Raw genomic sequence first — 71,515 nt, 5'->3', positions numbered from 1 at the left:
TGTCGTCTTAGTAGTACTGGTGACAATACGCATTTTGTTGTGATATCGCTTATTTAGAAATGATGCAAACTAACTGTATAATTTGCATTTTAATGTACTTAATATTTCCCTTGAATTTTGCAGTGGATATTGAAGATAATTCCTCTAGATCTTTCCAGTTACGACTATTGAAAATATTGTGTGTAGATCAACCTTACAAACGTACTATTGTGCATTATTGCAAAACAGTGTTGCGTCGGAATCAACCAACCTTGTTGAATATTTCAATTACTATTCCTGAAGTGTTCAATATATGTTACGTGACTATCAAAATCGAATATAAATTCAATGAGTATCAACCATTCCTTTTTGACACGAGGTTGGAAGGTTGCAAATTTTTACGAGAAAAACCAATCGATCCGTTATCCTTATACCTTTATGGCATTTTTAAGGAAACGCTTCCAATGGTAGTTACTCCCTGTCCACATGGAGTATGTTTCAAAAGTAATCAAAATAAGGTTGGAAAATAACTAACTCATTCTTACATTTATTTTCAGAACAGAACATATGACATTTTATGGACTATGGACGAACGCTTGTCACCACGGTCTGTTCCTGCCGGTGATTACAGAGTGACAGCACATTGGGAAACCGAAAGCAACGAAACTATGATTAAGCTCCAGATATACTGCGCGGTACGACGTAAAGGGATATTTCGTTCGATGATCGAATGGTAGACATTGCGTTATTGAATCACTTTATCGAAAGCATGAACTTTCTACACAACCAGCAAATGGTTTTTATGATAGTATTAGTATAACGATGACCAATTTCTATAGCCGCACCCTAAGTTTACTCAGTTTTGCTATTTCTTCAAAAGATAGGGTATTTGTAAGTCTGGGATATTTTTTTATAATTAATGAATTGGAGAAATTAATATAAATTCTTTATTTTGACCGTCTCGTTTCTGTGTATAGCTGGACTTGGTTTATTAAAAGAACAACCATACTCGCAGGTGCTTTTTTTATTTTCAACAAATTTTTGGTGTATTGCATTAACTGCACTATTATGTCTCTCTCTCTCACTCTTCCCAACCACCATATCCTTCATTGCATTGGCGTCCTGCATTAGCATAGTCCAGGACTTGTACCCGTAGAGAACTACCGGACGAACCAGTGTGTCTTGTGGATCGCAGGAGTTTGTGAAACCCATAGAAGGCACAATTTCCTTGAACAGTACGCCATCGGATTGTTGCTGCTTATGTTGTTGTCCAAAGTTACAATCGTACCAAGGTGGCAGAACCACTTTGAGATCGTCGCCGTCTACTGATACTGAGCATCCGAGTAGTGATGGGTTCTCGGAATCGCACACACGGTCCCGAATCGCTTCTGAGCATAGCAAATCTGGCACTGATTCCGTCTAGGTGAAAACCATGGTTCCGTCTGGAGCCGTCCGGAGCCGCTAGTCGGCATGTGGAGCCACTAGTCGGCAGCTGGAGCCGTCGGAGCCGCTAGTTGACAATGATATAACCCAGATTAGTGAAATGAAAAATTTGCTTCTTTATTTACTTCATAGAAGAATTTTTATTTAAAGAATATAAATAAATATGTTAACAAAATTATACATACATTAAAGATACATACATATATAAGTTCTTTTCCATGTCTAGGTAAAGTACTTAAAATAAATACTACTAAATGCCTTATACGAAATTGAATAAAGTATACTTAATTTTACATAGATTGCATATTTTATATACTTACCCTAATGATATTTTTACTCTACTTGCAAAATTTTCGCGGAGAGCGGAGAGCTGTTGTTCTTCGCTAACGGATGGCTTGTTACAGTACACCGGTTAAGTAAACGCCCAGCGTCACCAATCAGCAGTCAAAGCAGTAACAGTGACGAAGAACTGGCACAGCGAGTTAAGGCACGTGTCCTGACTTCCTCAGAGTTGGCAGCGGCCAGCGAGGAGGCTACTTCGGGTCGTTGAACTTTCGGTGATGAACAGGAAATTGAAAAAACCAGAGAGAGGAAGCTCTGCTTCCTCTGACTGAAGAATACAAATTCTTGTACATATGTTAAAACGCAAAGTGTAGATTTGATATCTGTTCAGACTCCTACTATTGTTGTGTATTGTCTATTGTGTATTGTTGCGAAGAAGTTTTTTTTATAAATGTACACAACATGCAGCAAAAAACATATTCCGCTCCAGACCAATCTTGAACAGCTCGGCCACCAGACCATCGTTGCCAACTGACTTGTTCCATTTCAGGTGTTTGATGATACTGATGACTTCGTACAAGGATGGCGGGACACTTCGTCATCATCATCCTCTGGTTACGAGTTATGCGGTCAATTGTTCGGTCAGTCGTGCTGCTGATGGGTTGCCCCATCATATGCCAATGGTCATATAGGGGCATCATCTCGAAGGAGATATCATCCGGCAATGCTTTCGCGAAGTCTCTCGCCACAATACCAGGCCTCAACCGATCTATGTGGAGCCTTGGAGTGGACTGATATGTTACCCTATTGCGAGAACCTATCTTCTCCCCCCTGCCTTGCTGTGAGGGGTCTGCAGTTCCATGTCACTAGTTTCCAATTGTTGTCCTTGTTTCGTAGCTTGGATCAATATCTGTTTAATTCGTAATTTCATGTGGACTTTCAGTTGCGGTTGTAAGGTGTCTCACCAAACAACCTGTCTCGTCGAAGGAGTTAATCCACCCTAGTAGTTTAAAGTCCCGTAGGAAGTTAGTACAGAAGGGACATACAACCGCCCCTAACTATAAGTCATCTTAAATTTAACCTTAGGTTTAATGGTACTACATTAGGTCTGATTTTATTGGTATTCCTTTTAAGGTTCTGAAATTTAACCTGAGAAATCAAAATAGATCGGTAGATTTAAACAAGTGCTATATCCATTAGTTCATTTTTCATTGTACGGGAAACCCATAATTATCGAAAATATCACCAAGGAAATAACGGCAGCTTGTAACTATGACGTTCTGTTCTACCATTTCCTCACACAAATAAAAACTTCCTGGAATAGCCACCAAATACAGTCATATGGTCTATCAAGTCTGTACCACTTTTTGCGTTAAAATGAAGTATCCTCAACAATTCGTACAGCAGTTAATAAACAATACCAATAAATTACGTAAGGTACATAAATGTGGATAGGTATTATTATTTTTCATCTCGTCTTCTTCATGTGTGGCACATACAGCTTCCAAAGTTCTTGGCTTGCAATTTCTTCTGCAATTTTACCCGTAGCAGGATAGTAAGTTCTGCGTACCGGCGAACGATTTGGCAGGAGTTTCATTCAAACTGTCCTAATATGTAAAGATCGGCGCGGTTGACATCTGCACCAGTTGGTATCCTAATTTTTTGGCTCAATAAAATTTTGCTTTTACCATAAATGGTACGAAGTAAAAAGTTGCCTAGTATCATTGATACAAACAATGCACTTAAAAAATAGTATCCACACGGTAATACGACCACAACAGCATGTTTAAAATATATGAAGTATTAACTTGGTTTGGCCGTAGTCCCGATGCTAACGCGTCCGTAAATAATGAATAAATAATAAAATCCAACATCAGTGCTGACCCATTGGTGAAATTTTGGACGACTTCAAAAATGTGGTTACCTATCTGTACGGCCCCCCTGCGTAAATCAAAATTTGTTAACAGGGTTGCAGGTGGTGCAACGATCATTTGTTTTTCATTTTAATACATAGGAGAGCCGTAATCGGCGTATGTCAGAATCTAGATTGACTTATAGTAGAAGGTCCACAAAATTTCCACTTCTCCTAGGCTATTCCATCTCCTTGGCGGAAGCACGCAAGCTTGGTGGAAGCAAAGGAATCAAATCGATCTTGTAGCATCAGGGAAAATATTTTTAAGGCGGTATTCAACACCGTTGTAAACTGCGTACTTTGCTATATATCGGGTAGACGATGTGAAGATACCAATCGCAAAGCATCGATCCACTGTATCCTACATCTGATCTAATTTTTGATTTTTTTTGTGCTAGTGCTGCACCTCCACGCTTGATCAGTTCAGCTACTATTCCGTCGCTGCCTGGTGCCTTGCAGTTGTAGTATTATGTCATCTGTTAGTGAAACCTTTTGTCGATTTTTTCATTGTTAGTTTAATAATTCATCAAAATACTAAGCACATCGCGAGAGGACACCTGATTGGTAACTGATCATATCCCCATTCCTATTTTGACATCATTCCACCTTAGTTGTAAAGTTGCTTCGGTGATCATCAATCTCTTGGGAAAACTTTCTTGCAAGTCCATAAAAACGCATTCTGATGTCTCGAGCAATGAATTTACGCGATGTCATCATTTTTGCATACCACAAAGTACGGCAAGTAAGTAGTATTAGATATGTCATACTCATCTTATATTGCTTCGTCCCTCAAACTGTTTTAGAACGCTAGTTGTTTCAGAACTCAACCAATGAGGTCCGACTGTATTCCATCTTAGTAATGATATTTTAAAACAAGATACCTAGTTGGCTCGCTATGGATTCATAATAAGTTTATTTTAAAGATTTCTTGCACAGTAGTTGATTTCAGAATCATAAAATGGATATTGCTTGACTTGACGGGATATTCTGCAACCACCTACCTAGGAATAAATGAACTCGCAAACAATTTCCACGATTATTGCACAGTTGCAATGAGTAATGTGCTCTTTGTAAATAAGTTGCGGGTTGCATGTAAACTTTACCTGCTTAATGACTCTTACTTTAATGATAACCTTATCGTATTTGATGCATCTTGAAAGGAAACACTTTTATCGAGGAATGATGGTTCTACCGTTGTGCAGAATACAATCTAGTCTTATTGGACGCGAGAATGGACGGTTCTGTCCACCAATCAGATGAGTGATGAGGGATTTTGTTTATCTGCTTCTAGTATTTGTATCCACCGGCATTCGCACCACCCTGACCAGGTCCTTCGGGATATTTTGCTTCCCCTTCGTACGATACCTATAAACAAGCAACAAAAGTTATTGAAAAAAATCAAACTAAAATCTAAATTAACTCACCTCAGCATTGTAGCCATTCTTCCAGTCAGCAGTGTAGCGCACAATTTGCGTACGTCCGTCAGGTAGCTGAACACGGTACTCGCCACGTGTCACGTCACCGTCACTTGCTGCTTTATGAGAGTAATCATTTTGTGTTTCAATGTCATTCACATTATATTGAAAATCGAAAGGCATTCCAGGTTCGTGATGGTGCTAAACAAAAGTTTCAGTAAAAAAACAAATAAATTATTCATTGGCACGCTAACTCGCAATGTACAATACTACTAACATCATCCTGGGCAGGAGGACCATAAGATGGTGCCGGACGACCTGGAGTGGGCTGTGGTCGAGGAACATTCTGAGGTTGGGGGGAAGATGGGAATGGCTGATTCGGTTTGTCGTAGGCATAACCTTTGTCTGGGGGCAGGTACTGATTGTTTTGTGCTAGTGATTCAACGCACATTACGGCAAGACAAACAGCAACACACTGCGAAAAAAGTGTACATTAGTTTATTTATAATTTACAGTCAAAGGCGGATTTACATTTCTGCGGGCGGATGTCCGCTCCCTAAGCGGACGTGTGAGTCCCTAAGCGGGAAACCAAAAGCGATGTGAATTCTCTAATTGAGAAGATATTTCTGATTGTAAGTATACACTTAAGAGCATTGGGCCCGTTTCTATCGCATAATTTAAATTGTACTAAATGTGATTATCTTTACTAATTAATGGCTTATTTTATATCGCACAGCATAAACCGCACTGTATGTCACACATTTTTTTATTTCTTTCCTTAACCTTAGTACATACGCTTGAATATTCATCAAAGAATATCGAAATTAATTTACAGATTTTCATTTTATGTTTGGATTTTTCACAAAAAATATGTGTTTTTTTGGAGCTGCCCGGTGCATGGGATAAACAGTGTCGGTTCCACACGACAGGACCGGACATCAAATCCAATCCGAACCGTTCTCTGTTCAGGTAGTATGTAGTTTAAATTTATTTTATTGTTCAACATTTGAAATATTTGTAAAAAATAATTGTAACTAACAACATAAAAAGATTTGTAACATTGGATATTTAGAATACTTATTTGTATGTTCATTTTACTATTTTTCGCATGTATCAAAAAAATTCATCTTCTTCTTCTTCTTGGCTTAACGACCTTACAGATCACGCCGGCCATTTCTGGCTTACTGGACTTATTTTACCACGTAGCCGGATAGTCAGTCCTTGCTACGGCAGGACGATCCGGATGGGATTTGAACCCGGTCCGGCCGTGTGGACTGGCGTCGTTTATCACATGCACCACCAGGCCGCTCCTAAATTTCATGTACCCTGTGAATCAGAACTTAGTATTGTGCGTAAATTCTAAATCACAATTTTAACAATATTTTTGTTCGTTTGGGTCGAGTAACCCAGGGTGTGAAACCCTTTCACGGTTCGGACAGGAAAAGGAGCCAAACATATATAAATTTTATCCTACATTTGACTATTTTTAGTATTGTAAATTATTTTCAACAATGTAATATAATTTTAAAAAAACGTTAACTCTTGATATAGTCTCCGTTTATATAGAACTTAGTAGCACATTGAAATGTAGTAAAAATTCAAAACTATTAAATTAAAAAAAAACCATACGCAAGAACACCAGTTTTTTTTAAATCAATAAATATTAAAAAAATATTTTTGTCGGAAATTTTTCCTATAAAACAAAGCGAGTCGAGGTACAAATAAAACACTATTCAAGTAAGCTAAAAAGTTGTGTAAATAACATTGATGTAATTGAACGATCTAGCTCGTAATAGTTGTAATATTATCTCATGCAAGGTATTTCAGATATTCTGAAAATCTGAAATTTTACTAAAAGCAATTTAAAAATATTAATCATCCCCCTTAAGCAAGCTTTATTGTAAAATTATTCCTATATCTATTATCAGCATGTGTAATGAGCGTAACACACATTAAAAATTAGTTTAAATGATTCAACCAATTATGGTCTCATTATTGTTCTAAGTTTCAAAAGCATAATGACGTAATAGAGGTATCGGGTAAAATCAGTACGAGTTCAGTTGTATAGTAATTGTTTGCAATTAAATATAATCTGATTATAGATTAATTCTTCACAACGGCACAACATTTTTTAAACTTAATCTTACTACATACTCAAAACTAAACGTACTGGGTTTTAGTGCAGTATCAAAAGTTGTCCAATAATAATGAAAAAATGAGATGAGATGAGATGAGAAATGAGAATAATGAAAAAACAGTATTTGTTTTATGTGCTGGTATGATTCTCGCATTTCGTATATTTCAACACGGGTGTTCAAGATATCGTTACTAGATATCACCAACTTCACCTAGTGAAAATATAGTGTATAGATCAACCTTACAAACGTACTATTGTGCATTTTTGCAACACTGTTCCGCGTCGTAATCAACTAACCTTGTTGAATATGTCCATTTATATTCTTGACTTACTTAATCAGATTTTTGTTTCTTTTAAAGTCGAATATAAATTCAATGATTATCAACCATTCCTGTTTGATACTAGGATAAAAGGTTGACAGTTTATACGAGACAAACCAATCGATCCATTATCGTTATACAATTACAATGTTTTTGAGGAATCGCTTCCAATGGTACTTCCTCCCTGTCCACATGGAGTATGTTTGCAAAATGATCAAAATAACGTGGAAAAATATTAAACACATCTTTAAACATTTTTGCAGAACAGAACATATGACATTTTATGGACTATGGGCGAACGACTGTCACCTCGATCTATTCCAGCTAGTGATTACAGAGTGACAGCGCGTTGGGAAGCAGGAAACAACGTTACCGTTCTGAAGCTGCAGATATTCTTGGTAGTACGTCGTAAAGGGATTTTTCGTTCGATGATCGACTGGTAGTATTAATCATTTTCTTCTAAAGGTATCTATCCAGGAATTAAAGTTCTTAGATTACTACTTAGTTCTACACTCGAAAGATGATGTTTGACAGTAAAAAAGCTGTTTGGTTTTGAATGCAATGACAGCGTTGTCTACTACCTAGATCAAGCATGAAAACCTCAAAATCTGACAGCAATATTGCCGAAGCAGTCAGTAGCTATAAAATTATATTTTCATCCACTTTCAAGCAACAAACTCAACAAAATAAGAATGGAAAAGTGTTTAAAATTGAATTTTCTAATAATTTCGAAAATAGGATCACAACCTGCCAAAAATAGGAACATTGCTGCCGAAAACAGGAACAAAATCAATGTTTACATTTTTATAAAAATTGCACATAAAACGCATTAGAATCACGAAAACGAAAATGTAAAAAGATACTACGAAAGTTTATCAACCGAAATAACGTTACTTTCAATCACTAATATTGCAAATAATAGGTGTTTCTTCGTTTTTTGCAAAACAGCTGCACTAACCTGCTGAAAACTGGAGCACCTACTCTAAACTGCCGAAAACTGGAGCAGTTACCCTATATATAGTATATAAAATTTTCGTGTCGCGGTGTTTGTATGCAAACTCCTCCGAAACGGCTGTACCGATTTGTATTTGTACGTTCGTTAGGTATGAGAATAGGTTTTTAAGAACTTTTCGTTTCGCTAGGTGACCTATGCTATTCATTCGTTTTGCTTTTTCTACGAGGTTTTTGATAATTATTAGCATATCAAAACAAGCATACAAATTGTTTCCAACAAGCATTTTGCGGTGCTGGTCTTACAGGTGTGGAAGCGGTTCTGGTCTTACACGACAGAACCGGGTATCAAATCATATTCTGACCGTACTTCGTACGCAGGACTGCTACGGGTAAATAAAGTCATGAAATACCACACCTCTGAAGCTTTAATGCCGCAAAAGGAGAAAAAATTAAAGTTTTTCCACAGACCAACAACAGCAATAAACACAGCGGGAATTTACATCTGCTTAATTTCTTCGCCACGCTTTCAAGAATAACCCCGACATTGAATACTTGACTCATCCTACAGCGGTTATCGCTGCAATGGACAATAAATGTCCACCTTGTCATGCGCTCAAATTTAAACTAGAATCAGCTGGGTTTCAGCGGCATTTTAATGTTGAGGTTTACCTGTGGAGAATAGTTTCTACCACTGCAACCTTTGAATAGTTTTCTTACTGACACATAGGTATTCTGCTTTTTCTCCGATAGCCTATTCAAATCTGTTATTCTAATCAACTATTTAAAGTTTACTGATAATTTATTCTAAAAATTCATCGAGTGTTTCTAATAAATTCTTTTACAACAAATGTGAAGAGTTGTTAACGAAATGTTTGTTATGTGAATGTGTGTTATGTGTGTGTTTGTTATGTATTATGTTATGTTCGACATAAAAAATGTCGAATGGAAAACATACCTCAACAAAACAAACATATTTTTAGAGACAAAGCTAGATTTGCGGTGTCAACTAGTTTTAATATCAATAATTGGTGAATAATGTGAAAACGAGAGCGTTTCCTCATCTCTTTTACCCTTTTTGAGTTTTGGACTGTAAAACTTCATCATTATTATACGGTATGATGAATCTCTCTCTTCTTGGCTTTAACGGCCTTACAGATCACGCCGGCCATTTCTGGCTTACTAGACTTATTTTTACCACGTAGCCGGATAGTCAGTCCTTGCTACGGGGGGACGGTCCGGATGGGATTTGAACCCGGTCAGGCCGTGTGGACTGGCGCCGTTTATCACATGCACCACCGGGCCGACGGTATGATGAATGTGAATTACTAAAATTTTACACGTGTATATGCTTACAAATGCACACAAAAATAGCTTCAGTTTTTGTTCGACGATATTACGTACTTGTTGTTAATACTAGAACTTTTGGAACAACCATTTGTATCAGAAAATAAAAAATCAAGATCTGAATAAATTATGCTCAAATAATATTCTGTGTAGAGCGGAAAAATTTCTAAGACTAACGAGTAGGCTTAAAATAAGTTCAGAACCAAAAAAACATACACTGATAATTATTCTTAATTAGATATACATTTCACAAATCTTATAATTACAAAATTGTCTACGATCTATTCCTATCTGCTACTAGTTTAGTCTGGAATCCTGAATGCATTCTACATCGATATCTGTAATTATTTTTTGTCAAAATTTACATCGACACAATTCTTCAGGTTTACTTATCAGGTAATATTACTGAATACAACTTAGATTTAAAATGATTTTAACATTATCTTCACTGTAGCTGAATACAGATAATTATACACATCTTCATGGTTTAAAATTCTTGAATATTTTAGCACTATCAATTGCAATATGTGAATGAAAAACACATAATGAATCTAGAAGTAATTAAATGTGCATCAGCAGTTTTGTTTTCTTTTGCTTATTTTAATTAATGTTATACATTCGTTTTGTTTTAATTTTGAAAATCAAAACACGCCTAATACTAAAACAAGATCGAATGTAATTTGTTACTTTTTTTAACCGCTTAATGATGCTGCTGGTCCAGGAATGGCCCCGAAACAGTTCATGTAAATAATGTGTAGCAAATAGAAGGCATCTAAATGAAAACTTTTTCAGTTTAAACAACTTGGTACTATTTGAAAATCCATATATACTTTTTGATAATTTATTATCCATTAATTGTAATTCGCAATGTACTACTATATGATATTTGAAATCATACAACTTCACCTATGGACATAAATATATATTAATTTGTATCTATGTATGCGGAAAAAATGTTATCGTGCCATTTTCACAAATTAGCGAATCAATATACGATACAAAAGCAGAAATTTTTCACAAGTTACCTTTCAACTTCACTTTATAAGCAATAAACTTCATACTTAAACACAATGGTTCACTGCAAAGGACAGAACCTAACGTTGCATATAATCTTAAAGCACTCTCACTCGTCATTAAAGAATTATAACTGTTAATCGAACACTGTTGCTCTAAGGCAACATTCATATAATCACTACTCACCAGAAATTTCATCGCAATGCTTATGTTGGCACTTAGTCGAAGAATGAAACCTTAGTTGATAAACGCGCACAGTAAACGCTAGAACAATGTTGCACTTTTACTGTAGTAGGCTTTTATCGGATGTATACACGGCCGTATCCTGTGATGGACTATTGCTCGATTCTACATTGTGGCCAGCCTTTATGCGAACAATCCATCCGGTGAGAGGCTATTCTACCCCTCTGATTTTTCGAGCCTCAACCGTGTGTGTAGATTTTTTTCCACCCCTGAATAGAGCATCTTGTTTTTGAAGGCTTGTTTCTGCACTCACAAAAACACCAAAACTAATGAAAACAGAAAGCATAAACCTCTCTCATTTTCATTCCTGGCTCTGTGGTGTGCTGTTTCTCTACAATACAATACGAACAGTACCATCTTCCACCGAAGATGCCCAACTGTTAATATGACGGCAGTAATTACGCTGCCATCTCTACTCGCTTCACGGTGCTGAAGCGTTTGCTTTTGACGGCAGTGCACATTCGTACACGTGAAAGGCACCCGTCTACCAAATCTGTATTGAGCCGCTGTTCACACACAACTATACCTTAGATACAACTGACGGACGTTTTGTGAAGATGATGAGATAGGTTTTGTGAGAAAAACCTGCCGAGGATCGTTGCCTAGCGGTGCCATTCATCTATAGGGCCATACCACCGTGCAACGGCATGAAAATGGGAGAACTCTTTTTTTTCTTACCTTTGGAGACGCATCAGGTGCCCAACGCTGATCTGGTCTGCGTTGATACATACGAGAGAGATGTTCTCTTGCGATGAGTTTGCTCTGAGCTTGTTGGTTAGCGGAAGACAAAAATGCTTTACACTTAACAAGTGAATCGCCAACTAATAGTGGGAGATGAGCTCAGTGGGGAAGGGTTTTCTTTCAACATGATTTCAAAAGACACTCTATATAACCCCTCCAACAACAACAATTTGTTAAACATTTAGTACTGTAAAAATACCAAGATAGATCAAATCTGAATTGAAAACTTTTAGATAAAAATTATTGCATTATGTAGTGAAAGAGTTGAGCAAAGCATTGTTTCTTACCCTGCCGGATCTATCTAATCAGATGTTCAGTATGATTGGACCAGTTAACCCATTGCGCACAACGAACAAAAACGTATGAATGTAGAATTACCTATTACTACATTGACACGACGGGACTATAAAATAAGCTATCTCATCAACTATACTACGAGAGGAGTACCTTTCAAAAAATCCTACTTGTGCACGACACATCTCTCATTGGAAATTTAACAAAATGTGGTCATCAATACTAAAAGAAGTATTATCCAAATTTAACGTTTAAATATTCGATAGTTGGTGTCCATGGTACTATTTATAAATCGTAAATGTGCGTTTCAGTTGGCAATTCATTCTGCAGGAGATCATCAATGATGTTACACTGCCTAAACGGCCTTGACCGTTCTGTTCAATGCAAAAAGTGGTAAGAGAAAAAATACATCCAAGTAATAATAATTTGCTGAATACTTTCTACATGCGATATGTCAATGGTGATCATTAACATTTGTATCTTAAAATACTAGAATAATAATCAAACGTAGAGGTAATCGGGAAAGGAATTCTCCTTTTTTGGAACCTTGTTACTATAGTGAATAATCTTTCCAGATTATTTGGTTTCGTTGTCGAAGATAGTTTAAAAATGCATCGAAAACCACGTGTCTGATTGTTTAGCACCTAATTTTTGTGTACGAAAATGTGTTGCACGTAATTTCTGACATATTTCGATCACTCAAATATGATATTTGTATCCGAAAAAGTTTGCTGGCACATCCCAATACAATCCCATTGAACATTTTTGGACGATGTGCGGCTTGTCTGCGCAGCTTTGATGGCATTTAGAGCGATGAAAACAAACGTAAATCGTGACTACCTAAACAGGCAATCCTATACGATGCCTCCAGCTGTTTGATGTTTTTTATCCATCCTGTAAAGAAGAACGCGCTTGCTCCTTCTGCGACTGATTCATGATCAAACGATCGTTCCCCAGCATAGGAGTTGCATAGAATTGTTCTTTGTCTTGGGCACCAATATACCTAGTATCGTCTTAAACTTGTTACCTGAATTTGTTTAACGTTTCGTCATAAGATCCGGAATCAAATGAGACGTCAGAAAGGGGTAAAAAACAACCTAAATAATTCGAAACTAGGTATGTTTAACTATCTTCTTTATCTCGTGTATGTATAAACAGTCTTAAGCTTGTCAAGGCTGATACATGCTCTATAAATAAGTTTTTTGAGTACAAATTATGACCATTATGAATATATTCGGTATATTTTACAATAATGAAACAAATTAAACTTGACTTGATTTTCACGTGACACTATACAACACTAACCGGCTTACATCATATGTTTGCTATACCACAACTTTTCCTATTAGTAAACACAATTTTGGATGAAACTATATCCTCCATTTTTTTGTTTCTCACGCTCTTTATTTAAATCTCTGTTCACAATTTTCGCAGGAAAGTCTTAACCCAAGCGTTATGTGTCTTAATGGATAGAGCATTGTTCATTATGACGATTTGCTAAAAATGACAGTCTACGTTGATAATATCCCAAGAGATAGATGACTTAAACCGGTGTTCGTTACACAGATTACGATCTTTATATGAACATGTGCATGTTTTCATGCTCGTTGCTAATCTTAACCTACTTTCATCATTTCTTAAGAACAACAACTATTTTAATGATCGATGTTTCTTAACTTGCTAACATTAAAGCTTAAGCAGTTTAAAATAGTTCTACATTGATTTTTACAACAATTCTAAACCGTAGAAGTAGATCATATAAATTTTTAATGATGTTACTTGCTACAATAAGTGAGAAAAATAATGTGTGTAGCATTTCATTATCTCACTTTCCCTGTCGATTTTGACGCATTATTAGCATCATTAGCTTCCCGATAGCGATTAGTGATAAAGTAGTGAAGAAAATAACACCCCATGCATGAAAAGTTTAGTTGTTTAACATTATAATTATAATTTAACTGAAACCAAAATAAACTGTATGGAGGATATATATGTTCCGCTTTGACAGCATTCGTTCAGCGTACATTATTGCCGACATAATTGTAGATTACCTTAATAATCGTTTATGAGTACGTTATATGACATGTAGTTTATTCAAAGCCTTAGGCATTTTTTTTGTAAACACGTGCTGAATATCTTTCAACTCAATATATGTACACGTGATCACATCGGATTTATGCTTCAAGTAGGGTTATGGTTGTTGTGTCTAGATGTTTTCCTCTACCTTTCCCTATTCACCTTCCTTATAAACGTAACAATATTAATTAACACCGATTCTCCATAGGATTGCAGAGCCTCTTGCCATCATCTTCAATGGCACATCGAAATGGTTTATTGTCTGCTCGTTCGAGTGTTAAGTATGATAGAAAGATAATATTCAATAGACTACTGAAGAAGCTTTTGACCCGAGGGCACACAAGCGGATGCTATTCGACCAGCCAATTGTCCTGTGACTATCTGTTCCGCTGATCTAAGCAGTTTTGTAATTCGGGAAGCAAAATGTAGTCCAAATTCGAACTCAACGTAAACGAACCTGACCTTTTGTTCCGAGGTTCACACCTTAAATCATCATACAGTATATCAAATTCCAAATCCAACAGCAAAACACCCTATCCAAAGTTTTTTTGTTGCATCTGCATCCGACCTTGATCTTCTCTGCACAAAGTGTGTGCTCATCACGTTCAAGATCCAAGGCGCCGCATGTCTTACTATTGAGAACGAATTTGCAAAATCCGTTGGCAATTTGTACTCGTTTACTGTGTGGCACTTTTGCACCGACATTGGCTAGATGAACGGTTCTCCAAGATTCGCTGCTCTCTAATTATTTGGTGATTGTATGACTAGGTTGCAGTACAGCGAGCATTAATCATACTTGTCGCGCAAACCTAGCACTTTGGATGTTCCGATCTTCCTTTTCGATTCAATCATTATTGGTGGAGGTGAAAGAGTATTCCAGCCATGAGAAGTGTTTTCATTCATTTGCTGCCGTACTACCTGTTACAGTTTTTCCATTTGAATTAATGAAATTCACCTGCTTTGTGTTCAGCACTGCACACAATGCAGGCGCTTGCTCTCATTGTTCGGTAACATTGAAGCGATGGTTTCAAATTTTTTTAACAATATCTCATCACTGCTGTTTCAAAGCTAGTTTATGAGGGTTCGCAAAATTGAAACTGAACCAGTTTAGTTGTCGTTCAGATTTTTGTTATGCGCTACCACATCTTCGTCACATTCTATTGATCTACCACTGTTGTCTGCTGAAACCCAGTTGCATATAATTTGTTTTTAAAAACAAAATTCAATCAATTATTTATTTAATTTGTTGTTACGACTTTTGTTGTTTTATAAATGCAAACTGTTAAATCTACTGTCTTTTAGAATTTTTTGTAGACCTAACTAAAATCAACTTTACGATTCACAGAAAACCTTGAATCCAAACCTACATTATGGATTGTCTTTTGCTCATCGTTGAATCATCGTAGCTGCTATATATTCCTACCAATGAAATCGATCGATTATCTTTGAGGCTTGTTTTTAATGTTCATCATATTGCACAGGAAAACGAAGGCACACATGAACCTTGCATGGAGAAGGTTACTCACTGATGCATATAAAAAAGTACGCACATACACACATATATTTATCTGAGAAGGAAAAGCAAGCAGGCTTTCCTCTTCGGCACTTTCGGCCGCGATCGTTTAAATGTTATGCAATCCACAGCACAGCCTCCAAACATTTAAGGCAACTGTGAAGAACACCACTAGCTAATGGGAAGATTCTTCGTCTGATTTGCGTAGAGAAATTGAGCAATCGTTTGTGTTTTCTTCTCGCTTGTTTTCTGACCGATACCTTCGCGTCGGTTGCGAGTTATACTTTTATTGTTGTGTTCCAGTTTTGAGACGTTCTCCAAATGTCGTAGTTAAATCGTCGATGTTGGCTGGCTCGAGATTGAGCAAAACTAACGCGTTAACTTATTCACTGTTCGGTTTGTTAGCAAACGTGATTGTAATCGTTTACTTGTAGTGATATTTGTAAATTCACTGAGAGCGTTGCTGTACCAGCGACGCCAAGCTGACAATTTGCCTTTCCCCTGCGAATGAACGGTATCCCAGCATGAGAAGCTAAAGATGAGTACAAGCTAAATCAACTATTACGGTAATTGGAATACCTTTCAGTCGAGCGCATCGACGTGAGACTACGCCATTCATTCGGGAAGAAAACTTATAATGAATCAATCATAAGCTCAATGCAGAAACGTAATATCCATAACCAAGTCAAATTCCGGGAGCTGGCCTTTTCATATTGCTATGATAGTCATTCAAATTGAATCACTCCCCTAGAAATGTAATAGGTAGGCCGTAAAGTTTGTTTTACGAAATTGCTTACATGTTTCATTTGCAGTTTGGACTTGCCGTAGCGTTCGATGCCATCAAATTGATTTGGACTAGCATATCTTATTTGATACGCATATTTGATTTGAGCATATCTTACTTTTATTGTCCTTGATGCGTATTATTTATTATTAGCCATTCTTTGGCTACTTGTACCTACAGCAATCCAACTTCGGTCTAAACCTTTAGGCTATAGCAAACTAAGAAATTAGACTATTTGACTAAGTAGTTTACAAAGCAATGACGGAAGAGGTACACACAAACTGAAAGCGATCAGAATTTGTGCCGGCTGTAAAGAATTGTTTGGGTTGTTATGCGGTTGAATCGCTACCAAAGTCATAGAAGCGCGATGTTCGTCACGAGAAAAAAAAAACACAATATACAACAGCGTGAATAATTAAATATCGATATCATTTTACCTTAATCTAGTACAACGTACCTGCTAAACGTGTATGAAACTCAAACAATAGTCTTTAATCTAATAATAGCTACTATAACTTTTGTGAGTCATATTTCATATTTCATATTTCATATTTCATATTTCATATTTCGTATTTCATATTTCATATTTCATATTTCATATTTCATATTTCATATTTCATATTTCATATTTCATATTTCATATTTCATATTTCATATTTCATATTTCATATTTCATATTTCATATTTCATATTTCATATTTCATATTTCATATTTCATATTTCATATTTCATATTTCATATTTCATATTTCATATTTCATATTTCATATTTCATATTTCATATTTCATATTTCATATTTCATATTTCATATTTCATATTTCATATTTCATATTTCATATTTCATATTTCATATTTCATATTTCATATTTCATATTTCATATTTCATATTTCATATTTCATATTTCATATTTCATATTTCATATTTCATATTTCATATTTCATATTTCATATTTCATATTTCATATTTCATATTTCATATTTCATATTTCATATTTCATATTTCATATTTCATATTTCATATTTCATATTTCATATTTCATATTTCATATTTCATATTTCATATTTCATATTTCATATTTCATATTTCATATTTCATATTTCATATTTCATATTTCATATTTCATATTTCATATTTCATATTTCATATTTCATATTTCATATTTCATATTTCATATTTCATATTTCATATTTCATATTTCATATTTCATATTTCATATTTCATATTTCATATTTCATATTTCATATTTCATATTTCATATTTCATATTTCATATTTCATATTTCATATTTCATACCTATACACAAATTTCCTGCCTTTGGCTAAGACTTTTATTCTATTCTAATTCTACAAATTTAGAATTTCATTAAACTGATGTCATCGAATCATCACACATTCACATCATTGACACGGTTCTGTCACAAGTGCTACATACGGGATGCTATAGGTGCCGCATCATTCACATGGAGCGGTCTTTACATCGCTACATTAAAAGCAACAGAATCTGGAGCTTTAACCGCACCTTTAACGTTTGGTTTAAATACATGCTAAAGGGAGGAACGGCTATAGTGATCTTCTCAATACCATAGCAGTTGCCTTGATATTTATGTTTTAACAAATATAAAGTCTCAAGATTGAACTGCGCTCAGTGCACCGCCACACCACAGCGGCAAAGAATTCGTTATGTTACTAATCTTCATGGATGTTTTAGAGTGTGGGAGATGATTTTGTTACGGTTTGATGCGCGCCACTCCTAGAGGGTAAGCCAATCTTTCCCAGTTCGACTACTACCGAGCATTCTCATCCATACAAGAACGGGCCATGGTCGTGCAACCGTTGATGGATATACTAGCTTGCTGGTAATGATTGTATGCACAAACCTACGTATTCCACCTGCGAGCACCAGCATCGTCTGATCGTTACTAAACACAAACACAACCATGTTTACAAACACCTTCGGCAACGATCTTCTTTAGATGTTTGTGATTCGCAAGCGGATGTTTTGCGATCAGAAACACACCAGCATATGAAGCAAGTTTCTAAGTGGTGCAATCTAGTTTGCTGTATGTAAGGAAGTGAATGTGGCATTTTAGCTCTATCGATTGCCCATTACGGAATTTATAGAAAAAAAAAATCAATGATGTGAATAAGAATGGAAATTTGAAATCATGTTTATTAATTAAAAATATTCTTTTTTAATATTTTTTGAATAGTTTTGCATAGTTTTTTTTTGAATAATTTAAAGATAAAACTTACTTTACATTGACAGCTATCAAATAATGGTGAATTTTGGTATTTTATTTTTTCGTGTGGCATAAATGAATTTAGATTTCTCATTCACTTTATCCGTGCGAATTTTAGCAAATACAGAGAATTGGTTGTGAGATGATCAATGTGCTGTCAAAACATTGTTGCAACATTTCACAAAGCATAGCAACACGCAGACAATCGCTACGTTTGTTCCATATTACAATTAGCAATCAACTGAACAATCGCCTTAGTAAGTAGGTAAAGTATTTTTTTCTAGGCTTCTGTCCTATCGACAGATTTTTTTGTACAAGTATCTACCGCAAAACCAACGCCATGTCGAGGACAAGGTCAATGGCGCTACATTGCTAGCCGCAGCATGCGAAGCGATCTTCCTTGTCGTAATGTAACCTCATCGTTGAAACAAAACATTGCCAACGCTATGCTACACAACAATAAATCAACGCCATCAACGTTCTTTGTACGACGCTGTACCACGTTACCTGTGCACTATTTTTCTATCTACGTTGCTACTATTACGCATCCATAAATCTATTGAACATACAATTTTACCGTATTGAAAGGTTCTGTAAACGATCACATCAAAACTAACATAATCTACTGTTTGTTTGGATTTTATTATTTGAGATTATTTGTAGATTATTACCGCTAACTCAAACAAATTAACAAAGTATATGTAAAATCTACAATTCATGTTTTCACTTCGACGGTTATTAGCAGTTTGAAAGTATAATTGTTCCACTAAAGAAAGGAGCGTACTTTATGTTTCTTACTCTAATTATTTATTAACAACACAACAATAATTATTGTTTATTTTATTGGTTGTTAAGATTTAATTTTTATATTGATTCCAGACCATTAATTGGAAAACAAACAAATGCGAAACCATGTATCGTATACTTCATTCAATTAAAGCTTAAGCAAACCTATCAACTTTATTCGTAACAACCCGTATTAAATGGATAAACCAATTTCGACGTTTTGTTTTAAACCATATCGCTATCCCATGCTTTGTAACAACGCCACATCGAGAACCCACAATGAACTTCAATTGAAATAAATGTCATGATTGACTTTCAAGTTGCACCTACTATTTTGTGGGAATTCGCCACTTCTCACGCATCTAAACTAGACCTACAGAAGGTGCTGATCAACACAATTGCCGACAGGCAGATTTCCTTTTTTTTTTCAATATTTTCCATGGCATTTGCAATAGCTCCAGATTCATTCGGGATAACCTACACTGTACTGATCTTAGTCCTCTGTCATTTAGTTATTGATTGTACTGGTACGCAACCCTTGCACAAATGAGAAGGTTGTATCTTTTTCTGTAAACAAGATAAACCTTTGAAATCACATAAATAAAAACATCAAATTGCATCACACTCGTCGAACGGTAGTCAACGAGAAGCAACAAGCGAAGCGAGAAAATAATGAAGATATCAATCCCTTCGGTGAAACTGAATACCACAACACGAACGATTCGACAGGAGTAAGCGATAGATGAAAGAATGTACACCCTTACACAATTGTAACGTCGCTTTGCTGGCCTCAGTTGTCTCTTACAAGGAACAGAACGATGTACCAAGCAATCTGCTAGTTTCGTTTCACGCTTTACTGACCATGCTAGGCCAAACCAAAAAGCAGACTCCCTCAGCTGAACCCATCGATCGGTAAGACGTTCCAATTGTTTGATGCGCATCGTTGCATCAACGCAATCAGCCAACGAACAAAGGCCATCGAATGTAACTAACTTTCAACATCACCTGATGTGCTATGCTTATCTTCGTCGTCACTATCGTACTAATTTTTCGTTTTTAAATATGAATGATCAGTATCATTAACGGTGGTAACAAATTATGGCTATGTACAAAATTCATCGATTATCGATAAAAAAAACTATTCGATTTGGTTTTGTACAATCTTTTTAGTTAGTTAGTTAGTTACTTTGTTTCTTTATTGAAATGATTTCTATTATAATAATTACCTTAACATTGGTGCCGATCAATTGATCTCTATTCAATAAGGGGACGTTCAATAAGGGGATAACGCATTGCGACAGTGGAAATTGTGCTGCAACGATATGAAATGAATCGAGGGAAAATTTTGAAAAAAACCCTTTGTTTGTTTTTCTTAAATGTATCGTATAGTCTAATGCCTTAACCTATCTTACTATCTAACTATTTACAAGTACATTAGTATATGCGTTATGGACATTATGTTGAAAAAAGTTCAAGAAAGAAAGTTTTTAACTAACTGAATTCCTGAAATTCTATGGATTTCATGTGTGCTATGCCATGGAGGAAGATTCAATATTCTTTTTAAGTACTTATTTTGCAATATTTTTTATTTCTTAATATGGACATTTGCACAATTCGCCCATATCTTAGGTGAATGCATAATTTTTGGTCTAATAACGGTAATGTATAACAATAGTTTGTTTTTTAAATTTAATTTGGAATACTTGTTAATGAAGCTATATAATGTTTTAAGTACTCTCGATCCACAGATAAGTTTTTCATCAATATGTTTCTTGTATGTAAGCCTCTTATCTAAGTATATCCCTAAATATTTTACATTGTCAGTCCAGGCAATATCCCAATCACTTATTTTCAAGTTGCTATTTGGAAGTTTACTTGCACTTGTGCACCGGAAAAAATAAATGGCTTCTGATTTGTCACGTTTGATTTTTAATTTCCAAGTAATTTTTGATTAATTTTGATTTGATTGATTGAGTAAAATTGTGCAAAAAACAAACAAAATTTGAATTGTTTTTTTTTTAATTTGTTTAGAAGGGTTCGATTTCTGTTATAATTAACCATTTAATACACTGGTATCGTTACACATATATCGTTATATATTCTTAGTAGTGATATAGATTAGCAATGATTGCTTAAGTAAGTAGCTTAACAAAGTAAATTTTGTTTTACCAAATTTGTTGAACTTTTTTTATTTTATAGTTGAAAATTTATGGTATTTATGGTATTTATGGTATTTATGGATTTATGGTATTTTTAAAAGTTTGAAAAGACGTTACATATCTTAAGCTTCAGAATTATCCGATATTTTCTGTTGATATTAGAACAATGAAATGTCATAGACTTGCCCTGCCATATAATATATTGTACCAAGTTCTAATCCTTATTACACATTGGATTCGGAATTTACATATTGGAATTTATTTATTTATTCGAAAGTTTTGAATGTTTTGCCTTAAACCGCACTTAAGAGCATGTGATACAATTATAATATAATTTCGATTAAACATTTAAACCATGTAGTATGAAGCCTTCGAATAAATATATAAATTATGAATATTTAAATTCAAATTCAGGTTCGCTCGAAAGAGAAGCGAATGAATGAATAATCACTCAATAGAGTGATTTAAATCCAAATAGAGTAACAAAACACGTTTATCAACTCATATTAAGTGATTTGAAACACAAAACAATGAGTCACTAGTAGGCGTAGAGAGTGAGTGAGTTCAAATTGAAAGAAGTAGTCAAAGGATTAGTGTTAAGTTATATTTTTTATAAATCTCAAAAAATGAGCAAAATATGCAAACCCTTATACTCTCTGATTTCTGGTATGAATATTCTAATCTTTACTCTGCACCGACGACAGTTGGAGGTTGCTAATACATCGCCGGTTTTAGAAAGCTGACACGGCTACCTTTGCAGCAAAACGTCTTCCAATCATAGCCCAACGAAGGGTTTTATAACTGATGCTGGTTTTGGAAGTACTCGAAATATTGGAACAATATGTATGATCTTTAGGCAAGGTAATCAAAATGGAGACCATGTTTTGTGATACCACCAAAGGTATATGTTGTGCCCAGAAGCTCAGTTATTTCTGTTCGGCAACATACCGATTCACCAGCGACTGATGAACAGTGCGACTACATATATAAATTCTGTTAATGCGTTGATCTATCCAACTCGACATCTTGGTGAAGCCAGTTGCTGACAAGAAATAAAGAACCCTTCAGGACCATGCCGAGTTTCCTAGAAATGGATTGGCAACCAGGCCATTTCTTCGCGACGTGCTCAACCGTGAGAAGGCCAGGAAAGAAGAAGAAGTTCAGGACCATGCCTGGGGAATGATCGTACGGTGACTTTTTTTTTTTTTTTTTTGCTCGGTTAGAACGGCCTGGCCGTATCAAGACTTATTTTACCACGTAGCAGGATAGTCAGTCCATGCTACGGGGAGACGGTCCGGATGGGATTTGAACCCGGTCCCTGCCGTGTGGACGGGCGCCGTTTTTCACATGCACCACCGGGCCGCCCCTATCGTACGGTGACTTGCTTTCAAAACATTTATTGGTAGATTGTTTTTAGCTATTTTGGTAAAAAATAATCGTACGTAAGCTAATGTAATTAGAATTTAGTTTATTGATTTTTAACCATTTTCTCCTGCCTATCATTTACATAATTAAACAAAATAAAAAAAAGGTACTGTGTTCATTTGGCTTGAACTGAATATTTCTAAATTTAAAAAAAAATCTGATATTTTCGTGTACATATCCAATCAAAACGCTACCCACAAAAAATATACTTGCGTTAAATTTTTTCCGCGCACAGTTACGGTAACACAACTATCGAGATCTTATAAACTAAAGTAATAGTAGCCATTAACGAACTTAAAAAACTAAAGAAAATTACCGGTTCATTCATGGCTGCAGAAATGAACCCAAGTAAATTTTCTCATATTGCACAAATCCCTTTTCATCACAATCAGCACACAAAAGTTAAACTTCTAAAGAAACTTGCGCCGTTGCCAAGAATTATTCCAAAGAAATGACGAAACCACAGCTCCAACCACAGTATGAAGACTTAACAAATAGCTCAACATCAAAACAGCGATGTGATCTGCAAATTTACCCAATACAACAATGTTATACTGCGTGTTATAAATAAAATTACATTAAAATCACGTGCCATATTGACAGATATTAGTTCGTTTGGTAATCATAAAGAATAGCAGATGGTATAGCAGATTTCAATCGCTTATGATGAGTGTAGCTATTTAAAGTTTTTAACATTGTGGCATAGCTGACAGTTACATTTCCTTCCGAGAAATCTTGTTCATATCCTCCATGAAGTAGCTTTCGTTACTTTGAAAAGCTTAAATTAAGTTCGAAGAATTTAACAGCCTTCACAAAATCTTCAAAAATATCTTCGTGCTCGAAACCCATCATTTGTGAATACTATTGTTAAAGTTTTTCGCTTCATCTACTTTCGTCTGTGTGATGCTGGATGAACACTTTCGTACGTAACATCCGCATGGAATCCCTTCTCATCGGCAGTATATCGTACGTTCTGTACTCGACCGTCCGGCAATAAAATGTGATACTCTCCACGCGTTACACCATTATCATGGTTCTGTACGTGTCCGAAATCGTTTCCAGTGTGGAAATCGCGCACCCTGTAACCGAATGCATATCCTTCCGAGTCCTGCAAACAAATAGAAAACAACTCAAATTAGATAATTCATGTTCTAGACTTCTTTCAAAGTATATTTTCATACATCATAATGTTCGCTGCTGGGATGGTGATGGTGGTGATGCTGCTCTTGATACTGATGTGATATTGATTCGCTGTGAGGAGTGGCAGGCGTACTGTGGATATTAATGTGACGATATGCATTTGTTTCATGACCCGCTTCCTCTTCGTTGAATTCGTGTTGTTCCACTATTTGAGCCGAAATTGGGTTATGCGATCTGACTACATGCGTTGTATGGCTGGGTGTTCCAATAGTGGGTCCTACAAAATCTGAGTCCAAAACGTCAGACACATCTTCTTTGATAGGAGTGTATTCTTTTTGCGATGGTATCTGTAGATGTGGGTTCATTTGTACCGTATGATAGATACTGTCATCATAGACTTTTGTATGAACTTTCGGTTCTTGATCGATTTGGACTGAGCGATAACCTGGTCGAGATTGCTTGGGTGTAGGTGTTGAAGATTCCGGAAATGTCACTGGAGCCGTGCTATCTTGAGGACGATGCTGTTTTTCAGTACTACTGATCGGAACGGGCATGTGTAGCAATTGGTTCAGTCCCTGTAGTTGAACGCTCGGCCGCTGTCCTATTAAAGCCGATAAAGCCGCAATACTTCCTCCGGATGTGTCTATTTCATTAGATTGCGTCGGGGAAGAATGCGTTGAACCGATCAGTTGGTTGTACTTTTTACTATCATAATAGGTTTCCTGTTCGTGAGACTCTTCTTTAGAATCGGGAATCACAATTTTCATACTTTGGAAGGACTGTGCTTGTTCTTTTATCGGTTTACTACGGCCATACTGAAGTTCAACAGGACCGTAAGGATTATCGTATCCCTGACCGATAGCACTTTCGCTAGTTCCTGGACTCGTGATATCTTTATCGTAGGATATAGATATGCTAGGTTGGACGGTAATCTTAGTACGTGGTTGTTTCATTTGCACTGGAACTGGTATCTCCTTTATCACGTATTGAATTTTGGGTCGTTCTTTAATGATCACTTCTTCTGGACTGTCCGCCAGCGATGCTTTGTAACCATCATGCTCAGTTGATTGTGAACCTGGTACCGAATTGGAAGACGCAGGTGAAAAGAAAACCGATCGGGGATGGTAACCAGGTGAAAGATCATTCATCTTGCTCTGCTCACTGGCTGGCTTAAAAGTATTCACATATTGCGGACTAATTACCAATGGTTGTACCGGAACTTTGTGATATAACCGTTTCGGTCGTCGCAGATCCGAATACGACCACCACGCTTTCGGGATGCCCTGTATTGTTGAGCCCATTGGTTTGCTTGAATCGGTCGTTTCCGGAGACGCTATGGCATCTATACCCATTGGCCTACTCGGAATGAACCCAGTTTGTCCGTTAGACTCCTCTTCGACAACTGGCAGTGGTGTTTCTGATAGTTTGGTACTGGGCACAAACTTTGGTTCTGAAATTTTTGTCGTACTGCTATACGGTTTTTTCGTCTTCGGTTTCTTATTACCAAAAAAGTACTTTGGAGTTGATTGCACTACCGATCCATCCGGTGTTCCATCTCTACCCTTTCCATTCATACGTTCATTTTCTTTAAGCGCTATATCAATCGCTTTCTGCACACCAAGAGGAAGGTCCTCGTAATTAGCAATCTGCTTCTGCTTTTTACCTCTGATTTTAATGCGCCGAGACTCCTCTGGGCTCATATCACCTCCTTCGTCGTCTTCCAAAGGTTGAGCACTTTCGCGTTTTTCTTTCTTGCTTGCCTCGCCGTTCCTTCCGCTCGATACCGGACGCTCAACTACTTCATCAAACACTTTACCACGCCTGTAGCTATCGGAAGACGTAAAGGGATGTCGCAAATTTTCTGTTACCTTCACGCTTTTTCCAGCGTACCCCTCGGACCGCTTAGCATCTTCCAGCTCAAACTTTACGTAATCACGCGGATCGGGACTAGCCGACCGTCGATGCCTTCGAGCTACTGTCGAACTACCGTTTACCGTTTCACTTTTCTTTCTAGATACGATTGCATCAGTTAGCTCGAATCGGAGTATCTCTCGAGGAACCGGCTCAATGCGAACCGGCTCTTGTTCTTCACGTTTTGTGCGAGCTTTTGACTGATCGGCAGATTGTGATTCGAGGTCTGGAGAGAAAATCATGGCATCAGATAACTCAAACTTAATCATTTCCCGCGGAATTATATCGAGCCTTTTCGGGTTTTTCGCAGATGCTTGTTGACCATCTAAACGCTTCGTACGAACTGAGGTCAACTTGCGCAAATTTTCGACACGTACGCGATCGTACTGTTTCTCCTCCAAGTTTTGATACCGCTCATGTGCAGCAGTGTAAGCAGCCATCATTGAAGCTTGCGGAAGTGGATCACGCATTTGACGATATTTTTTTCTCAAGTATGCCTTCATTCCCTGAAAAAGAATAAACGTAATAATGCATCATACCTTTAGTGTTTTCTTTCGACATAGTAACTAAATCTTACATTCCGACTTTCGGTCGTCGCCAGGAAGGCTGCATTGGGACGACCTAGTTCAAACACATCTTCAAACACAGCTGCCGGCGACCTACTTCCCAAGACTGCGAAGGGTAGTAGTAGAAGAAGCTGCAAGAAAGAAAAAAGCAACATTAGCAACATTGAAAGATTCAAAAACCCGTCATCATTAAGTAAAAATATAAATAAATAAATAAATAAATAACATTAAAAGACTTATTTATGCGCAACTTGGCCTGTTAACTGCAATACTAACACTTCCCACGGCAATAAATACCAACCAAAATCAAAAATAGCTAACATTGATTCCAAGAAAGAAACCATACTTCATAAATCATTTAATGTTCTTTAAGACGACGCCGCAAAAGTGTAAAACCCGGTAAACCATTAAGGAAGCAATTCTATGCTAATGGATTCTGTGTTTCTCTAGCTTTCATTACCCACGTTCTGCAGCATACGAAGAAGATGCAATACGGTCAAATACGGTCGTCCGTGATGAATTACGCAAAATGTTGAACAGTCTTAAAAAGCCTGACACCATTGATGCCAAATCGATCAGATCAAGAACGAACCAGTGGTAAAACGTTTATTTGTATTTTTTGTCTCTTCCATATACGGCACTTACCGATTTTCGAATGTCCAGCATAACAAACGTTGCAAAGGTCATCTTGTTATTATTGGACCTTCTGTTTCACTTCGGGCATTGTTCATGGTCAAAACAAACTTTCTTCTGTTTCCGAAGTATATCCACAGCAAAACTTCAAATGAAACTGCAGAAAACCAATTCCTCTTGTTTCATCCCTTCAGCAATGGTGACTGCTATTTCATTCTTTCTAGATCAGACATGAGTGTAAGCGGTAATTATTTCAATGCTTTCATGTTCTGTCTTTCTTTCGAATGAGTGGTGGCCGTTTTTGCACCTTTGTTAAAAATCATTACATGAATCCTTCATTTCGGATGCATTTTTTTTTACTTTGCTTCCGTTTCAAATGCCGCTCTTTGTGTAGCTTTTCAAAACGATACCATTTTTTTAACATTCGGATTTCTCTCTAACTGTATCTTGCATACCTACATCTAGCGACTAGATTTATTTCTAGCTGAAAAGTCACAGTTGTCAATGGAAAGGTATAGTCATTATGAACTAGAGATATCATGTTGCTCGTTAAATATTAAAGAGATCAATCAAGATCAAATAAGATCATTATATAAATGTGGAATTGTGATGTACACTGCGACTGTAGTACCTTTTATAAATTGTGTTTAAATCTGCACCATGTAAATTGCAAAAAAAAATTCTAACATTGATGCTTTTACAACTTAAATCACCTTTATTGCTTAGGTATTCTAATTTTAAGAAATCGTTTTAAACCGTTTAGATTAAATTGATTACACACATCGCAAAGTCAATTATGAACACTTAATGAGCAAGCGACAACTGAAGAGTGTACAACCGAGTTTGTCTGCGATAAGACAAAGTACAAAGAGGAAATGCCTTGTGAAAGGTGTACACACGAGACTGACAATACGGCTGAAAACCGTAATAGTTAAATTTAAATAAATAAAATAAGTCAACAGAGCTAGTAAGCATTCTAACTCAACTATATGCCATTCTTCATATAAGAGAAAAGGGTAAAAACTCTCGTAAACAGTTTCAAGGTCGGCTCATTAGGGTTACTAACTCGGGGAGTCTAGAACGCATACGGTAATGAAGGCAAACTAATTCCGATGAGTGTATTTAACAATTTTTGCTCGAGCATGATAGAATTTAAGTAAAAACTCCTAATAACACACTAAGAACTTTGAGTGAGACGATGTTGGAGCAAAAAGGAAGCATATGACGTTTGTTAAAGCACTGCAGAGAAGTTTCTTCTTCCGCTATTGTGGCACTACTACCTCAAAAGTCCTTGGCCTTTTCTAGACATTATATACTCGAAGCAAGTCCTGTGTACAAGAAATTTACATTCTTATTAGATAGTCTTATTAGTAGTTAATTTAAAGACATATTAGTACATAAACAAGGCAAATCCTTTTTAACTTAGATAGCTTAGAAGTGTTTTTACTATGGTTTTGTTATAGTACCTCGTCTATGTATCTGGCGCCTAAATTCTGATTTTACTTATAAAATAGTTTTTTTTTATACAGGGAGGTTTTACTAGCGCAAAAGCGAAAATTAATTTGTTTACTTTCAGCTAAAAATGCACCTTAGCATGAAGATGATTTGACGTCATATATACTCAATAGCTCGATCTGATAAATTGGCATTAACTGCAATATTCGTAATAATAATAGACACGGTTCTATTGGATTAGATATATAGCAAGGACTGATTATCCGGCTATGTTATAAAAATAAATCTAGCGAGCCAGAAATGGTCATGATGTTATACGTCATTAAGCAAGACGAAGGAGAATAATTTCTTTTGATTATCATTTTATGCGCTACAATGATGATTTTTCATCAGACTATAATATTATTAAAACAACAAAAGGATCACAAATAACTCACTGACCTTACAATTTGAAACACAGATTTTCTTGATATACAATCTACGATCTGCGACCAGTTCAAAAATTGGTTTTTGTTCGAGAGCACTTCAAAGTGCTCTTACCACATTGATCAAACTGCTTTTTGCACTATTCTGTCTATAGTCCTACGTCTTTTCTATTTAACACAATTGCGCATTTTCTTTCTGTGATGAACACTTCACAAAACTCAAATCATCTTGATCAGCGCATCACCATTCACGCACTCGGCTATGCATTATCGGGTGCGCACGATCCACAACAAACGATCGCAAGTGGAAGTTTGAAGCACGAAACTTAAACCAGTATATTGCTTGCTTCATTATGCCGCTTCTTTTGCTTATGTTCGTACCTACATTATTGTTTATCTTCTTCACTATTTTCGTTTCTAGCTTTTTTTCGTCTACCGCAAAATTATGGGCTTTCAATATATTTCACTGTGCAATCTTCGAGTGGTTTTCATAAGTATTATCGAATCGATACAATTGCGCAGCTACCTTTGTAATGATAAATCATTATCAGATTCTTGTTTTGCTTTTTTATAACACAGGTTGAAAATCATCGATGACCCCAATATTGAATATTCAACCAAATAACATCGTGTCACTAAATGTTGACAAGTGGTAAACACTTTCAGAAAGTGAAATGTTATTGATAGTTACAAAAATGCCTATTTTTGTATCAGTTTGCTTTTGTAGTACAAAAACGGCAGTTATTTTTTGAAAAGAAACCCAAAATATTCCTTCAAATACAACTGGAACAATCACTTACCCAGTACTTCCTCATGTTTATGATACTTGCAGTGACAGCCACCCTTATATATGTAAGTATTTTACCGAATCGATCGGTAACGGGAACTTAAATAGCAAAAACACTTTATGTTCTTATAAACTGTACTATTCAGTTTTTAGTATTGATTTCTCACTGTATTTCGAATAGCTTGAAGCTAGTTTTGCTGTTCATAATGAACGTTAACGAAATAGTCGATACGTTTTCAACGCGTTTTCAACACTCAAAAATTGCAAACGTAATCGCTATCTGATTATCATTCCAATGGGATTATCGCTCAGGTTCGTTTCTTCAATAGCAATGCGATTATCACTCAGGTTCGTTTCTTCAATAGCAACGACGACTGTCATGAACGTTCCATTTAAACCATGCACATTTGTAATTTTAAAATGAAGTACCCATCATTCGTAGGTGGAAGAAACAATACACCAACAATCCATCACATATTCAACAAGCACAGAATTTGTCCTCACTAATGCACTGTAGCTTCATTCAACGATCCGCACACCTTTGCCGCCAAGACGGTACTGAGTTTACAAGAAAGAAATGTTTACTATAAAATGTTTTACCTCTTATTTTCTTCGCCAACGAACGAAAAACCACACATCCGCGGGTTGGGTGAGTGCGAAACATACATGCTATGCGGAATTTCTTTCTCGTAAACTCACACACATTCCCTCACCCGTCGCATTAGGTGGCACAACCATCTCTTCAACCGGTCATCCTCTACCGCGATGCCTCATTTACAACCTACACACTGCTATTCTCTCATGCCTCTACCACGGGGAGGTTCAATATTACTTGGCGTTGAACTTTCTCTCACAACTTCGTTACCCACTCCGCACGGTTTGGTCACATGAAAGGAAGTAACGAAACAAGTGCTTGCCGTTGACAGTTGGTTCCCAACACCTGGCTGGAGTCCTATCGGGATATACATGTATGTACCTCTTCAAGGCACTGGAATAATGCAGACACACCGAGTGACTTGCAGCAAACGTGGAAAAGAAAGGGAAAGTTCCGCATCAGTTAACAGCATAAATGACCTAACTTTAATCGCCGTTTAAAAACTAAAACATGTTTGTCGCCATAAACTTACCTATGTGAGATATTACTATATGGTAAAAACTTTTGTATATAATTGAAATGTTTTTTTTATCCGAAATAGTTTTTTACCAAATCTGTGCAATGTGCAATAACTTAGTAGCCAAAGGGCTATATATCAAGTCTATCAATATGAGTTAAGTAAAATATGGTAAAGAGACATCAAATAACCGTCTAAAACTAGCGTATAGCGTTCGGTTAAAAGTGCATAAGCTAATCAAACACTAAATGGTACATACATATGCCATAAAGTCAATGATTCTTTCAATACTGTGTAATCCTAAACATGTACACATGTTTTCACATACATATGTATTTATTCGTACTATATTACCGATGCAACATCAATTTACACTTGATGGATTTTTCCTTCCGCTGATAATGGAAACTTGTTCAATAGCTTCCTTGTTTGCATTGACGATCGCCATAATTGATTGCATGCAACATTAAGTACTGAATGTAGTACAAATAACCAGCGTGATGGCCCCGAGAGAGACTTCATATAAGCATGCTATTGCTCGAACCGGAAACTGTTTAGGGATTTTGACTGAAAAATACAAAACTATATATTACCAAATACACGGGTGAAGCAATTAAGATGAAAAGGGATGAAAAGGAAGCACAACATAATCGTAATGATGAACGAATGAAGTCGATCGTTTCATTCAACTGAATCAAGTTGTTATATACATGGCAGCAGCAAACATCGTTCGAGCCCACGTAATATTCTACTTTGTCAGCATGAAACAGTTTATTGTTCTTTGCAAAACCACATTTGCTTCAATTTTTATTTTATGTTTCCTTTTACACAGTTCAAAGTCGTTAGACAGAAAAAAGAGTTCAATTAGTTCTCGAAATTAAACTCAATGTAGATGCTGTAAAATGCAGTTGATACGGTAAAGTAAAATGAAAACAATATTTTTTCGTTTTAAGGTTGTTTTACGTCTTGTTTTCATACGTACGTATGAGCCGTAAGAATTTTGTACCAGCTGCGATTTTGTTCATGTACAACAATTGCTGGGAACTCTTTTCATTATGATTCACAACAAGCCGTTTTGTTCCGTACTCCCAGAGAGTAATAACAACCATGTCCCAGGCATACGAAGGGAACACAATAATAGCACATAATTACACAGCTAATCATAGGTGCATAGTGTTTTATGTATCGTCTGTCAATTTTGTACACATTTATTAGTCAGCTTACCACAATTGGTAAACAAAGCGCTAAAAGCATACACACATGCTTTCGGAATGATTCTTCCAGCTGATCAATGTGCAAACAAGAAATTAAATAAAAACGTGCATTTCATCAATCGGAAGCATGTTACTCTCCGATGTGCGTTTTAGCGCATTAATGAAAATACTCCCCTTTCACTAATTTAGACTTCCGTTTTGATATCCGTCACCTTCATTTATAGACTTCCCTTTGCATCTTGTTTGCGATGACCGTATTACCAATGGATATTACATGTAAACATCCTCGATGTTGTTATGTCATGACTTAGCATAATTAAATCGCAAAGAAACGACATCTACCTGGCGACAAAGTCTCGGAAGGTGAGCGAAATGTCCGCATCCGCCAACTTCCATCCGATCGAGATACGATTAAAAAGGAGTCAAGCTACCTCGCTCAAATCATCCCACGTCAGCAGTATTGCGGAAGAAAACATACAGTCTTTCCGCAAAATCGATCGCTTCGAAATCATCCGGTTGCATCCGTACACCGTCCAACTTTAGTACATTGAGCTCGTAGTGTTGCTATAAAAGTCTACGAAATTAATGAAGCACAAGAAAGTAGTCGAACCGGATGATAGCAAATAGATGAAAACGCAATCTTCCAGACCAAATCTAGCCTTCGGCGTGACTAGTGAGAGTGCATACTGCGAACATGGTGGTTACCAGCCGGTTTCAACGTAAAACAAGCGTTACCTTCCCTACCTTTGGTGACGGTCTAAAGCGAACGTCTGGAATCTAAATGAATGTGGCAGTTTTGCTCTGCGCGGAACAAGAGTGGTTATGTCTGCACATTACATTGATTCGTTAGTCTCAAGGCTGCATTGCATTCAGAATTCATATAGTTTATGCTATCGTAAACTGTCTGTCAATAGAGCAGCTGCACAAAACCACACGCACTCGCTTGAATATGCGATGTACAGAAATAGTTTCTCACCGATAATAATCTATCTTTGAAATTGTTCAAAACTTCTAACTTTGCACTGAAAATTGTGTTTAAAATTTTATCTTTTCATCTTTACTCATTACTGATTAAAAATTATCTTTGACAGAAAAAATTACAGAACATATTGTATATACATACTTCATTTACATTTAATATAAACCTGGAATTATACGACAAACGTTTGCAGCAAAGTTTACTTCACAAAAATAAAATGCATTGACATGCATTCACCACTCAAGGTGGGTAGAAATATAGATTTCTCTTTCCAGTCAAGTTTTCGCGCTCAAGAGCAGATCAGACGTGCAAAACGATCAACCTATTACATAAGTGCATTTCTATAATGACGACGGAACGCGCATTGCGTACTGCAATTTGAACTTGAAACAAGCGATCTGCATACGCATGTACAGCTGAGCGGATGCAGGTGAAAATAGAAACACATGAGAAATGCACGCCAAAAGGAGGAACCAAAATTAAGCTAACTGGTGTAAAGTGAAACCAACCGTCATCCTTTTCATTGGTGACAAAGGCCTGTAGGCTACGTACAAAAATTGTCCTTTCATGGTACATCCACTTACATAGAAAGTATTTCGATAACATCCTCATATACTTTAAAGGATTAGTCTCTCGTCTGTGCTCCGAAGTTAAGTAAGTAATAAAGTTTAGTCAGTCAGTTCTGACAAGTATTACCCAACAAGGTCATTGTGCTAAGAAGAAGGACCATACTACCGTCCATAATCGAACATAATCTTCAGCAAATGTAGGTTCTTTTTGGCGGTTTGGTTTGTTTTGTCTAAAAGCATGCTAACTTGCATTTCAATCATCTCTCGTTGAATTATCTACTCATATCATCCTTGAATTGAGTTGAATTAAAGTATGTGTATTTTAGTTAGGCTTAGGAATATTATAATAATCAATTTAATACAATAGAATGCAAAATACAATAATAATTTTATCCTTTTAATTATTAATTGCAGTGTTACTACTATTTATGTATATTATGCCAAAAGCATAGCATTTCATAAAATAACATGATTTTTTTCGATTAACATCGTTGTTGCTGGTAGCGATGCCAATCTCACACGGAAGGAGCGGTATCATAACCCATCCGGACCGTTCCCTGCATACACAGACCTGACTATTCTGCTACGTTGTTAAATCAAATCTACAAACTTTGTAGTATTATAAAGCCAGTTTTGGCAACAGGAATGACCTTGTCATTTCCTCAAGATGTAGAACAACGAATCTAATGAACAAACGAACCTAACGAAACCTAACTGTGAAACGTTATTTTCATGTATCTTTAGCTATTATGTGTTAATAATATGCTACACCTTTTGTGAAACACGTAGAAGTGTTATTCTGCGTACCAAATAATCGATATGATATTTTGAGCAGTTGAAATCAAAATAATAAACACACCCTTCATCGTACTTATAACTGAACACAAACAATTGATTCAAGTGTAAGAGAAATAAACGTATGTAATCATTCAATCTATACGGACAATTCGTTATGTCATGTGCTTACAGTTTTGTGTTTAAAAGATGCGCTAAAGCAAAAGTTTGGTTTAAAGAATTACATGTCACAAGAAAGAAGCTTCTCTACAATTATCACATGCATCTCAAATGTATTTATTTCTTCAGCTCAAATCATCCTTGAAATGAACTTTTTTTTTGCACAGTACTGTTGTTGCACTAGATATCTTTGCTAAATGGATACTCACCTCATTTTCTACACTTCTATATAACTATTCACCTACATATTCCTGCATCGTAATGCTCATCGATCTACGTAAAGATGCGATCAGTAACACCAGCACAACATAAACAGTAAATGCATTTCAACACGCTTTTGCTGCTTTATTTTGGATTGTTAGCTGGTGAACCGTGTCGAATGGCATTCAAGAGGATATTTGTACGTTTGTGGTCATTGATTCGTAAGAGCAAACATAAAACTGTGCAACCACCAAGACAAAAGTTCCAACATACTGTTTTTATTTTTATTTCTTTTTTTGTATACTACTCCTTTTCGTTTCCCAGCATTATATAACTTGTCTTTGTTGGCACCCAGTTTCATTATAATCAATGACAGTTGAAGATGAATACTGAAATTTGATACGTGCCACCGATGAGACGCATGTGTGTTTCCTATATTTTCGCAGTTGTAATCGATATTTCTGCTAATCTGATCTTATGGCTTTTGCGTTAAAGTTACATTGTAATATACTTCAATTATTATTATCAAATGTTTGCCGTCCATTCTATTGTATTCAATAAAAAATTGTTTAATTGTCCTAGGCATTATAGTACAATTGAAATTGAATTGTTTTAGTTATTTAAAATAAACATGTAAGTAAATAAATATATTTCCTTTAAATTAAAAAAAACCCATGTAGAATCTTAAAGTTCACATCACAATGATAATACATACGTAAATAAATCAATTAAAATCATAAATAAATTAATTTATTAACAATATATTCCTTTGGTATCATTTCGTACAAAACTTTAATGCAATTCTTTCCTTTTTAATTTTAACCGTATGTCTTAATTTATGTACTTCAAAAATTAAACAAAAGAAGCTACCTCAACAAAAAACTATGATTTTTGGAAGGGATCTATTATTTTTCAACGGACAATAATAAATTTAAAAAAACAATTTAAACACACTATCCATGCGTATACCTCACACGTATACAAAATATGAATTACACTATAAAACTACGTTAAAAAACTTTTTGGTATCAATTTGTGTGACTCCATGTTGGCATAGTAATGCAAATAGTCCACGAGATACCTTGTTTTATTTGAATCTTCGTATGTCGAATTTCCGCGTATGCCGCATCTCAATCTTCGTTACAAATTGGCATTTATAGAATCAACCCCCTTCTTTGTTGTTAATGTATTCTGCTTTGTAGGTGATTTTTGAGTAAAACGTAAACAAAAATGATTATTTATTTAATTAGAAGACTTTTTCGGCCTATATTTATATTATTTTCTAAAATTTTCTGCTTAAAATCAATGAGAAATCAAATTTTAAAATCCGCGTATCGGGGAATCCACGTATAATAGGTACCGTGTATCTCGGGGACTACATGAATATTAATTGTAGATGGATTTTTTCTCGCCACGTTGGTTTCGCTACACCATGGAATCCAAGTGAGTGGCAAATATTGAATAACATCATCGCGCTATAGGCATTCGAGTGCGAAACAAGACGTTCCTCACGAATTACCATTCAATACTTGCATTGAATTCATAAGGTAACTGGTTTTAGAGACATACATATTTATTTCCGGTCAAGAGTGACGACCAGTTATGCATAGACTTTTACTGATATAAGATTCATTGAAGTCATGCAGTCCTGTATCACAATTAATACATACTACTCATGGATAGCTATGAGACTCTATTGATTTTATGGATGACGTTAATTTCGAATAAAGGTTAGCAGTCGTTGTGATTGTTTTACCCAAACGTTGTTTATGTATGTCAACAAGAGTTGAGAAAAATAATCGTTAGGTGCTAGATATTTCCGATAAAATGAAGCAACACCATATTGAAACACTGGTTGTATGATGATGATGGAACTAATGACATTTACTGATGTCGGTATCGGGAAATCCACAAAACAAGGAAAAGAAATGAAAAGCTGTTGTTTTATAGCATGTTCACGAGACTCATCGAGTGTCAAGGGATTGAAATCATTTCAATACCAAAACGGAATGTTCAATGTAGGTTTTATGGCCTATATTTGCGTAGAAGAAAACCTTTCCTCTTAAAGACCTTCATTTGAATGAATGTGTAGAATTATATCTCGTAAAAAATCCATGCAATTCATCGTAAACTACCACTCCAAACACCTTTTGATTGACCACTTTAAAGCTGATAATTGGTTTGGCAATTCTCTCTTTGTCTCTACTTCTGAATACTTTTCACCCTTCGTTGCAGTAATCATGCTCGGATTTCGAATCACTGCATGAAGGAAGTTATTTATACGAAAAACAACGATGTCGTAATTGTTGGTGCGTATCAAACATCTTATTAATAACTACACGATGAACAGTGTTTTTGATATTTCAAATGTATCATACAAAGATGAGCTTTTGGTTTTGGATTGGTTGCTATTGTTGGTGATATAAAATCTTTTTGGTATCTGAAGACTATTTGTCAAAGAGGTATTGCGGTTGTCATCAATTTGTAGCAATGTGTGAAATATAGCATTGGTGAAGTAACTAAAGTAAGATGGACCAAAACATGAGCTTTAGTAATCTTGGAATATTTGATAATTTGGAAAATTACTTAACCTTTGTAATTGTTCACGTACTTATAGAGTGGCTATAAGTATAGCCACCAGCAAGCAATAAGTTCGAATGACAAGTGCAACAAGTGTAAAGAATCAACTTAGAACATCTTAAGCATCCGATATAATACAAACAGATTAAGTTATTCAATGTTATTAAATTAATAATTTACTCCAATCCAACACATCTGGCACAGATCAGCAGATGTTTCAATAGCACTAACAGTTTTACATCATCGATGTCTTATCAAATTGCGGTACTGTGGTGCTTCAAAGCTATTAACGATCACACTCGACACGTGTAGTCGGCAAATGTTTGTAGTGTGATGAACATTACATGAAGCTAAATTCTGCTTTTTCCTTTTTTATGTAGATGTGAAGTTTTATGACCTTACCTAAGTGGAGTTGCAAAGTACCCCACTTAACAGTCTTCACATACGCTCATCTCAGATCATTAATAACAGATGAGGAAGATGGTAAAAATACTCGAAGCGATACATGTTTCGGTTAATATGTACTGGTAACCAGGTTATGTCTCACTGAACTTTCCGCCATAGGGCCAACTTTGGCTCATAGACACATACTGTTGATATTTATACCATAATTTCCGGGCACTGGCTTTAAATCTAGTAACAATGACCATGGTGCGATATCGGAGTATAAATAATTCAATTGCAGACTTTGATGTTTACTATGGACGCATTCGAAAGTAAATAAGTCTAGATAAGTTTCATATGGTATGCTTGAAACCATGAATGTAATGTATATGTATAACTGACCGTTGTGCTGAGAACCGACTGGTGTATATAAATGCGAGTTTGATTTCGATTCTTGTTAAAAGCATTATTATGACTTTACGAACTAAGTCGCCTAATCTGTACTTTTAGTTGGCGATTCTCTATGCTGATTTTTTTTGGAAATGCTATGGTACAATTAGTATTATCTTACTTACTTATATGAGGTTCATCTTTATCATCTTTGTAGATGCAACTTAGTTTGTACCACCTAAAATGAGTTTACGAGCTGAGTCGACAGATGTTGTTCGAAAGATGTGACCAGCCCACAGGAACCTAACGGATCTAATTCGCGAGACGATAGTGAGCTCATCTAACAACGCACTTACGGCGCTCGTCGTTATAGGGCCTCCTTCATTGCCCTCCGCACATACGGCCTTGAAATAAATGGCGTATTTAAAGGAGAGAATCTCTTGATGGAGTAGGAAAGCAAGGCCAAAGATTCTTCGGAATGCAAAGGGTGATCTGAAGATCTGATCAGTGGTTCCTTATATTTTCCGACTCTACATTTCTTCTACGAATGGGACAAGTCGATCTAGTAGTATCAGGGAGAATATTTTGCAGGTGGTATTACGCACCGTAATACCTGTACATATTTGCTCACTCTTGCGTTCTTGTGGGGAGGTGGTGCGAATATATCAATTACAAGGCATCGTTTCACTATCCCGTATCTCAGCAATAATTTGATTAATTTATTGTTTTTGTGATACACTTCTGTTCTTCATACGTCTATTCCATCGTTGCTGATCCCTTGCCATTCTTGACAAAACGATTTGCCTTTCGGGTGTTTTCAATGCTAGAATAATTAATTATAATGCTGATATCTAAATGTCTCTCATCTCCCCATACCTACGTGAGATACCTAACCAGACTAAGTTGACTTTCAACCAAGTATTAATCCCATAGGACCTTTCGTCGTCTAGAGCGACCGAAATAAATGACACAACATTTATCCAGACAAAACACTAGACCATTAGAACGGCACCATACTCAGAAGGCATTCAGGACGTTTTTAAGACGCAAACAATCGGTTGACGTAGACTGGATACACTGCCTTGCGGTAAACCAGACATGGCTTTAAACTAGTCGGAGACAGATGCCACGACTCTGTAGGCCCTACCATTGACGTAAGATTTGAACCACAATAATTCGCCGTGATTCGCCAAAGCCAAGTTAGTCGAGTTTCATATACATGAGATCCAAGGAAACGCAATCAAATCCAGCCTTGAAGTCAGTGTAGAAGGTGTCCACCTGACGTCCGCCTGTCATGTCACTAAATATGACCGAAACAAGACCCATACGATATCACATATGTGCCATATGTGGCTCTCTTTAAGCGTATTTTTTTCATTTGTACATTTGTAAATTAATTACGTTACATTTACCTTGTTTTAAATTTAACAAGTAGTACACAACAAGCAAGTTTAGACAGATCTTTTTGAAATGAAGCCGTGTTGGTATACAGAAGCTGAATTTGCTATATGAGGCATTACTGAAGAATGGACAATGAACTCTAGAACTTTGGACGGCGAACAAAGTTGTAATGCTACGAAAGTTTGCCCGTAAGAAGCGGTCGCCAAAATCTTGACCTGGCATTATTACACGCTTTACTTGACTTGATTTACCGATAGGATTGGACCGGATTGATACCCCTTCCCGCCTTGTAGATACTGACGCTGTTGACGCGATGACTGTGGGAATATGCAAATTTCGTCAAAAAATGGCGTACAAATAGATTTTGGATTCACATGAGTTTATCCACACTCCAGTGATATCCGTTACCAAGACCGGGATTGTTTACGAAAACTGCGTAGTTTAAATATGGTTTTGGAACGTGTTATATTTAAAACATTATCTTTTTTTTACTTTCAAATGAATATAACTTCGTGCAGATCGCATTTTTATCACTGAACAGCTCATTAACATTAAAAACAAACTTTATTGCGTACTTTTAACATATTTTATCTATTCTGTGCAAAAACTTTTATTGACTTAAGACAAAAATAATAAATAACCAACCACATAACTGTTCAAACTTAGACAAAGTAAACAAATCATCAACGCATTTAAAAAATATACTTCTGGTTTAATTCACTAACCACGAAACCCAAACTTGATATAACTTATTTGTTCGCTTTTGGCAGAGGAACACCATGTTCGTCTATTTCCACAGATGGCACTAATGGAGGCTTAAATCCTCCGTATTCGATGCGTAGGCTTTTACCATAGTTAGGGCTTCGGCGAAATTTTACATCACTCTTAGCTGCCCAATGATCGTCTATCAGCGGTGTAGGCCCTACGTAGTCATCCTTCACAATTGGTTCATGATGAATGTAACCAAAATTTCCTGTAACAATCATGGATATAAATTATCAATTAATAGTTGGAAAGCAACATCCTCGTCGTGCATTTTCGAACCATACCTGCATAAGGATCACCACCAAGCATTATTCCTAAGGCAGGGTTTGGTTTATCGTGTAAAAAGTGTGCTTGTACATTCAGATGATTTCCATCTACATAGACCGGTATCGATGCAGACGCCCCGTAATGTAAATCATTCTTCGGATAACGTAGGTTTGATTGAAAGACATACTTTCCCGGTGATTCTACAATTACCTTTGAGGGATGGTGAGACTTTGGAAAGAAATGATCTACGAAATGTTTCTTCTTTTGTGCCAGAAACTTTCCAATATCAAATTGCTCATGATGAACCGTTTTTATAATGGAATGTGTTGGTTTGGGATCATGAATCGGTAGCGTTATGTATTTCTCTACTGGATATGGTATTGGTATACCAACAGGAACCTCTACTGGATAGTGTACTGGTACTTGTACGGGTACTTGCACTGGATAAGGTCGATCAACTATTTTCTCCACTATCTTTTCCACTGGATAAGGACGATCAATAATTTTCTCTACCGGATAAGGGACAGGACGATCGACAATCTTTTCTACAACCTTTTCAACTGCTACCGGTACCGGGACCTGAACGTGTTTTTCGATAACACGTTCTACTTCTACTGGGCGATCGACAATCTTTTCAACGATCTTTTCTACCGGAACTTCCACTGGGACTGGGCGGTCAACAATCTTCTCTACTGGATAAGGTCGATCAAGATAACGTGCCACTTCTACAGTAACAGGCTTTTCCACAATTTTCTCTACCGGTACCGGGCGATCTATAACGTGTGTCACTGGGTAAGGGACATTTACTTGCTGTGTTATTATTTTCTCTACCGGCACAGGTTTTTCAACTATCTTTTCCACTGGTACATGTATCTGATGCTCGATTGGGATCGGCCTATCAACATACTGTGTATGATAAATAGGCTTCTCGACTATTCTGTCTACCGGTAAAGGCACAGGTTTTTCGATGTACACTGGCTGTTTGATGATCTGCGGCACTGGTTTCTCTACATAAACGGGCTGTTTTATTATCCTGTCGATTGGTTTTTCAACAAACACAGGCTGCTTCACAATACGTTCGATCGGCTTCTCCACATACACTGGTTGTTTTACAATTTTGGTTCTCGTACCAAACTGATGTACATTCGGGGTTTCCTGGTTTATTAAAATATTCTTTATATTTACACTCCTTTGTACCTCAACGACAGTTTGCTCCTTCAATTTTGTACCGCCATCCTGACAATCCTCAACCGGGTGCGATTTATCTGCATTGGACAAACGTAAGCCGGCCTGAATTGGGGCCAAATATCTGGAAGACACCGGTTTGGCTGCTACAGTAATAACGTTGGGACTATTTTTAAGTGTCGTTGAAACAAGCACATTGGGTGTTTCGGTTGTTTGTATACCCTTATACCTGTGGCTCAAACGAGCAGCAGTTGATCCACGAAGTCTTGTTACTGTCACCGGATTGATTGTGGTAACTTCTTGTTTGGTAATCAAAATTCCCTCTTCTTTATTACCTTCATCACATGGTTCGATCGCTTTGCTAGCTAAAATTGTGGTTTCTTTCAAATATTGTCCATTGTTGTGGTCTTCCGATTCACCGAGAATTTCAACATTGATTTGCTTTCCATGCGATCTGTTGTTGAGTTGACGGCTTGGGATATCGCTCGACTCTGCGCCATCGCTATCACTGACAATGATTGGCTGATCAAATTTTTCCTTTTTCTCCGTGTGTTCACTTTCACTTGGAACACTATCTGCTGTATTAGTGTTTAGTTGGGAAACATTTTGAGAACGTTCTGTGACACCTTCTTGAGCATTATTGATATCTACAACATCTTCATTGCTCACTAAATTCTGGGTGCTCGAAACTAATTTCTTTATGCCAGTATCGTCGATATATGTGTTTTCAGATATGTTCAGAATTTCCTGTTTCCCTATTGCCGGCTGAACTAGCGTAACTAGTTGGATAGGAACTGAATTTGAACTGTATGCAACCGATCCTGACAGAGCATCATTATTGTGAATACTGTACCTAAAATGTTGTAAAAGATAAGAAATTTAACCATTGTCTGTAGAATTGTTTATTTACTATAAAAGAACAAATAAGATATTTTCTTACCCTTGGACATACTGCGAACCTTGCTGATCAGCAGCGTTGTCTGTATAGTATACAAAATAATTACTGTTCGGTGAATTGTTGATCAAATGTTGATACCGCACTACTCCATGAGGATAAATACCTGGTGTAAAAATCTTTAAAATTCAATTCAGTATTAATTTTATAAACATTATTGTGTATCATATTATTTATCACCTTTTCTTCAGGTACGATTGTCGGCACAATTGATGGTTCTGGCTGCTGTTGGTGTAGTGGATTTATATCATTCTGATTGTGTCCGCTAATAACAGAGCTCTCCGCATGGATCTGTATCCGGAAGATGAATGTAAAAAGCAATGCTAGTGGCACCAGCATTCTGTTAATTTCAAAGCAAATCTGTAAAAGAAAAATTTAAAACATATACATATAATATTAGTTAAATCAACAACAACAATTCGATTGTGACCCGAACCGTTTCGAGTTGCAAACTGCTTGCTTCGAGGTGGTTGTTGACCCTCGTATCACTAATTCAAAGACACGGACTGTGATTGTATAATAATAGCAACACAAGCTTTACAAGCACAAGCGGGGAATTTCTAGCGTTACCTGTAACAAAGTTTGGTATTCTGGTTCCACCACGTGTACGTGTGCAGTATCGATGGACATCTAAATCCAAACAGTGGCGGATTAACCAATGGGTGGGTTGGGTGGTCGCCAGGGGCCTCGTTACTTTCGGGAACCTTGTCGGTCAGGGATTTCGTAATCGTAAGCCAAAACAAGAAGCAAAACGCCTTTGAATATGAAGGAAAAAACCTAGGGTTCTCCCATCGTAAAAGGATACAACTCTGCTTCAGAAAATAGAAGAAATGTATGGAAGTATTCAGAGCATCACATAAGTCGAGATGAGAAATGGGTCCTCCAAGCAAGCACCAATTCCAGGTGGACCACAAAGTTGTTAAGGAAAGTGTCCAAATAAATGCTCTTTCCCCGTTCGGCAGTTCAATCATCAGTAATCCCCAGCGTATTTGTTCCAAAATTATCTACAAACACACCCCTCGTTCACCGTGGTTTTGTTTCTGGGGGGTCCCGATGGATGTCAGTTGACCCCCAGTCTTTACTTTTGAAATCAATACAACTTCGGTCAATCCAACACACCACCCACCCACATACGAAAAATAATCAAATAATAAATGTTGAGTGTCAGCTTGGAAATAGTTCTGTCAAAATAGGGCGCCCCGTTTTTGTGTGTGTTAAACGGCACCAGTTTCACACGACAGGACCGTGTATCAAATCCCAGCCGAACCGTGTCCCCTGTATCAAGGACTGACTATCGTGCTACGTGTTAAAACAAGTCTAGTAAGTCAGAAATGGCCAAACATTGGAGGTCGTTAAGTTCTGTCAAAAATAACCAGGTTAACACTAAAGTAAAATTACGGTGAATATACAACGGTTAACATAACTCTAATTCTTCTTTGCGGCACTACAATCTCAGAGTTACGGGTCAGTCATTTTTAAGTTTCCTCAAATTTAAATACTTATAATTATTAGTGATACTAGTAATTACTACAATTACTAGTGATCCTGAAGGATCCGGATCCGGACTCTTGTTTTGGATCCCAATCCGGACTCGGAATCCAGGCAACCCAAGAAATGGGATTGAATCCGGATTGATCCGAAGAAGGATCGAATCCCAGAATCCGATCCGGACCCATTGCCCAACATTAGTCAGATCCTCCAGAAGGGCCGATGGTTCCAAATCCCTACGCACCACCTGTTCATTGACTTTAAGACGGCCTACGATATCATAGATCGAACCGAACTATGGCACACCTTGCTGCAGTACGGATTCCCAGTAAAGCCAGTATGGATGCGTTGCAGTGCAAGGTGAGAATATCGAATATGCTGTCGTATTCGTTCGAAATCCGCGAGGCGGTGTACAACCGACTGACACGCGAGGTCCGAAACTGCGATCCAGAAAATTCCAGCAACACACGGAATGCAACATATATCGCACACTCACACGTCCGGTAGTCCTCTACGGGTATGAGTGCTGGACTATGCTAAGGAACTGGAACGGCTATGCTAACGGCTGGACTATGCTAATTATGGATTATGCTAACGGAGGACGGAGGATTCTTTGACGGTGTTTGCGAGCAGGGCGTGTGAAGAAAGAGGATGAACCACGAGCTAGCTGAGCTTTTTAGCGGTGCAGATATCCTGACGGTTGTCAAAGCAGGAAGGAAACGATGGCTGGGCACGTGTTGAGGATGCCGGATTCATGCCCCACTAGTAAGGTTCCCGTCAACGATCCGTTCGGCAAGAGGTGGAGAGGAGCACAGCGAGCTCGTTAGCTAGATCAGGTGGGGTCAAACCTTTCGGAGTGGATGGAGAACTGCAACCCTAGATCGAGATCTCTGGAAACGTATTGGCGACTTGGCTATGTCTTTGCGACGTGCTCGTTCACGATCAGGTCAAGAATGAAGAAGTAGCACTACTAGTGATGAACAGGTTGGCCCGAACCTACCGGTTCGGAACCATCCATAACCGACTCCGATCCGTGGCTGCAGCGAGATCTGTTCGGAACTACTGAACCTACTTATAATTAGGGATCGGCCCGAACCCGCTGCACCAACGGGTTGTAATCGATTCCGAATCTGCTGCATCCGACTCCGGATCGAGCCATGAAAAGATTCGTATGATCCATCACTAATCACTAGCGATCAGATCCAACGTTGATCAACTTGAACCCATTTGGCCTCAAGTGATTTTCGTCAACTTCATAGCTATATTTTTATTCAAAACGGCTAGATCGTACATCTTTCACAACTGTTATTTAACGTTTATAGTTTCACTTATTGACTATATATTCGATGTTCTTTTAATCGAATCTTCATATGATAAATTGTTACAATTGCAATTGGTAGTGAAACTGTTTGTTTTATACAGATCTACCTTCTAAACATCATTCAACAGCAATTTGTTCACAAACCCCTAAACATTAGCAGAGCAATTTTACCAGGGTAAGAAAATTTGTAGAAATACAGCATCTCTTTTCCGTAAAATGGAAACATAAACCAAGTACATTTTGTTCGTTTTCCTTTGCATACGCTATGGGAAAAAAAATTTACTTCATTCCATGTTACACTTTAGACGATAGTCACCAGTTAAACGCGTACGAGTTAGCGCTTAGATAGTGTATCTTGGGAGAAAAACAGGAAGAGAAACCTGCTGGATTCGGAATCAGTTAAATGAAAGCTAAATAAAACAGCTTCACTTGACCGGTTTGGGAAAACTTAAGGTATGAGGGAAGAGCTTGGTCAAACGTCCAATGTTAAAAGTAACAACTAACCGCAAAGTGGCCAGAAAATCTGGCATAATCATGCCTGAGAGAAAAACATAAAACAATCACCTACTGGTAACAAACACTCTAGGTGAAAAGTGTGGGATTTTGACTAAGAGTAACGTAAAAGTTACAACGCATTATATCTGCAACTTATCTGTCAACGTTTCTTTAGCCTTAGGCCATCTTTAAACCGTAACGACGACCATAAGTAAGGAGATGATGACGGACTAGATGGGAGCTAGTCATTTCATGCCATCGATGTAAAAGTAAAACTGCCATCCAGAGTTAATTATGTTTGTTTTGTACGCTACAAACGTTTGCTACTGTTGAATAGCTGCGACACGGCAGTATAAATAGAGTTGTATAACTTTTGTCACAGACAACACTTACATCTGTCATTGCATTCCTTTTCATACATTTTACAACAAGGCCTTTTCGTTCCTTACGTATTAAAAATGCATTCGCAAATAAAATATTATACTATTATTTTGTTATTTGTTATGTATAATTATCATTTTTATACTAAAGAAATACACCCCGCAATGAAAAGTTAACAAAAATTGTAAAACCCTCAATGCATACCTTAAATAGAGTACATGTTGTTTTATTGTACATGGCGTTAATAAGTATCAAAAAGCTTCACTTTCATTCGGAAGGTCACACCTTTTACTTTTTAGTTGCAGTGTGGAATATTATATGTTGGATTAACGTGTAAAGAGAAAGATCTCTCACCAATCACGTTTCTGTCTCTTCTCTCCGCCGTAAAAGACAGATTACTTGCGTAATCGTACCATTATCAAGTTCATATTATGCGAAAGTTTTCAACGGAACGTAGAAATTATAATAACAGAAAACAGTTTTAGCCTGATACAAAATTAATTGATATTGCCTTTCCTCTGGGCTTTGAAAACGCTCGATAAAACGTTACTGGAAGTATATTAAGTGTTCAATATAGAATTTAAAAAATAATTTTCTATTAATTCATTTTCATTAACTATTTTTCAATTACTTACACATTGACATAAAAAACTTTCCATTTCTTGCACAATAAATTGAGTATGATGATAAGATACAATGAGATCTTATTGAAACGATCCGGCAAATAAATGATATAATTGCCTGATTGAAGTTATGCTACACGTGTAATTTTGAAGCGCCAGAATTTCTTTACATTTCTGTGAATTTTAGCTCAAAATAGCGAGTTAAGTTACGATAAATTATTTATATTGGTGTTCCTTCAAGTGTTTCATAAAACAATCGACAAACGTTTATCAAAAATTACTAATCATCTCTACCGTATCTCTAGGCAGTTATTAATTCGTTTTTGTAATGAAAAAATTACAAATCCAAAAAACTATTACAATACAGCCTGTATTTTGTAACTTTGTAACTAGGCAATACAAATGTACTTATTAATATTAGTAAGTATTAATTTTAAAATAAAGTAATAAAAGTTTTACTATAATACTTACCCTTAATTAACACATTAGTCAACTAACCACATAACAATCAAAACACTGCAAATTATTGTGCATGTATAATTGATATTTATTAACTGTTTTCTGTTTTTTTCAGTACACGATAAAAAATAAATTTTGAAACAGCATTAAACTTTAACTATTTTTCAGATTCGTTCACTGCTTCCTTACATAAACGCCGCAAATGCCACATTTAATGCACAAAACTGCTGCGAATAAGATGCAATAGTATTACACTATTTTCGACATTTTTTTGTTAAACGCGTCAAACTGAATTATTCCACATAGGCACACTTTTCATAACATTGCTTAAATAAATTTCAGTCTCTTAAATAAAATCAGTCAGTAAATATAACTGTTTAAAATGCGTTGTTTGTTTACGGTTCTAAACACAATTTTTGAACGCTGATCACTGGCTGTATTTCAACAATCATCACACCTAAAAAATACACAGCTAAAACCTAGCCGTAAACACTTTAGGGACCTTGTCCATACACTTAACCGCTGTATAGTTTTATGCTTTGTATGCGTTCCGTTTGGATTGTTAATCTTCAGTATGTTTATTGCTTTCCGGTTTTGTTCCCGCTACGTAACAACACAGGTATATTTCTTCCCTGCTCATTTGAAAGAGGCAGTATCACTGATCTCTCTCCACAGCATAACAGCTTTAACACCTTCAACCAACCATACTACGAGAGACTGTGCTACAGAGTGAAACGTGTTAGTACTACGAGGGCCTTTCAAGAAATGATCGCGAAATAATGGACCTCACTTATTTTTAACATTTCTTTCGTGCAGGAACCGATCGGTGAAGCTGTGCGCCATATAGAGAAAGAGAGAGCGAGTGTAAAGAGAGTGTAGGAAAACGCAACATTTGGACCTACCTTCCGGAGGTTATCTGACAGTTTCTCGAATATGCAGACCGTGCCGCACATGCAGAGAGTTTTTTCCAGCATCTCCCAACGACACACGGCGAGAGATACTAAACAGAGAATTTGGATCGGAAACGGAATATGCATCGGCGAAAACAAACCGGCTTTCGTACAACACAACTACAACAACAAAAACTTTACAACGTACAGGCTACCTGGCTCATTCGCCTATTTGTAGTATGGACCATATGTAAAGCCTGTGGCCGTATGAAAAAAAATCCCACTGACTATAGTGCGTTACAGTTTGCATAGTCATTCAATTCTGATAACAATTTATAATGATAATGATGCTTTAATGAATCTAAAAAGTTTCAATAACAAATTTATTTTAAATTCACTTGACAGTATTTTCATAAAGATCCAAAGATACGTCCACATCAACGCGTCTCCCATTCGACGGAACATATAAAGAAATTAATTATTCGAGTGTTGTATTTATTGATCAAAACTATTTGTAATCTAATTCAAGAAATGAGGCAAAGCTATCCTAACTGAAGTATTAAAATTAGCAGCTATCTCTTTTTTCTATTTACTGTTTTTTATAAATGTTACTAAATGTAATTTCTTTCGATCAAGTATTCCTAAACGTGTGTGATGCGACAAATAATTGTCACCAACCAGGATTGGAAAAAAAGAAACATAGGATTACAGTAGCACGATACTAAACTTATTACGTCATGATTTTATCTCCGGTCCGTACCACCTTCATCATTTCAAGCGACTACCAACAAAATCAGTGGGACGGAAAATGAATCAGTTTTATCGAGTCATCAATCATGCGTAATAAAATAATAATTAATGACGCAACCGTTTCTCGTTGATCACGATTTTCCGATCGACGGTGCATGTGACAAGTTCCTACTTCCCACAACAATAATTTGTAAAAAAAAAACAACGAAGGGCCTGCAACACATCCGTCTAGCGAATCAGCATTACGGCAAGCAAAATGTATCGTATCAAAAATGTAACACTTCCTGCTTGCACTGAAAGTTATGCAAATTACTATACCGGTGAACCAGATTACCAGCATGCATAGATTGCAAAGATAAGAAAAATCACGCAGCATCTACACATCTATGGTAAGTGTATGTTAGTATGATTTTTTAATGTGAGATCAAAGCTCCCATGATATATCAGCTACTATAACCTGCACTTGTAACACAATTCCAAAATTATTGCTCATGTAAAATGTTTCTTTTCACAAGTAGGTATATCTTGCTACCTGAAATAGTAGCGAAACTTCTCTTCTCGTAGGAAGTATTAATAACTAACATCAATTTTTATTTTGATCAAGTTACTAACTGCATAATTTTTTTTTAATTTTTACCATACGGTGTTCAACTTTTCTTACCTTGTTTTTGTATGTAATGTATATGTTGAGTTATTGATTTTTAGAGATCTGACTTTTGCAAGTGCACTTCGCACTCCTAAGAATAATTGAATAATGAACAAGAATGAAAAGAATTAGGAAGTTATTATTAGATTATTAGCATTGAGTTACAAAAATTCCTGATAAATGTATTCTAATGGTTTTGCTAATAGTAATAATAATAATTGTACTATGAATAAATACAACTTACTATGAATAACTTACTTATTGTTTAAGTCGATTAAGTAGTACTTCTTTACATAGAAACTGTTTTACAGTCTAATAGTTCCAGTAAAGAAAGACCTCAATATAATGGATTTCAGTTTTTACTTCTCATCGTTACCATTTGTTGTTGTGCACTTCAAATTCATGCAATTTAAATTTTCTATCATACTCAAAGGAAAAAAAGCGTCATCGTCATTAGTGATGTGCTACTATGCATTAGCTATTGATTCCCAGCAATCGGTGCTAAATCTGGTGCATCATTGTACCATGAATTTAGCTATGAGCCAAACTACTAAACTCTCTTGAAATTTCACTCTTCAACCTTTCTTTACATGTATGCGAAATAATAGTGCACTCCCAGGCATTTACTTCGACGAAAAGTTTAAAAGTATAGGTGAGATTATTTTCCCACTATAGCGCCGAACAACTTACAAAATAACAGGAAACCCGTTGCTATATACAGCTCTGTGCTACGAAACTGCACTGCATCTGTTCATGTACTGAAAAAGGAATTGAAATCCGGATTCAGATAGGAAGTTTATCACTGGTCAGTGTAGTGCCGGGAACGCCATTTTTGCACTTAGGCATTCGCATTTTGCACGATATTATTTTACGGTCCCTCCTGTTGACAGGTTGCTAATGGCTCGCAGGTACTGACATGTCGCCATGAACTGGCGATACTCGGTTTAGCTCATGATTTTACGTTAACAGAGAAATAGTAAACCCTTCACGATGTCATTGATATAGTCTTTGGAAAGATTGCCGAGGAAGAATTGCTGAGGTAATTTTGTGCATTAATTTCGTATTTACCAAGTTAGTAGCCAATAGCGCAATCCGTAGCGTAGAGACCTACCCGGGCCACTTCTCAAAAGTAACGTCGTTTTACTTCCTTATAAACAATGCGTTTCAAGAATGATAGCAAACCTTTTTAGCTCGCATCACTGAAATAACTTTCTGTGTCGTACTTATCAGACTAATCTCAAATAGTGATCAATTTGTTCAATACTTGCTGATTGATGCTTACGTACTAGCAATTATACATTTAAATACGTATTATGTTACGCTTCACCACTCTAACCTATATTTATTCGCTGCAGCTTTTTTTCTTCCGCAAGTCATTAAACTGCGCCCCTTGTTTCAAACAAAAACAAACGAAAAAAAAAACGATCCGAACACAACAGTGCAGTGCCCTATATTGCATAAGTTTTCGTCATTCCTCCGTCAATTTGATTGTGTGTTGTCAAAGTCCCAAACAAAAGCTTTTGAATATCCCATTCCATCCTTTCTTTTTTTCTCTTCCAATCGCATTGCTTACGACCCTTTTCTTCCACACGCTTTGACAACAAGCTTGGAACACCCGGTGTAAGAAAGTGTGCTGTGCTTTCTTCCACATAAATTTTAATGATCCATATTACCGAAACGAAAGGCTCCGCCAAAATCGATTACGAATTTTCACTCTCACTTTCTTCGTACTACTAAAAAAACGCACCCTCAAAGAGAAGATGGAGCACAGGCAACAGCCCATTTGGCTGCGACTGCCAGGTGGTTTTATATTAACGTTGATCTTTGTTCCATCATCCGCTTAGTGATCTTATTGCTGAAACTATTTACTGCGCTAAGTTTGGAACAATTGCAAATCTATAATAAACTTTGACGTATGCAAAACAAACGGTAGTGAACGTTACAAACTATAAATATTTTGTAAACGTAATAATACTTACTTACTACTATTATAGAATCGGTCGGTTGTTGGTTGGTTCCCCTTAACAAGAATGGAATATTCAATTACGTGGTAAAATTAAGCCCAGTAATTCAGAAGCGACAGCTTTTATCAAGTGGATCAATTTAGTGGCCAATAATTAGTTAGAATTGCTACTTTGCTTTTATAGTACTATATTAAAATATTTTATCTCTTTTTACGCAATATGCACTAACAAGTTGTAATACAGTGTGTATTTAAAGTCGTTATATCACTTAAAACAAACCATATTAGTCGTGTGGAAAATGTTGACTTATCATCAAGACTTTTTTTTATTTATTCAGATAGAACGGTCTGGCCGTATTGATATCATCAAGACTTATAGTTCATAAAAATTAGGTATAAATTTTACAATTGTGTCAAAAAAAATGTTATGTACACTTTATAACAAAATATATTAAATATTCCCCAACTCATTACCAACCCAACGTGTGCAGAGAATTGGATGTAAGACACCAAAGCTGCAAAATCATGCAGCGAAAAAACAACGATCCGCACTAGCGATTTCTCAAGAAAGAAAAATGGATCGAAAGCAAGTGGTCTGCATTTCACCTCACGAGCACGACCTGATGTCATGTCAAATACCAACAAAAATCCCAATCCTTTCACGCGCATGTGGCAAACGAGTACGATAAAATGCAAGCATAAAAGAGACACTGCAAATCGCACTGAAAGAAAGCAGCAGGAGCCTTGACCATACAGAGCCAGTACACACCTTCACGACTTGCCAAGGTAAGGTCGTTGAGACCAATGTTACGTGCGATTCTTCTCGGGATATGTTGTTACGTCTTCAAATGGATCGATTGTGTAATCACTTGCGTACGGACCACATCTTTTGCCCGCAGCCAACATCTCAGATAAGTTGTAATGATTAAATGAAACAGTTAGCCCTTCGGTGATGCCGGACCGGAACTTGTTTCGACAGATTTGAAATTAAACGCTCCTGGATCGTACATATGATACTGTGGAAAACATCATACTATATAATTTATGAATTATGTAACCGAAAATACATGTTCTTCCTTTCTGATAGTTCAAACATCATGTTATCATTTTTCGCTTTGTTTAACCTTTCGCCCAAAAGAGTCACCTTTTATCTATAATCAAACAGAAGCAGGAAAATACAATTTGCTAGTATATGACTATGCCGAACAACGAACACTTTTCTCCTATACAATGATTAATTAATTTTTTGAAAACTATATAACTATACGAACGAGATATACGACCTGGCCATCCCTACGCTAATAAATAAATAATAAATAAAATAACTATACGAACACGATCTAACGATCGAATGTACAGGCAGTCATGTATGGAATTGTTTCTGACAATTTCGAAACCTAATGGACAGAACATGCCTATTTGGTTTTATGTTAAAAATAAGTCAAATAAGCCATTTTATGACTGACTAAATTAGTGCTAATATTACAGCGACATGTGGCATGCAAATATAGTATGAAACTATTTTTTTTTTAATATACACTGCATTTAGTTACCCGGAACTTTTTTTCTAATAACAAATCGGTTCTCTTTGAAGGAAGTGCTGTGATAATTACTTTTTCTCACCATACTACCGGAATTCAGACCGTTCGTTCACCAAAGCAGTACAACTAGTTTGGGCCACGAAGCTAAAAGATTACGTGATAGTAATTACTGATACCACGCGAGCTGATCTGCTTGAAAGTTGAACATTCCATCCGACATGTCACACGGACTTTCAGCGATGGAAACTTCCTTCTCTTCCTTCTACACAGGAAGTATTTATAAGGATCGTATAAAGACACATGTAATGCGGTCGATGATTTAAAAACTGGAAAACTTTACCGTGTTTCCCGTTGAAGAAAGCTTCTTCGCTCCGAAAAAAAATTACCATTTTTGGACTACAAACCTGTTATTGATATCTGCGTCCCTAAAGAAAACAGATAAGGCTACGTTGCGAGAAGCAACTTTAGGGCATGTTAGCAATACTTTCATAACTTCGATCATTGAGAGATAATTTTAGATGCATTTGATGTATGGGAATGTGCGATCGGTCTTACAATATGTGCTTAAGTGAAATGTTATAACATTTGTTTATTTTATCCAGAATCGCAAGAATTATTTATCGCATGTATAGAACTTATTTATTGAGATCGATCTCATGATGCTAAGTCACTGGCAACAACAAAACGCAAACAACGGACGAAATCATTCTGTACTACCGCATACATAAACAGACACAGAACAAAAACACTTTATGAGAAATGTATGAATGTCGTACATTTTATTATACTTTTTGAAACACTTTCAGTTCAAATCCCCATGCTTAGACTGGTTTTGCAGATACTTCACCATGTGTACAGATTACCAGTCATCCACTAATTGATTGAAAACGAAAATTACTCACACCCACTGATTTGTTCACAATTCTGCAGATTTTACTTTGCAGTCCACAAATTTGTCATGGCAACGTATATTCCATAAATCAACTCGCACACAGTCTAATACGTCACGGTTTTTTTGCTGCGTTGATCGCACTCTCAACCCAAAACACTGAAGCGATATTCATCAGGGCGTTGATTTGTTGCATGAGCAAGAAACTGTATTAATGAGTATTACATATCAGATAGATTAGCTTTCCATTCAGGCAATAAACAACGCCGTCGTCCAACGTTTTTGCGGTAACAATGCTATTTTAAGAAAAAATTACCGAATTTTGCTGATGTAGGTGTTGTTTGCACGCTTTTGGCATTGAAACCAATCCAATGTGGAAAGTGAATATCCGAATTTGCAACTGTACTATTTATGACTTGCTCCAAAGCGTTCGCTGAAGATTAACACGTTTGAGAAGTTTGATGGCCAATTGTAAATTATTATAGTATCAAAACAATTACAAATGACATTGAATAATGTAATGAATAACTGTGATTACAATTATAAAAATGATCTCAATTAAATGCAATGCAATTGGATGTAAAACAACTTATATTTTCGCGTCACACGTAAAAATACATGAACTATATATTAAATATATGAATAAAAAACAAAAGAAACTATATAAAAAATAAAAGTTTTTATTGGTGGAATTCGCTGGGAAACATAAAAAAAAAACAATAAAACAATAAAAAGTCATATACAAAGTTAAGATACTCAACGATATTTCACTGTTGTGCTATGTCTTTCCATTTTTTTATTTGTTTCAGGGTTTTATAAAATTGTTCTCGGTTTTTTTTATAAGCAGTTCTATTAAAAAAGAATCAACACACTTTTGTACGATTGTACCACTAAAACTTTTTTCTTTCTTTCTCTTTTTCTTTTTTTTCGAATCAAATAACTCACCAATATGTATAGTGGGACTATACATATGATAAATATGAAAGTGGGACTATCTTCTTACCAACCTCATCTCTAATTTATTTATTTTAAATTTCTACCACCTGAAGTAATTGTCGATCTCAGAACACTGGCGAGCTGATCCGCACCATTGCGTTTCCATTAAAGATGGACATTCCACTCCACCAAGACGATTATTTTGCAGAACATTACGGGTACGATTTCTTTTACCAAGCCCACATGTCTTACTGCAAGGACTCCAGGCAGACCACGCACTAACCCGGCAGTCTTTGTCCGAGAGGATTTCGTTTCCCACATTGCTGAATACTACAGCACTGGATGATTGGTGATTTAGTTTTTTCAGCAGTTTCGTGCGCTGCTTATACTTGAGTTTCTTCACCTTCTTGTGGACGTTGTTGTGATTGTTGTATTCTTTAATCTGAAGGAAAAAGACAACACAATTACTGATCGCTGAGCAGACAGTGTCTCTGACGCATCGGTCGACTAGCTAACCTTGGTGAACGTGACATGAGCTATTGGTGGAAGGTGTTTGATCTCTGGATAGAAAAAGCTGCTAGCGAAATGAAGTGGATATCTAGCAGTGATTCGTTCAACCAATCCCCGCGGATTCGTGGGCCACTTTGGTGAAGTAAATGTAAGTCCACTGCTAGTACCTGCGTCAAGGGGATGAAGTGGGATCGTCACCTTTTCAAGCCATCGCCCTCTTGAACAAAGCTAGGTAAATGCCATGTAGAAAACATTTTATTACAATATGTTACGCTAATCTAAATTGAAACGGTGTTTTTTTTATAAATCAACATACATTAAAGGAGTCCAATCCAATAAACCAGTCCGGAGAAGGTATTATCTTCGTTACGAACGACACACTCGAATGCGTTCCGTCAACGAAAAAGGTAGCTTCACTTTCGCCCTTTCCCTTGCGGATCTTCGGAAGTCGGAAGTCATCGAACAGGAGGTCCTGTTGAAGAGCCAACGATTCTTCCAATGATGCAGCTTGCCCAGTCTCTGCAAAGGTTGCCACTGACACCGTAGCTGGGTGTTTCAATTGAAATAGATGGAAGCTGTTGTTGTGTGTTTGACCTAATGAGAAAAGTGTGGTGTAGTAGAGCTTCGGAATTATTTTCAAGAATAAAGCGCTACCTATAATACATTCATATGTGATAATTTATTCATAGTTGGTAGAGCATAATAGAGCATACCAGTTTTCATATCAAACATTTGTAAATCTTCAAGCCCGCTTTCAAGAGTAAATGAGGAAAGTTTTTTTTCGCGAAACTAAGAAACAAGATCAAATTACTTTTAGTGACCAGTTCTATCTAAAAGCAAATCAAAAACAAGTATATTTAACAACTTTTTATGAAGCATAATAAGTCTCAATAATCAGATACTACCACTTTACGATCTTAAACTACAAACATTTCAGAAAATGAATCTGTACAGCAAACTATTTGTAAAGAACATTTCTTCTTTCATCGGTCAAAAATAATAAATATTTCCAAACTGAGTACATGATAATCGTTAACAAAACTTCAATCGGTAAGTACTAGTATTAACCACATTAAATCATTTAGTAACATTATCGTACCAGTGGCAAGCGGTTTAACGGCAAGCGGACTAAGCCGCCTCGGTGAGCCCCGTGCTCGCAAATGTATACAATCAGAACTATTTTCTCAACTCTATCATTTCACAAGGGCTCCGTTTTCTTTCCCGATTAGGGGCCCCAGAAGCGTAAATCCGCCATTTCCATTATAGTAAAACATGTTGAACAATATTTTTAAAAAATATTAATTTGAGTGTGTAACATTACTTTGGCACAATTTTTACAATTTTTGATAGCATCTGCATCTTTATTTAAAAACTCTATGATACTGAAGGATAGCTTATCAAATTTCATACAGCGTGCATTACTAATATTACTAATATTAACTGATATGATTACATTTTACTGGAAATTGTTACATTAATAAGCAGCTACAAGACATTTTTAAATCAAAAAACTAGTTCAGCTTAACCAAGTACTTACCAAACGTCATACTCCAGTGCGGCGGTGGTCTAAATTCTGGATAATGCTTCGGAAAAAGTTTTTTTGACCAACTGGTTACCAGTTTGATGCGATAGAAAACCAGCACACCGGTCTTGTGACAACTTTCATCAGAGAAAACAGCACCCCCGATGGGATCGCCAGCAACCATAGCCCTCTGTACAGATATGGCCACCATGGAGAGCAGAAGGACCAGTTTGTTGTGCATTATTTTTGTGTTTGTTTAAGTTTGCCGTAACCCCAACTTTGCTTCAATCACGATCGCAACCAGAAATACACGACTAATGCCAATCAAGCAGCAGAATACAAGTGGGATAGAGGGACGCAAAACGGATCTGCAATTCAGTTACAAACTATCGACGGTAGGTGTGTCGTGCACGACAGATCATCGGTTTAGAGAAACACGGCAACACGCAAACACATGGCACACGACTAGATAAATACAGATAGATTCGTTTTCACCTTTCATACCCGACGAATGTAATGAATGTGTTGGATCGGGGAATGATCAACCCAAAACCGTGCCGATAGAGCAATCAATCAATTCCACATGGTAGCTCGGTTAAACACTAGGACGCTCCCTTTCGTACTTGACCGTGGCACCAAAGGGCTACCTTACAGACGGAGAATGTTGGAATGCACTAACAAAACTGTAAAACGCTAAGATCGGTCGATTACTTTCGATAGCTGTTTGAAAACGAAACACAGCTATCGTTGCTTACGATGATCAAACACGATCATCCGCCAGGGTGGACTGTAACAAACGAAGTTCTATCCGGTACTCACAGAATCCACCGACAGACTGATTCATACAACGACCAGTCTGGTCCACATCACATCGAACTTGAAAAAAATCCTTATACCATGCTCCCACCCTGCCGCATGCATATGCGTGGTACGATAAACTACACCCATAAGGTACAATTCGTTATTTATAAACCATCTGCACAAGCTTCATTCTCTCCATCGCGAGATCTTGGCAATATCTCTTTTCCTCAAACTGACGATGGTTTGAATGGTCGTGATGACCGCATGCATACACCGCACGCAAAAGACGAACTGGCGCGGCTAAATGTCTCGCTCGATCATCTTGAGCAGGGATGATCAAATTTTGAGAAAGCATTAAATAAATACTAGTCGATCCATTTTCTAACCTAAAAAGTCTATAAAAAATAAGAAAAAACGCGTTATCGGTTTTGATTAATTTGGGTTTCAATAATTTGTATTTTCTTTAACATTGCGAAAATAATTTTCATTTTTCTTTTCTCCTTATTTTATTATTTTCTTAACGTTGTACTCTATTCTAACTAACTATTTACCAACTTAACCAATCAATGCTTAGCAAAGTTGTTTAGTTTAGCGAAGTTGAGACCCACGAAGTTTAGGACCTAGACCGATATTGTTGTCAAACCCTACCATACGGACTATGCTGTAGTACCAACTCACTGTTTATTTGCTATTATTTCGCTTATATTTCGAAGAGATGACAACCCCAAATTTTTTATCAAAACCTATCTGTCCATCGCATTTGAATCTGCCTACACATTCATGAATAATAGTTCAATGGAAACAATACAAGTTGCATCAGATTTCGATAAAACTGTGTTGCTAATGGGTTACTAAATGATCTCCAAAATCTGGTTAAGGCTTCCTGTGAAATAAATTACAACTCTTGTCCGAGTGATACACTGACCAAAATGGTATGCAAAATAATGCTAAACCACAGCTCGAACATTGAAAGAGTGTGACAACATTACAACAACTTCCAATACAACCTATTGGCATTAGAAGCAACAAATTTATGTATATGGTGACTGCGACAACTTCACCAATTCAATCATTTCTACCACGCTTCGAAGGTAGGTTAGTGAATGAACACGACAAACGCTTTACCCGATCCAATCACGTCAACAGAAACATACAATTAACTCGTCCAAAAAAGCAATTCGTTGCTATATGAATGGAAGCATGTGCTTAACTGTGCAGTCGAAACAATAAGTTGATTGGGCCAATAAATAAATCGTCTTTAACGCGGGAACTAGCACTGTTCAAATGTGTGGTGGTTAGCTGACTGTTGGAGGCTCACAAGGGTAATATTTCGTTGATTAGCATTTTAATATTGACGTTTATCTGGACTTGCACGATAGTCAAACAGAGATCATCAACGAGACAACGATCCAGTGGAATGAATGGTTTCCAGTTTCATGCCTAACCTCATGACGTTCAGGCGTTAAAAAATGGGAATCATAAATTGTAATTTTCACTCCAATGATCTCAGAAAAGCATACTATTGTAAATATCATTCAACAAAGTAATATAAATTATAATGATTGTATAAAATGAGGATTTGTACTATTTTTTTAGCGAACTTAAAGTGTTAGAGTTAGTTAGTGTCTTAAAGTATTTCAAATATCAATCTCATTTTGATTAGGTTTTGGGGGGTTATTCCGTAGTTCGGAGCCCTTGTATTTATTCTTCCTTCCTTCTTTGTCGATTGGTACTTGGCCACTTCTTTGGTCGTCCTTCGGTCTTCCTTCGGGGCTGCAGCGAGATGCTTGTCGGTTGACGGTATAACGATAACTAACTTAGTTCGGACATGCTGCCGCTTTTATATTGTGCTGGCCATGTCTCGAACTTTCCTATTTCCGTGTTTTTGGACGATTTCGTGTTTGATCCTGTCTGTTTTCGCATATTCTTTTGTTCCCCTAAGTCCTTTGTTACTTGTTCGCACCATATGGCACCCACTAGACAATTTTGCTTGTTCTCGTTATTGACCCTAGATGGCGCTTCTCTGTGTCCTGGCTATTGGCTATTGGTCGCCACAGTACTCCCCTCCTAGAGCGGTGTTACCGGGTAACACCGATCGACAGGTTCCGTCAGGATGTGGCGATGCAGGATGGTCATCAGAAAGGCTAGCGGCGGATGTTGGTGCGATGATGGAAGGGACATCATTGTCGAACGCTTTTTCGGGTCATCGTTGACGAGTTGGCTAGTGACGTGAGCGAGGAACTGCTGGCGTAGCGTGGGTATCGGCGTCCTTCGCGATAAAAGGGTACGGCGTTAGCGTCCACGGGTTGAAGGGCTGTCGCTGGCTCCTTGTCGGAGTAACCCTTGCTGGTAGCGTCGTCCTTCGAGGCGGAAGGGCAAGGATGGTAGCGACGGCTCGCTCGTCATGCCAACGCACATGATGGGCATGCAGTGAAAATGGTCGCATTCGATGTCGTATCGCAGAAAAAATCGCGATGGCAGGGCGATTCCTTACAGGGAGATGGGTAATATGCGCGCGCAACTCGGCGTCGGTGTCGGCGTTGCCGATATTGGCGCACCCAAAGGGCGTAGCAGCAGTGGTGGTGGTAGTAGGTCGGATGGCGTCGGTTGCAAAAACGCGATGGCGGAAGGCGTCGGTTGCAAAACTCGATGGCGGATGGCGTCGGTGTGCGATTGCACGATTGCGGGCCACGTTTTGCAGATTGCCTCGAAAAGACGTAGAGCTCGATGTTGGGACGGTGTGTCCGCGGTGCTGTTGGCGGGGTACCGTGCACCGTGCGGGACGTCGTCAAACGGGGGAGTCGAGAGGCGTTGCTCGCCGGGAAGCCACATTTAGGATGTGAGCGTGTAGGGACGCTCCGTGTGTGTTCGGGATGCACTGACACGGCGTAACCACTACTGATGCACTGGACGACACTACATATCACGGGCACTGAATTGCGGGATCTCGATGAGCACTGGCGATGCGGTAGCACCAATAACCGGGGTGGTTCTGGCGACGGGCGCAGATGGTAGATCGATGATCACGAGCGGTGCGGTGTGACCGGCAGCGGGGCTGGTAACGGAGGCGGAGTTATCGGCAGGTTCACCACGCTGGATCGGGCTGTGCAGCATGGCGATCACGAGGCGTCAGCACGAATGGTCGTCTGCGATGGCTATCACGGCGTTGCGAAGATCGAAGAAGCGACGGGCAAAATGGCGTACAGCGCGGCGCACGGTAGAGATGTTCCGAGTCAGCAGCGGCGTGGGCAGGAACCACGAACCAACGGGCGTTGGTAATGGACGGGGGTCGTGACAGTGGTATGGAACACCCGTAGGATTCCTGAAAAGGAATTAACCTGCGGTGCCAGTGGTACGGAACACTCGAGGAATTCCTGAAAAGGAATGAATCCTACGGTGCCAGTTGTACGGTTTGCTGAGAAGGAAATTTGTTAATAATGATGGGCTCGAAAGCCGGCGTCCGCTGAAGGCTCGGTGTCTCGAAGGCAGGAAAGATCACGTCGGGGTCACCAGTTTTGGGGGGTTATTCCGTAGTTCGGAGCCCTTGTATTTATTCTTCCTTCCTTCTTTGTCGATTGGTACTTGGCCACTTCTTTGGTCGTCCTTCGGTCTTCCTTCGGGGCTGCAGCGAGATGCTTGTCGGTTGACGGTATAACGATAACTAACTTAGTTCGGACATGCTGCCGCTTTTATATTGTGCTGGCCATGTCTCGAACTTTCCTATTTCCGTGTTTTTGGACGATTTCGTGTTTGATCCTGTCTGTTTTCGCATATTCTTTTGTTCCCCTAAGTCCTTTGTTACTTGTTCGCACCATATGGCACCCACTAGACAATTTTGCTTGTTCTCGTTATTGACCCTAGATGGCGCTTCTCTGTGTCCTGGCTATTGGCTATTGGTCGCCACAAGGTAATAAAAATGTTAATGTATTTTATTTCAATTCACTCATTTTAATTATCTTCTACATTTGTAAGCAAATGTTTGTTTTTTTTTCTGCCAGATGATCTGGCATAAAATGAATAGTAAATAATTTTGCTGAAAAAATGGTATAAAGATTTTCCATACGTAACAAATAGAACTACAACAAGTCATTTGTTGTGCTCGTGAACTATTATTGTTATTTCCATTTAAATTATATTTTATAATTATCAACAGATCCTTATTTACTTGACATAACAATTTGATAGGTCCTTCTCTGCTATATAATGGCTTACAAGGTTTTACCTTTAGCAAGGCTTTTACCGCGTAGCCGTATACCCATTCGTTCTTGTTACGGGAGGCTAATCCAGATGTTATGTATTTATACTACCGTTATTACACGAGACCGCATGAATAATAACTCTCTCTAATAGCTAGGATAACACACACAAAAATTAGTAGTATTCTAAAAAAGATAAAATATATCAAAAAACATAAAAAAAAACTAAAGATAAAATAAAACATCATTATCAGATTTAAAAAAATCATTGATCAGCAGCTCTCGAAAACTCCTACAGTTAAGTTCGCTAGAGTACTTACGGAAAAATAAAGTCAGAGAAAGACAGTAGAGGCTTGAGTCTTGAGGTTGTAGTGCCACAAAATAATTATTATTTTTAAATAATTATTTATTAACTTCATCAGCAAGATGGTGATGACAACTGATCGTGAATTGATTTTGGTATAATCGTGTTACATCTTAACAGTAACATCTTAAAATAGGTGGTTTCTATTTCTATTAACTTTAATCCATCCATAAATTTAAACATAAAAATTAAAAGATTTTTACATTACAAGCCGATACCAACAAGTTAATTTACGTCTATCCCAATTCTTCTTGATTATTATCCATTTCATCGTCACTGCGAAAATAAAAATAAAGTCAAATTTAATTTAGTCTTCCTATGGAAAAAAAACAAATACTTTTTCTTACCTTAAATTGGACACCCTCTGACGAATGCTTCTAAAGCCCGTGCGTTTTGATTCCACCTGCTCAAGGTTTGCTGAGTTGTCTGGCACACTGGAAAAATCTTCATCATACGAATCCTCCGAGCTGTGTGGACATTCCCGTCCAGCGATGCGAAATACCTTCTTTTTTACTTCCCGCTGGTATGCTTTCCTTCGCAACGAATATCGTTTAGCTCCCACAGAATCAGTCTCATCTTCTGCCATTTTTAAATTAGAACGTGATGCTCCTTGATGATTTTCATTACTCCGAAGCATGCTTCCAAGTGAATCTATATCGCGTCGCAGGTTTTCCATCAATGTTGATTGAGGTATTTTGTCACCGACGCTTGGTTCTGTTACCGATGCGCCGTTATCTTCCGTTACATATGCGAAAAGAATATGTTTTAAGTAACGACGTAAAACAAAGAAAGCATCGTTTAATTAGGTACTCAATCATTATAGTGTATTTAAGTCTTTATACATACTACTGGTCGAGTAATATACATAATTCTTAGTAATGCTAAATAAAACTGTTACACTGTCTTAATGCGTAGTATGCATGTTAATTTATTATATTAGCATTGTATTATAACTTTCATTTGTCTAATTTCAGATAACAACAAACAAAATAGAGATAAAACACGAATTCATACATTTTACACGTATATATTTCAACTCGGTAATGTTAGTTACAGTATTTCTTAATACATGGAAAGAATTTGCTTCAAATCCCCGTTGAAATGTACGTTGTTCCAATCATTTTGCGTATTGTCCAAATAGTTATCATAGTCTTGCAACTCTTTTGCAGCACCACGCTGTAATAAGCAGGACACGGCATCGAAAGTAACGTGATCATTTTCTACCACACATTTTGCTTTTAGCCAGCGATTGTCTCGATATTGCCAAATACGCAAAGCTGGATAACGCATGTTAATCGAAATGGCACGGTTATCGATTACTGCAATACAAGCATCAGGACAGTGTTCGGCTATTTTATCCGCAATCCGTATGCCCGGTGCTCGCTCAAATCGGTTATCGTAGAAATTCTCGCAACCTACATAATAACCAACAATCTGTTGACCTTTTTGAGATGCTTTAGTTTCGACCTACAATTATACAAAAAAAGCAGGTGTCACAATGATAAAACTTATCGAAATACTAAAACCTCCATACCATTTAGGCTAAACATACCTGAACCATCGCTACTTCAGCCATGGGTGACACATGAAGGCACTGATGAAACAGAGGTACCACATCCACAATCACGTTTGATTTACCATTTTCTGCCAAAAGCAATCCGTTTACTGCCAGATGCGGATACTTCGCTGCGTGTAACATTATTTTGCAATAAGCACGAGCATCAAACATTGTTTCCGACATGATAAATTGTGAAAAGTATGAAAAATATGTATGATTTGTTTTTCTTCCACTTCGACTTCACTGCTTTGACAGCTATCTGACAGCGTTCTACCCTGTGAAAAAACTTCAACTTTTTCTCATAAATCGTTTCTTCGCACTATGGGCTCAGATTTTAAATGTTTACACTTTAATGTTAGATCGAAATCGGAACAACAAAACAAGGCTAAAGTCTGAAATAAGGGCTAAAGTCTGAAACACGACCCCCCCCCACTCACGGTCACTCATCTGCGTGTCAATTTTTCGTACAGGGTGGTTCGGAGACTATGCAATGTGGCCTGAATTTGATTTTTTTTACAATTACTATTAAATTGTAAGGAGGTTTTCGCATAGTGAAAAGTGATTTACTCATCGAGGAACCAAGTTCCATACGCTGTTTGTGAAACCGTAAAATTTTCCTCATTTTTGGCCCAACTTTGCCCCATAGCTCCGCCGGTATCCAAGATATCGCCAAACTTTTTTCTGGCCATGGCTAGATGGCACTTGTGGCTACATTTCGTCCATGCACCACTAATTGCTACCATGTCTGTGGCCGGAGCTATTCGCGAAAGCTCCAATGGATCGCCAATCTTTGACCTGTGGTCGATAGATGGCACCAATTGCTACATTTTCTTCTTCGACGGCCATGCCCTCAGGTGTCTGTGTCTCGAAACATAATTAAAAAAACACGCAACCGATTTCGAACCACCCTGCACGAAAAAAAAGTCACTCAAATGAGTGCCCGTGAGTGGGGGGGGGTCGTGTTTCAGACTTTAGCCGAAATAACCCAAATTTCAGACACAAAACAAAACAAAATCAGAAACACATTTTCATTGGACGAATAATTCAAATAATAAAGATCTCCAAGGACATGCCGGTCATTCCTGGCTTAGTAGGCTTATTTGTGCCACGTAGCCAGTTAGTAAGTCCTTGCTACGAAGGAATGGTCCGAATAGGACGTAACACCTGGTCCTTTGGTGTGGAACCAGCAACGTTCAACACATTCACCACCGGGCTATCTAGTTTTAAATATGTTTTACTTATATAAACGGCTATTAGAAGCTTACCTAGGTAATGCACGAAATGTGACCAATAAAAACATAAGAGCGTACATACCATCCAGCGCCTCTTTCATTTCATTGTATCCCATTTCAAGTATTTCCATCGCATTGATAAGTCCGCCAGGTGTCGTCAATGATAGCAGCTCTTTTTCCAGGTCCTTACTGGTTCGCAGCGGTCCTGAACCGTCGAAGCTAGCTCCAGAACTTTTGAAATAAAATCTATCAAATCCTTGTTCTAGCTCTTCCTGCACGAACCGGAAAGCATCTGATTTAAACAGCTTCCATAGTATAACTGTTACTTGCGGTAATTCCTGCTCGTTATACGGATGCCTTGCAAAATCTTTCATTACACGCCATTCCAATAATGTAAGCCGTATCTTACAAAACATAAACAGTGGCTGCTTGAAGTACAATGTGTACAGCAGATAGAATGAGGCGATCCGTTCAAACTGATTCTTGGAAGCAAAGAAACATTTCTTTACTGTGTAAAAAATTTCTCCTAAATATTCTGCCATTTCTGCATCCGTATTCCGCCCACTGGAACGAGTATAGAACATTAGTTACAAGACGGAAAACTGAGTAACTTTCAGATAAACCTACTAAAATATGTATTGGAAGTTGGTTCGTTTCCATTCCTGGCAAAAGGTTTGATAGTCCGGTGACTGTAACTTTGCAAATTCACTTAAAAACTCCGCACAATCTTCACGAAAGCCGCTGGAAATTGCGCTTGCCATGATGCAGTTTGTTGTTTGTTTTCTTTCGTACAACAAATTGTACCAGTGAAAAATGTATATCAATACACAGAACTCGAACGCTGAGAAATGTCATTGTGTTCACTGTTTACCTTTGGCAGCAAAGCATCATTTGGTGCTAGCATCATCTAGGAATATTATCCGGCTTTCCGTGCCTAAAAATGCCGTACGCCAATCAGCCATCGGTTACAATATCGGAGCTGACCGACGAAAACGTCAAGTTCATAGTTGAAGACACTGAATTGAGGTAGAATAATCGATCAATTTTACAAAGCAATTGTTTAAATGTTTGGTTATGTTCTCTGATGCCATTTCAGTGTGGCAAACAGTCTACGCCGGGTGTTCATCGCCGAAACGCCGACACTGGCAATTGATTGGGTTCAGCTGGAATCAAATACAACCGTTCTGGCCGATGAGTTTCTTGCACATCGAGTCGGCTTGATACCGCTGATATCGGATGAGGTGGTTGACCGGATGCAATACAGTCGTGATTGTCCCTGTTTGGACTTCTGTAATGAGTGTAGCGTAGAATTTACGCTTGATGTGAAATGCAACGAGGAACACACACGGCACGTGACAACAGCAGACCTAAAATCGAGCGATCCTCGCGTGTTACCGGTCACATCAAGACATCGTGATGATGAAGACAATGAATACGGGGAAGGAACGGATGAAATACTTATTATTAAGCTTCGCAAAGGACAGGAACTAAAGCTGAAGGCGTATGCAAAAAAAGGATTCGGCAAAGAACATGCTAAATGGAATCCTACATGTGGAGTTAGCTTTGAGTACGATCCGGACAACGCGATGAGACACACACTCTATCCGAAGCCAGACGAATGGCCGAAATCGGAGCACACGGAGCTCGATGACGACAAGTGTAAGTTACAGTGTAGTTTTCATGTTATGGGACCAAATGTACAATTCTGTTCATATTGTAGATGAAGCTGAATACAACTGGGAGTTGAAGCCGAATAAATTCTTCTTTAATGTTGAATCGTCTGGTGCTCTAAAGCCAGAAAATATTGTACTAATGGGAGTACAAGTCCTAAAAAACAAGCTGTCTAACCTCCAAACACAGTTGAGTCATGAAACGGATGTTTTGGCGATTTAAACGGATGTGCAGTTTTTTGCAGTGATTTTCTGTGTCGGTGCAAAACATCAGAAAACTGTAATATCTATCATTTCAGCTCAATAGTGAGCAATAAAGTTTGTTTCTTTTACCCTCACTAAAAACTATACGTTCATTTTATAGCTGCTAATTGAGCAATACGATCAAAGCATCTTGAATAACAGGACACATGAAATCGGAATTTATTCATTTTCATAATAACAAATTGAACGGAAACACCATGCGGTAGACTACGTCATTAATCGACTGCGATTATTTCATCCTCAGTTACTTCAGAAATGTATTATTAGATAAAATTTTAATTGCTTTCTTTCTAATAAACAGAACAGAGCAAAGTTAGTATAGTGGTTTACCGGTTGAATTTAATATTCATCACTGTCGTCCTCGTCTTGTGACATTTGTTTCTGGAACAGCTCGGCATTTTGTAGTGTTGCCGTCTGGACGCTATACCATTGTTGCTGTTCAGCAGCTGCTTGTTCCTCGCGGGCTCTAGCAAATAATTCTTGCTGCTGGCGCAAAAGCTCCTCTTCAGGAATGCCTAGATTTTCGAGTCGCGTACTTTGTCGTCTACGTTTGGCGGCCACTTGCTTACAATCATTCAAAACTGCCTCTGCTTCTTGCTTGTAATCTTTAAATCCCAGCCGATCCAGGGCTTCCAATACGTGCTCGGCATTTATGGTTTTCTTGTTCCGCTGATTACATACCTCATTCGCTTCAGAGCTAATTAAATGTATGAACTCTGTGCAGCAGTTCAATATTAGTTCTCGACTATCATTTGCCACTCGGATTGACGGAACCTAAAGCATTTTTAAAGGTACACGTTTAACGTTCGTAAAGCGTCGCACAGCATTGCAGTCGAATTCTTACCAGCTCTTTGATTATTTTGTTTATACTCGCGCGCGGCAAGGTTAGTTCATCGTCTTCTTGATTTGGCGGACAAAGCTCATCGTGTGGATCGGACATTGTTTAATCTCTGTTTGAAGCAATGTACTGCAGAAAAGAAAACTATATCTCACAACGTGAAATTTTATTGGCCTGCCGAAGATGTTGGTAAGATGAAAATATCATTAATGTTTATGTTTGATTTGACGCCAGCATACTTGACTGCTGTGCGATGTTATTTTTCAACTCTTCAGATGTGTCTACACGGTGCGAATTAGCACTATCACTCAGAGCCTTTTGTACCACGATGATATTGTAATAAGCGATCGTACTGCCATACGAATCATACTGTAAAAATCTAATTATCCCCAAATTGAATTAAAAAATTGTAAGAAAATTGAGGTTGATGTATTGTTCGATGTTATATTGCGCGATGTTTTGGTTACGACAACTCGTTGTCAGCGGCCCAAGATGTGTAAGTTTAGCTATGTTGAGACAGACTCACATCCGACACTCAAAAAGCAAACAGGGTCACGATGAACCCTACAAAGCAGTAAATTACGGTAGGAAAAAAAATAAATAAAAATTATTCGTGTCTATCGCAACAATTGATACATTTTTCAAATACAATTAATTCGCTTATTCCTAGGAGACAAGTGCAGCCATTGGAATTTGATCATAATTCACAATAAAACTTCATCATAAAACAAAATAATACATACAACTGTCGAAAGATGGACTATTTCGTAGATGGAACTAAGGTCCTATATGAACTATTATTTGTATTTGTATTTGAGGTAAAAGTGATTGGCCACACAGATTGGCTTTATTGGGGAGCATGCTAATCAACGTGGGCGCGACCTGGTTGGGGTCTGGTTCCACACGAAAGGACCAGGCATCAAATCCCATTCAGACCGTCTCCCCTTAGCTGTGGCTTCGTGGTAGCCTTAGGAAAACATAAGTCTAATAAGTCTTGACTTCCAGAGGTCGTTAAGCCAAGAGAGAGAGAGAGAGAGAAAGAGAGAGAGAGAGAGAGAGAGAGAGAGAGAGAGAGAGAGAGAGAGAGATATTCAACGTGTCATGAAAACCGTTGCTTCATCTATCCTATAGCTACTGTCGGACCTAAAGGACCTTGGACTAATGAGATAATCGTGAAATTAATACCAGTAATCAGAATTAAAAATACGTTAAGAATATCTTAGGAGACAGAGAAAGCTTCAGTTTGACTTAAACAAAAGAATTGTTATAGTAGTAGTTGACACTATCAACAAAGTGAATTCTACGGTCATGTTGTAAAACACAAGGAAAACAGTGGAGCTTTACAAACAAAATATATTTTGTCACAGCTACAATTTATCCTTGTTCTCTGCTTTTCCACCTGTTGTTGTTGTTGTTGGAATGTTTTAGAGAGACTTTGATTCCTTAGGAGCTTTTCCACCTGTGATCGAGTCTCAGCTAACATACATACACGACATTTCATTATATGTAGCTATTAGCTTGGAAAGGAAACTAATCATCATAGCTATTACAATCTTGTGTCGATTACGAAAGCTAGGAAAGAAGGAACCAGAGCCGAAGAAGTTACCAACACCAATGAATTAAATACATTGCAATTAAATTAGGTGACATTATTCCTGACATTATAACGTTCTAAACAAATCATACCATTCGATTCGATCAAGGTAATTGTGACTCGCACGACTTGCATTGGATGTTTTACTTTATTTTACGCATTTCCGTTCGCTGTCTTATCAGGAAAGTTAAGAAACAGATAGAAACACATGTGACTTAAAAAAAATTAAACTTGTTTTGCTAAACTTCTTTCCATCTTATTTATAATCTAACATCATAAACATTAATTGTGTAATCAAGTAGTTATTCTATTGATTCTAGTTCTACACAGTTAAAGTTTTCGTGGTTCAAGAGGGTAGTCAATCACACCATCATAACACAAAACACATTTATTGACAACGAAACCGACGGCTGTGATGGGGAACGCGGCATGGAAGGCAAGCGTTGATGAATCCATAATGAGCTTTTGATCAACGGATTGAGATACCAAACGTTTTCCATTTTGAACCTCTAGCACCGATAGTGAAAGCGAAAATATAATAACACAAGCCGCTATTGAAGAAGTAGGAATATACGAACAAATAACAAATGCCATCGAAGATATGTTAAACCATTGCTATCACATTCTTGCGATGCTTCGAGCAAACATCGCAAGAATAAGGAGAAAAATCTACAAAGCCATACCTAATGAAAAATGTGAGTCCAATACAAATAAATGACGGCAAATGAATGGATTCAGCAGCCCATCTCCACACTCTCGTTTCCATTTCCATTCTGATGAATTATTCCGTTGCCCTAAAGATCTCTACACCGGATAACCTGGTTTTCGCTTCGATGCCGATTCAAATGGTCGAGCACCATATCATCGAATCTTGATCGCCTCAAAAACAGACCTCAGAAACCATGACCGGGAAGGCGCTGCATGAGAAGGGGATGGTTAAGCGTTTTAAAACAATTAACAAACATTAACACCACGCATACGAGCTAAGACGGCGGTGGGACACCGTTGGATAAAATCGGTTCCTGGCTTTCTTTAGCCTTTAATCGTGATACGTGACACAATTCAACCGCAACAAATCGAGGATAACGTGAAGTAGTCGCATAACTAACTTCGCATAACTTTTTAACACAAACTTTTAAAACATGACTTGCGCATATTCTGCTTTCTTCAAGAATTGCAAATAACTCTCTTGGGAATATATTTCGTAAAGACTATTAAAGTTTAAGTGATCTGTTGAGTATTGCTTACATAGCATATAACAATTATAATTCTTAAAATTAAGAGACCTGGATCTGGACAAATAGTGAGTCGACAAACATAGATTGAACCTTGCAAAGCAAGAACATGCAAGAATCATCAAAAGAGCTGTCTAAGAATAGTTCTAAGCTGAATGATCGTTATACTAAAATCAACTACAAGTCCTACTGCGTTATAAGAGTTTACTATTTGCATTACTGGGTCGCTAATAAAATATTTAGCAGTTCTAAATTCTGATTGTAAGATGGTTATAGAGTTTAGAGCATATCGCAGTGGAGCCATGCATCGCAGCGGATTAGACCGAAAATAGCAAAAAGAGTAACTAAAAATTAACACGTAAACATGAAACCAACGAAATCTAATTTAAGTCGAAAGATAATTTAAGTGTGTGTA

The 71,515-nt window shown here is 37.3% G+C and overlaps 8 protein-coding genes across 9 annotated transcripts; 1 reads left to right on the top strand and 7 right to left on the bottom strand.

The window, feature by feature from the left end:
• Positions 1-4,506: 4,506 nt before the first annotated feature.
• Positions 4,507-11,514, bottom strand: LOC125768100 (pro-resilin). Its single transcript, XM_049435315.1, has 4 exons — positions 10,987-11,514; positions 5,309-5,506; positions 5,041-5,232; positions 4,507-4,981 (listed from the first exon to the last, which is right to left on the bottom strand). Exons 1-4 carry the CDS (start codon positions 10,996-10,998, stop codon positions 4,904-4,906), a joined length of 480 nt encoding a protein of 159 aa, XP_049291272.1. The 5' UTR covers positions 10,999-11,514; the 3' UTR covers positions 4,507-4,903.
• Positions 11,515-23,079: 11,565 nt separating this feature from the next.
• LOC125768076 (uncharacterized) lies at positions 23,080-31,307 on the bottom strand. The gene is made up of 4 exons (XM_049435264.1): positions 29,992-31,307; positions 26,690-26,809; positions 24,243-26,618; positions 23,080-24,169 (listed from the first exon to the last, which is right to left on the bottom strand). Exons 1-4 carry the CDS (start codon positions 30,004-30,006, stop codon positions 23,948-23,950), a joined length of 2,733 nt encoding a protein of 910 aa, XP_049291221.1. The 5' UTR covers positions 30,007-31,307; the 3' UTR covers positions 23,080-23,947.
• An 8,901-nt stretch (positions 31,308-40,208) lies between these two features.
• Positions 40,209-49,371, bottom strand: LOC125768078 (uncharacterized). 2 transcript variants are annotated; one of them, XM_049435268.1, is made up of 6 exons: positions 48,604-49,371; positions 47,714-48,533; positions 43,115-43,294; positions 42,920-43,053; positions 40,812-42,832; positions 40,209-40,735 (listed from the first exon to the last, which is right to left on the bottom strand). In XM_049435268.1, exons 3-6 carry the CDS (start codon positions 43,271-43,273, stop codon positions 40,512-40,514), a joined length of 2,538 nt encoding a protein of 845 aa, XP_049291225.1. In that variant the 5' UTR covers positions 43,274-43,294; positions 47,714-48,533; positions 48,604-49,371; the 3' UTR covers positions 40,209-40,511. The 2 variants fall into 2 exon arrangements, with proteins under 2 accessions (XP_049291225.1, XP_049291224.1); XM_049435267.1 differs by having other exon boundaries at positions 47,714-49,371.
• Positions 49,372-55,376: 6,005 nt separating this feature from the next.
• Positions 55,377-59,745, bottom strand: LOC125768086 (spondin-2). Its single transcript, XM_049435296.1, has 4 exons — positions 57,364-59,745; positions 56,143-56,420; positions 55,833-56,054; positions 55,377-55,758 (listed from the first exon to the last, which is right to left on the bottom strand). The coding sequence occupies exons 1-4, from the start codon at positions 57,587-57,589 to the stop codon at positions 55,417-55,419; spliced, it is 1,068 nt and encodes a 355-aa protein (XP_049291253.1). The 5' UTR covers positions 57,590-59,745; the 3' UTR covers positions 55,377-55,416.
• A 2,489-nt stretch (positions 59,746-62,234) lies between these two features.
• LOC125768088 (uncharacterized) lies at positions 62,235-66,279 on the bottom strand. Its single transcript, XM_049435298.1, has 4 exons — positions 66,127-66,279; positions 65,582-66,063; positions 63,057-63,444; positions 62,235-62,985 (listed from the first exon to the last, which is right to left on the bottom strand). Exons 1-4 carry the CDS (start codon positions 66,258-66,260, stop codon positions 62,946-62,948), a joined length of 1,044 nt encoding a protein of 347 aa, XP_049291255.1. The 5' UTR covers positions 66,261-66,279; the 3' UTR covers positions 62,235-62,945.
• LOC125768097 (ER membrane protein complex subunit 8/9 homolog) lies at positions 63,721-64,802 on the bottom strand. Its single transcript, XM_049435311.1, has 2 exons — positions 64,262-64,802; positions 63,721-64,176 (listed from the first exon to the last, which is right to left on the bottom strand). Exons 1-2 carry the CDS (start codon positions 64,448-64,450, stop codon positions 63,772-63,774), a joined length of 594 nt encoding a protein of 197 aa, XP_049291268.1. The 5' UTR covers positions 64,451-64,802; the 3' UTR covers positions 63,721-63,771.
• A 95-nt stretch (positions 66,280-66,374) lies between the features above and the next one.
• LOC125768093 (DNA-directed RNA polymerase II subunit RPB3) lies at positions 66,375-67,514 on the top strand. The gene is made up of 3 exons (XM_049435307.1): positions 66,375-66,525; positions 66,596-67,158; positions 67,220-67,514. Exons 1-3 carry the CDS (start codon positions 66,440-66,442, stop codon positions 67,390-67,392), a joined length of 822 nt encoding a protein of 273 aa, XP_049291264.1. The 5' UTR covers positions 66,375-66,439; the 3' UTR covers positions 67,393-67,514.
• Positions 67,515-67,750: 236 nt separating this feature from the next.
• On the bottom strand, positions 67,751-68,522 carry LOC125768099 (protein Dr1). The gene is made up of 2 exons (XM_049435313.1): positions 68,278-68,522; positions 67,751-68,207 (listed from the first exon to the last, which is right to left on the bottom strand). The coding sequence occupies exons 1-2, from the start codon at positions 68,371-68,373 to the stop codon at positions 67,773-67,775; spliced, it is 531 nt and encodes a 176-aa protein (XP_049291270.1). The 5' UTR covers positions 68,374-68,522; the 3' UTR covers positions 67,751-67,772.
• Between the last annotated feature and the right edge of the window lie 2,993 nt (positions 68,523-71,515).

This window comes from Anopheles funestus, chromosome 3RL (genome assembly GCF_943734845.2).
Source record: "Anopheles funestus chromosome 3RL, idAnoFuneDA-416_04, whole genome shotgun sequence".
In the NCBI taxonomy this organism is placed as follows: Eukaryota; Metazoa; Arthropoda; class Insecta; order Diptera; family Culicidae; genus Anopheles; species Anopheles funestus.
Note: the sequence above shows the minus strand (reverse complement) of the source record. Positions and strands in the feature narration are given on the sequence as shown.

Coding starts and splice junctions, on each gene's coding strand:
- LOC125768100 (XM_049435315.1), bottom strand. Junction 5,233..5,308: donor GTCCTCCTGCCCAGGATGAT/GTTAGTAGTATT, acceptor ACTTTTGTTTAG/CACCATCACGAACCTGGAAT. Junction 4,982..5,040: donor AGAATGGCTACAATGCTGAG/GTGAGTTAATTT, acceptor GCTTGTTTATAG/GTATCGTACGAAGGGGAAGC.
- LOC125768076 (XM_049435264.1), bottom strand. Junction 26,619..26,689: donor CGACGACCGAAAGTCGGAAT/GTAAGATTTAGT, acceptor ATTCTTTTTCAG/GGAATGAAGGCATACTTGAG. Junction 24,170..24,242: donor CCAGCAGCGAACATTATGAT/GTATGAAAATAT, acceptor ATTTGTTTGCAG/GACTCGGAAGGATATGCATT.
- LOC125768078 (XM_049435267.1), bottom strand. CDS start 43,273: ATGCTGGTGCCACTAGCATTGCTTTTTACATTCATCTTCCGGATACAG. Junction 43,054..43,114: donor CAATCGTACCTGAAGAAAAG/GTGATAAATAAT, acceptor TGAATTTTAAAG/ATTTTTACACCAGGTATTTA. Junction 42,833..42,919: donor GGTTCGCAGTATGTCCAAGG/GTAAGAAAATAT, acceptor ACAACATTTTAG/GTACAGTATTCACAATAATG.
- LOC125768086 (XM_049435296.1), bottom strand. CDS start 57,589: ATGCACAACAAACTGGTCCTTCTGCTCTCCATGGTGGCCATATCTGTA. Junction 56,055..56,142: donor TTGGATTGGACTCCTTTAAT/GTATGTTGATTT, acceptor GCATTTACCTAG/CTTTGTTCAAGAGGGCGATG. Junction 55,759..55,832: donor CTCATGTCACGTTCACCAAG/GTTAGCTAGTCG, acceptor TTTTTCCTTCAG/ATTAAAGAATACAACAATCA.
- LOC125768097 (XM_049435311.1), bottom strand. CDS start 64,450: ATGTCGGAAACAATGTTTGATGCTCGTGCTTATTGCAAAATAATGTTA. Junction 64,177..64,261: donor CTGAAGTAGCGATGGTTCAG/GTATGTTTAGCC, acceptor GTATAATTGTAG/GTCGAAACTAAAGCATCTCA.
- LOC125768088 (XM_049435298.1), bottom strand. CDS start 66,260: ATGGCAAGCGCAATTTCCAGCGGCTTTCGTGAAGATTGTGCGGAGTTT. Junction 66,064..66,126: donor AACTTCCAATACATATTTTA/GTAGGTTTATCT, acceptor TACTCGTTCCAG/TGGGCGGAATACGGATGCAG. Junction 63,445..65,581: donor AATGAAAGAGGCGCTGGATG/GTATGTACGCTC, acceptor ATGTAACGGAAG/ATAACGGCGCATCGGTAACA.
- LOC125768093 (XM_049435307.1), top strand. CDS start 66,440: ATGCCGTACGCCAATCAGCCATCGGTTACAATATCGGAGCTGACCGAC. Junction 66,526..66,595: donor GTTGAAGACACTGAATTGAG/GTAGAATAATCG, acceptor ATGCCATTTCAG/TGTGGCAAACAGTCTACGCC. Junction 67,159..67,219: donor GGAGCTCGATGACGACAAGT/GTAAGTTACAGT, acceptor TTCATATTGTAG/ATGAAGCTGAATACAACTGG.
- LOC125768099 (XM_049435313.1), bottom strand. CDS start 68,373: ATGTCCGATCCACACGATGAGCTTTGTCCGCCAAATCAAGAAGACGAT. Junction 68,208..68,277: donor ACAAAATAATCAAAGAGCTG/GTAAGAATTCGA, acceptor AAAATGCTTTAG/GTTCCGTCAATCCGAGTGGC.